We start from the raw sequence: 70030 nt of genomic DNA, 5'->3' as shown, positions 1-70030 counted from the left end.
CTGTAGTACAAACCAGGTCATCCCCTTCCTCCACAATTCAGGGGCAGAGCCACCATTGGGTGAATGAGTTCAAAAAACCTGGGCCGCCACCAATCAGGGGCCCCAAGTGCAGTCCCAGACACACACCCTGCATCTGACATCAGACGTGGGGGCGTTATTTTGGTCCCAAACGGGGCTACGCGGCCCCATTTGGAGCTGAAACTGTCCCGAACTCCATTGGCAGCGCAGCTGGAGTGACTCTCCCTGACTTAAAGGCAGGGAGAGCTGCACCTGGTCTCGCTGCCAATGCAGCAAGGCCGATAGATCTCCCTCCCAAACAGGGCCGCACGGCCCCCTTTAGGAGAGAGATTGACCTGCGCTGCATTGGCTGCACGGCCGGAATGGCTCTCCTTGCCTTTAAGGTAGGGAGAGTCACTCCGGCCCACACTACCCAAAGCAGCGTGGGCCGATTTCCCTTCTAAACGAGTCCGTGCAGCCCCGTTTGGGAGGGAGACCACGTCCCCCACGTCTGACATCAGATGCGGGGGCATGGCTAGCCAGGCCCCTGCGGCTAACGTCAGATGTGGGGGGAGGGGCCAGGGGGCCACGGTGGTGGCTGCACATGGGCCACAGACAGCCTTGCTATGCTCCTGCCACAATTAAATCATGGATGATAGAGATTTTATTCTGGACTGACCTGGTATTAAACAGCAGCAATATTACTTTATCAATTACCTTGCCAAAGTTTTAACCAGGAAAGAAAATAAAAGCCAACAAAGCTATTTAGACAAGTATATATCTGCATCCAATCTGATTTCAAAGCACAATGGAAGCTACCCAGGTTTTATTATGGTTATTGTTATTATTTAAGGATAAACAAGCAATTCCAGGATTTTTATTGGGGGGGAGGGAAACAGGTTTTTAAAAATTCCCTATAATCAATTTTGCAGAACATATGCCTTGCCTGATTTCTCCCCCCCCGGAGTCATTTTTCTCCTGTCTAAGTAATAAGTTGCTCTAATGTTCTTAAATCTAATATGATATTGGCAAGAGAAAGTTATTGTGGGGAAAGGACATCTTTCAAGAAAGCTGTGAAGATTGTAACTGATCCCAGCCACGGCTTACTCTTGCTGAGAACCAGTCAGATATTCAGAAGAATCCATGGTCTTTTGTTTTTCTATTTATATTTGACAATTAAATGTTTGATTGATGACTGTTGGTGTCGACTCTTAGAGACCACATAAATAGATTGTCTCCAGGATGATCTGTCTTCAACTTGGCCTTTAAGGTCTCTCAGTGGTGCATTCATTGCTGTCGTAAATGAGCCCATCCACCTCACTGCTGGTCATCCTCTTCTTCTCCTTTCTTCAACTTTTCCCAGCATTATGGACTTCTCAAGGGAGTTGGGTTTTCGCCTAATGCGTATGGTCATTTGTGCCTCCAGTGAAAATTGTGGATTGATTTGTTCTAGGATCCTTTTGTTTGTTTTCCTGGCTGTCCATGGTATCCTCAATAGTCTTCTGCAGCACCAAAGTTCAAAAGCACCAACATTTTTTCTATCTTGCTTCTTCAAAGTCCAGCTTTCGCATCCATAGACTGTCATGGGAAAAACCATTGTCCAAACGATTCTAATCTTTGTAGATGTAGACATGTCACAGCATCTAAATATACTTTCCAAGGCCTTCATTGCAACCCCACCAAGTGCTAGTCTGCGGCATATTTCTTGACTGCTGGATCAGTTCTGAGGCTGGTTGCTGTACCCGTTATCGTTAGTTTAGTCTTTACATTTAATTGTAGTCCCCTTTTTTCACTGTGCACCTTGACTTTCATTACTAGAGCTTGCAGATCATCCGCATTCTAAGCTATCAGAGTGGTGTCATTAGTGTAGTGCAGGTTATTGATGTCTCTTCCTCAAACTTTATAATCACTCTCATCTTCTTCCAATTCAGCTTCTCTCAGTATATGTTCAGCATATACATTGAATAAGGAAGGAGTCTTGTCTTACTCCTTTGCCGATCTGGAACCAGTCTGTTTCACCATGTTCTGTCTGGACTGTGGCTTCGTGTCCTTTGTATAAGTTTCTCACGAGAACAATGAGATATTCAGGGATGCCCATTTCCATAAGGATTTTCCACAACTTGACATGGTGGATGCATGCTCTGCCAACAATTTGTGTGTGTGTGGAGGGGGGGGATGGAGACAGCATCCTGTGAGGGACAAGCAATTTTTGCTTCCAAAACAGGACTTGCCATATAATACAGGACTGTTGGCTCGCTATCACAGACTGTCCATATCAGACACCTATTTTCAGAATCAGGAAGTCACTTGCTAGAAATTATTAGGACTTTCCCCTCCCAACTTTGGCTTCAGAATTCTCAGTGGCAGACTCAGTTATGCTCTTAGCTAATTTTCCCTTAGTTATTTCCCTTGTTATTATGGGGATTTTGAACAAATCAATCATCTTTATTACGGTCCAAGACCAGCATAAGACAGAACAGTAAGGCATGATGCATAGTAAGAAGTTATGGAAACATAAAACTATATTATTTTAAAATTGCTATTCTAATACTATAAGACTATATTATAATACTATAATTATCCTCTAAGGCGTATCTGTGACTAATCCTGTGCATGACGTACTTTGTGAGAGTTTGAGAGCAGCTGCCAGGAGCGGAAGAGGAATGTCAGAGAGCGATGGCGGAAGCAGGCAAGGGAAATAAGGCGGGGTGGGTGGGTATGGGGAGAGAAACCAGTGGCACAAGCTGCCACTGCATAGTGCCCAGGCAGTGCCCAGCTGCTGCTCCTGCCAAGTGCCGCTGCTGAGTACTGCCTGACCACGGTCATCCTCCTTGCAAGGAGGCTGGCTGAGCTACGTCTCCCTCTCCGAGCACGCCTGCTGGCCAAATGGCAGGTCAGGGCGCATTAGGGCCCAATCAGTGATTGGCAGGCCCAATCAGGCCTCTCTGCCCCTGAGCAGAGAGGTGAGTAGACTGGTTGAACAGGCAGCAGAGCGGGCGGCACAGCCTCCTTCTCTGGGCCCGCCTGCTGGCCAAATGGCAGGTTGGGCCGCACTGGGGCCCAATCAGACCTCTTGCTGTGCCGCCCTCTCCACCACCTGCACAGTCATGAAAAGGGGGAGAATATAGACAAAAGGGAGCATGCAGGGGGAGCTGAGATAAAGATGCATGGAGGTGGAGGGAAGAATGGTTAGAAAACTGGAGTGCAAGGGGAGTATGTGGCAAATGTGGAGGACAGCAATAACAGCAATAAGGTACTAGTGCGCAGATGCTGAGCTCCAGTTCAGCCAGTAATACTATAAAACTGCTACACCTTAGAAAAGATGGCAGCTGTGAAATCATTAACACTGATTATAAACAGCTATATTTTAAAAGTTATAAGCATAATATTTATAAAATATATAAAATGCAAAAAGCAGTGGTTAAAACAGAGTATCCTCTATAATAAAGAGGTAAAGTGTGCGCCCGTGCTGCCCGTGTCTTTCTCGGCAGTTCTGGGCATGCGCGAAGTGCATGCCCAGAACTGCCGAGAAAGATACGGCCGCCCAGACACGGGCGGCCATGTTGACCCAATCGGACCAAAGAATTGCCGCCGCGGCCACCTCCCGCCCACCCACCCTCCCAGCTGCCTGAGTCCTCCTCAACCCCCCCTACATGAATAAGGGCCAAATCGCCCCATACAATTGCCGCCGCCGTCTCCACCGCCCGCCCGCCCACCCTCCCAGCTGCCTGAGTCTCGTAATGGCCCGCGTCAGTCGGGCATTCAAAGTCCATATTCAGAGAAGGAGAGAGGAGCTTGCAAACAGAACTCCTCTCTCAGCAAAGCCTCTGCCCGAAATGGTGCTATGGACACAAAGGACACAACAGGCATCCTTTGCGCCCGAAGCGCCAGTTCGGCCAGAGCCTTTGCAGATAGAGGAGCTCTGTTTACGAGCTCCTACTCAGAATATGGACTTTAAAGGCCCGACTGATGCGGGTCTTACGGGGTGAGGAGGACTCGGGCAGCTGGGCGGGCGGTGGAGGCGGCCGCGGCGGCAACTGTTTGGCCCGATTTGGCCCTTATTCATGTAGGGGGTGGGTTAAGGAGGACTCGGGCAGCTGGGAGGGTGGCCGGGCGGCCGCGGCGACAATTGTTTGGGCCGATTTGGCCCTTATTCATGTAGGGGGTGGGTTAAGGAGGACTCGGGCAGCTGGGAGGGCGGCCGGGCGGCCGCGGTGACAATTGTTTGGGCCGATTTGGCCCTTAATCAAAGGGGGGGGGGGGCGGAGGAAGAAGGCAAAAAGGAAAAAAACAAACACCTAGCGCCCATTATTATAACGGGCTGAAAAAAACTAGTGTAAAATAAATTAGCTAAATGGGGACACTTGGAGGAAAAGTTAGTAGTTTAAAGCTATGCAGAGCTGATGTAAGGTTATGGACTGGCAGTCAAGGCCCAGCGGATCCTACACGATGCCATGCAGAACTTGGCAGTGTTATACATGAAGGCTGGGCCTTCATCCGAAAGCAACATCTGGGCATAGACATGGCTTTTGTGTCCAGGGTACTTGAGAAGTAGCAGAAATATAAGCTTGGCCCGACTGTCTCTATAAAAGGGGCGGAAGAGGAGTACATGCTCTGTGGTTTCGACCTCCCCAGTGTCACAGGGACAAAGCCTCTCTGCAGCTGGGATATTCCTCTATTTGCCTTCAAGTACGTTAGGAGTCCACACCAACTTGACAGCACAACCAACAGCAGACGGGAGGGCTGGCAATGGGCGAGGGTGAAAGCCCTTCTGTGGTTTGGGGTTTCCAACTGTGACAGGTACAAGGCAGGGGAAGCAGAGTATCTGTCTTTCCAAGGACAGGAATGTTGGACCCCTGCCTAGATTGGCCAGGCGCTCAATGTCCATGATCCTCTGCTTGATGACTGCTATTGCCTGGTCACAGTTCATAGCAAGTAGGAGAGTGGGGGAGAAGCCCAGGAATGACAGTTTAGTCCAAACGGCCCGTTTCCAGGAAGATTGAAAATTGTCCTGCAGGGTCAAAGTGCCAAATTTTGAACAATAATTACTCAAAAATTGCTAGAATTACATGTTTGAAAACAGCAAAAGGGACCAGTTCCCCAATTATTGGGGAATGGTAACAAAAATTAAAAATATACATTATCTGTGGTGAGAAAATGTCGCCAACACTTTGAAACCCCCCCCCTTTAGCAGTTAGAAACTTTAACTGCCTTATCTCAGCCATTTTGCAACACATATGCACCAAAAATGGTCTCCTCCCCTAGTTGATGTGTGCACAATTTCATGAGGATTGTATGGATACATTTGATCGTATAAGCAATAGAATGTTCAGGGCTTACAATGTCAGAATGTTGAAAACACTCTTCATCTTAACTATACTGGCACAACTGTGCCAGCATAATTGTAGCCATTACCATACATTTGCTATGTAGTCTAGGACTGAATATATAATTCCAAAATCTGTTATATTGTGGTTTCTTAGAATACAGGTAATCTTTGTTGCCTTTTAAAAATTATATTTTGGTGAATGCTTGTTTTGGGTTTGTAAGCGAGTTTACTTTTTCTTTTCTATCAGTTTTTTTTAAAAAAGTCTCTTGGGGAATATGCACTCAGTCTGAACTCAGTCAGAACCCTTCATGGTGCTGCTTTATGTTCCATAGGGATGGTAGGGGAGGAGGTCAGAGCCTCAATTATTCTATAAGAATCATAGCTTATAGGAATTGGTAGGGACCTTGTACTAGCCCAACTCCTTGCTCAGTGCAAGAAATACAACTACTACTGCTACTACTAAGAAAAATTATGCACTTCCAGAAATCTGGGAAGCATTGTGCTACCGAAGGTATTATGATGAAGACAGGTTGCACCAATAATGTTCTTCTCAGTAGAAATGAGCCTATTGCAGTTTATGAATCAATTCCATTTTGCAGTGGATGAGGACAGGAGCAACAGAGAGTGCCAACCTCATGTAGTGTTTGTAAATTAATTGTTAGAATCATGGGGTTTGTTTGCATGACCAGTGTGTGTCAATTTTACTGAGTGGCAAGTAGTTCTTATGAGTTGCATATTGCTGAGAAACATCCCTTTCTATTGTGCTGTGAGTATTCACATGAGCACTGAAAAAAGGTGGATGAGCCAGTACTACAAATTGCTTTTCAAAAAGTGTTCAGAAGTCCATATGATCTGAGCATGTATTATCATTTAAAATTGTGCTCCTTGAATTTACGTCAATCACAGAGCGGCAATCCTCACTATAATTTTTACTTTTAAGAGTCACTCTAACATGCTTTTATTCCTCCCCCCACAATATGTTTTATTCTTTCTGGAAGGATCATCCTGTTCTTTTGTCATAAAGGATATCCAGTATAACAGCCTTTCTTTCATTTTATAACGAATGGCACAATTATGGTTTAATTAGAAGCATATGAGTAAAGCTACTGGGAGCTTGTCAGAATCCTTAGAAATGACATACCACTAAATTGCTCAGACATAGAATCTTCTTCCTTTAAAATCATGTAAACTTATTTCGAGAGGAATCTTTTCAAAATAATATGATTGCTTATTAAAATTGAACCCTTTCCTTGTTATGCTTTCATCACCAAAAGAAAATGTTTTTTTAAAATGACAACAAAAAAGAAGCCAACAGGTGCGTGAAAATAACATTTTTATTGTGTTCATTTTACAAAGAACATTTTATGTAAACATTTCAAGGCAAGATGAAGCTTCCACAGATGCCTTTTCTATGAGACTTGCTATTCGAAATTGCAGTAAAGATGGACAGAATTTTCCCATTCCCCCAATTAAAAATATTGTAATTCTGTAACTTCTGAATCCTGCTCCAAAAATTATGGTGGTCAGATAAAAATCTGCCACCATCCCCCCACCCCCCGCTTTTGATAAATCTGCCATATGTTCATCCTGGAACAGACATTTTCTTTATTGCCACACTAAGAAGTATTATGTATTTTGCATTCTTCTGGTATCTGCATACTTGTGATATATTAACACTTTGAAAATACAGTTTTGTGATACTTTAAAGTTCCTTCCAAAATTTAACCAAATTTAATGAGCTGAAACCTAGAGAGAAATATACTTGATCAGTTGCTAAACAATAAGGACTCAATTTAGCTAATCCTAGTTTTCCTTATGGCCTATTCAAGTGGATGGAACAAGATAGTTGCAACTAATTCAAGTTTTATTGCTTTCAAAGGGACTTCATAACAACCAACTTTAGCTGGATTGGAACCTAAAATTCTACCTGCTTACCATCACTGTAAGACTTCAAATGCCATGATATTTTGTGACCTAGAGCTGTGGTAGGCAACATTAGGCTCTCCAGATGTTGTTGAACTACAACTACCATCATCCCCAACTATAATAGATTGTCCTTGAGGGTGACGGGAGCTGAGGTTCAGCAACATCTGGAGATCCACACATTGCCTACCCCGACTTGGAGTAATATCAACAGCTTATGCAGTATTAACTCTCATCTGGAGTTTGGGGTAGACTTCCATGCCACCTGTGTAAAGGTGCATAAACAAAGGTGTAAAACTCTTACCTGCATCTTGGTACACAATGAGGTTGTTTTCATGACCAGGCAGGTGGCAGGAGGATGATGGGAAAGGCTGCAGAAGCCTGCCTTCCCCACAGATGATCTTTGAGGACCATCTGGATGCATGCATCATGTGCCCAAATGGCCTGCTGCTGCCCCAGGAAGTGCAGAGGCAGAGGGCCCGGGACGCCTCATTCCAGTCCCCAGTAATCCCACAATGCACTGCATGAATGCAGTGCCCATCAGTCTTTCAACAAGCAGCCAGTGCTGACAGATGATCAGCTCATAGGGATTAAGGGAGCACTCACTCCCTTGACCTCATTTAGGAGGTGGACTCCCTAGGTGGGTTTGCTGCCGAGGCACCGCTGGGAGCCAGTCTGCTTTTGGCAGCTCCCACGGGCAATCAAGCTTGGGTTTAGTTGCCCTAGCCCAGTCTTGGCTGCTCATGAGAATAGCTTCACTATATCCACAAGTATGGCCCCTCACTAGTTGTTATTAAATAACTAGTATTATTTAATCACTGACCCAATGCAGACCTCATGCATGAACACACAGGGACAGCATGTGAAACAATCATAGGAACACAGGAAGCTGCCATATAATGAGTCAGACCATTGGTCTATCTAGCTCAGTATTGTTTTCTCGGACTAGCAGCATCTTCTCCAAGGTTGCAGGCAGGAATCTCTTTCAGCCCTGTCTTGCAGATACTGCCAGGGAGGGAACTTGAAAACTTCTGCTCTTCCCAGAGCCGCTTCATCTGCCTTACTCCCCAGAAAGGGGGAAGCAATGCTGGGATGCAGAAACATCCTAGATAAGTAGGCTTGCATGTTGTGCATCAATGTGTACAGACATGAAGCTACACTTGAGGCTTTCTGGTGAATCTCCCTTCTACATGCACTCCAGAAGCCTGTTGGAGCATGTGTAGAGGGGCAATTCAGGTGAGCACCCCCTCATGTGATTAAAGGATGTGCCATGAGCGCATTGGCACATCCACCAGTGACATCAGGGCAGGTGCATTGTTGGTCCTGATGTTATTGTGTGTGCAGGGCTGTGTTCATCTGAACCTGCCATCAGAGGACTGTGGTGGGGGATAACTTTCCCCCCAGTGTATAGCTGGCAGAGGCTCTCCTGAACAAGGAGTTGCCCTGTGTAGGCACTATGAAGCACAGCAAGCCAGACATACCCCCAGATATGCAACCACATTCAAAAAAGGAACCATAACCATTTGTGCTTGGCTTGGATGGACAGAAAACATTGGTACTGTGTAGACGCAAGAAGTTGTGCCGAAGAACAGCTAACAAAAAACTCAGCAAAAGATCTGGTGATTGTGGGAAACTAGCCTGTAGAAGACACTTGGCCAGCCCCCAGACCTGAGATTATTGCCTTTAGGTTAATCATGATGTATCCTTTCAGCTGAAATGCTGAGAACTGAGATGGTGAAGAATGGATCCTCATTAGTGTGGGGTTTGTTCGTTTTTCTTAGCTAGGAACTCACATTCTCAGTGCAGCATGCAGTCACACAGGGAGGTCACTGCTGCACTCCCCTGGAATGAAATGTTAAATTATTGTGGGTTTTGTGGCCTGGAAATGTTGGTGGGAGGATCCAATGTAACCAATGGGACTACTTTGGAGTAGGAAGTGCATGTGTAAAAAATCATTACTCTGGATGAGGGTTAAGACTACAACCTTAATGAAGCTCTATATCTGTAAAAAAGCATCCATAATATACCTGGAACCTTCAAATAAAGTATACAATTGGCATTATTGAAGGAACTGATCACAAACAGGATGGATTTGCCATGGAAATCTGCTTGGGGACAATGGAACTGGAATACTTCCTGCAGATTTCATGTTACTATCTATCTATCTATCTATCTATCTATCTATCTATCTATCTATCTATCTATCTATCTATCTATCTATCTATCAAATTTGTACACTGCCCCAAACTTTCGTCTCTGGGCGGTTGAATTAAACAAAGACATTGCTCAAGGGGCTTGGGTATAGGCGACTCCTCTTCATGCTACCTCAAGCGTCCAGGACAGGCAGGCAAAAACTGTGGAATAGCACCAAGCAGTGTGACAATATTATTAATTATCATTAAGATCAATTATATACTGCTTTTCAACGGATATGAAAGAAATATTTTGTCCGTCTCATGGTCGGCAGTGAGATGGGTGTTGGGAATTCTCTCTGGTAGGAGAAACCCTTTTTCATTACAGCAGAGTGCACAGAGGCACAACACAGCGGAATTTAGTTAGGCATACATGTATGCTGAGAGTAAAGTAACTTGGAGCCAGTTCATAGTTTCAAATCAATATATATGGTATTTATTAGAGAACTCCATTCTAGACAGGAAAGTGAGGAGTTAGGATCTCTAATCTATCTATCTAGCTGGATGCAGATGGATTCTGCATCTTCTCTGCACACATTGTGCAGGGGAGAGGAGCTTGCATGTTGCAAGGTAGAAGGAACAGGAAGAGAAGGAAGAGAGGAAGTGCAAAGCAGGAAAGAAGGAAGTTAGTCCCTAAGAGTAGCAATCTACATTCCAAAGGGATAGTGTCAGAGCAGTAGAGAAGGGATGAGCAATGTCTTGACCCTCTAGCCTCTGACTCACTAGTCTGTCCTCTTATGTCATTGAGACAAGAGACAGTGTATAGTCCTTCACTTCCAACAATGAGGACGTTTAGATTAGTGTGGTTCTATTAATTGTGCAAAGCTACTAATTCATGTGACTACCTAACTGATATGCTGACCTAGATAGAAATTATGGTGGAGAAGACTTTTAGTCCAATTCTAGTCATGTTTACTTAGGAGCAATTCCTGCTGAATTTGGCAGAGCTTACTCCCATCACAAGTATATGTGCACAGAATTGCAGGCTTATTTGAGGAAGTCTTGCTAGTTCCTTAATGATGCTTGAAATTGTCTACTGTAGAACAGTGTAAAGTACCAGCCAATATAGAGAAATCCACAGAAAAATCACTGTATTTGTTTATTTATATATTTAAAAGGGCTCTGTGGTTGCCAGGAGTAGAAACTGATTTGATGGCACATTTTACCTTTACTCCACTTTTCACATACATGTCCCAAAGCGGCTCACCAAAAGGAAAAACAAAAAACACACCCGCCACAATCACACAATACAACACCACAAAAACCAAGAACAACTGGAGACCTAGAATGTGTTTCAGCCAATAGCTGGAACAGTCAGATGGAACAAATGCATTTTCAAAAGACCTCTGGTTTTTTTAAAAGAACCTCTAGTTTAGTTAAGTATCTGAGTATTTTATACCTGTAGCTTATGGCAAAAACTAGACTGAAATAAACATATGGAACTATATAATACTGATCCCCCCCGCCCCATATTTGTTTCAGCAACTGAATGTTTCCAATGCAGCTGATCCAGTGCAGTGCAGAGTTTAAAGAAAGCAAGTGCACAATTTGTTCTGACTTCAGCGATGCCTGCTATAATCTTCCTTTCTCTTTCTCCCTAAATGTATTTTGTCTTTGTCTTTAGATTGTAAGCCTGTTGTGGGGGCCTGTGTTATAAATGTTGTTAGGAACGTGGGAAGCTGCCTTATACCAAGTCAGACCATTGGTCAATTTAGCTCAGTGTTGTCTACACAGATTGGTAGCGGCTTCTCCAAGGTTGCAGGCAAGAGTCTCTCTCCAGGGCTGTCCTTCGGGCATGGCAAGCAGGGCAACCACCCTGGGCTCCACTCTTTTAACCCCCATTAGAATTAACTGGAAGGGGGCCCCACACTGGCTGATTTGCCCTGGGCCCCGCACCCTGCTAGGGCTATCTAAGGACAGCCCTGTTTCTCTCAGCCCTATCTTGGAGATGCCAGGGAGGGAACCTGGAACTTTCTGTGTGTAAGCATGCAGATGCTCTTCCCAGAGTGGCCCCATCCCCTAAGGGGAATATCTGACAGTGCTCACATAAGTATCCTATTCAAATACAAACCAGGGTGGACCATACTTAGCAAAAGGGACAAATCATGCTTGCTACCACAAGACCAGATCTCCTGTTGTTGGATTACTGCTGTTCTCAATATTTTGTGCTGCCAAATAGATATTTGACGTTAGAACCAACTGGGTAAATGTTCATTACAGGCAGGGTGGTAGTATTTTTCTGGAGCACTTCTTAACTAAAAACAAACAAACAAACAAACAAACAAACAAACAAACAAACAAACCACAAAACCAGTTTCCATAATTCTTTCCTTTCCAGTCTGCCTAGGAAAATTAAATTTGCTTGCAGCACTACTTCCAAATGCAAGCATTCTACACCCAGGATCAAAACGGCAGAGAAGATAGGGAAGTGTGATGAGTTTAGTATTCTCTGATAAAAGGAATGTCCGTACATTATCTGGAGAGATGATATCTTCGAATACTGAATCTTCCATGAAGTACATCCATCTATGGATCATGTTATGCAGCCCAATGTACTCAGCATATTTATGAGACTTACTGCTGTGTGAATACACCCAGGGTTGCGCCATCTTTTACATGATTCACATTAGGGTCAAGGCCCAACCCAGACTAGGGCAGCCCAGCCTGGGTTGGGCTGCTACTCATGTGGAGTGCTCTGCTGGATGAGAACTTGCAGATGCAATATGCACAGAATAAAATTACTTCCTTGCTGCACATATTGCTACAGCATAGGCTTTCAAATGGACTCTATGATGTGCCTTATCGAATTCAAGACGAGTCCTGTTTGCTCTCCAGTTGTCTCCCGTGCTGCTTCTGCTCTTGTAGATATATAGATAGATAGATAGATAGATAAACTTTATTACAATCATAGATCAGACTGTACAACAAAAAACATTGCATAAGACTAGAGCGTATAATACAAACAATGTAGCAAAACCTAGCCACATTGAAAGTGATCTCTTTACAAAAGTTAACAAAAACTCTAAATAAAATTCATCAGAGTGATCTGGAAACTTCCCCCAAAGAGGAGAAATTAGTTTTAAATGAGCATCGCTATAAAATTTACAAAATAAAATAACATGAGGGGTAGTTTCTATGGCACCATTCCACAGGGGCAAATCCTTAAATTAAACGGAATCCTTTTATATCTACCATCCCTAACAGCCATCGGAAGGGTGTTTAGGTGGCTCTTGTAGCTCTTCCATATACCATGGAGCTAATTTTGAAGTGGGTCAGGGAGGATGCTTAGGAGCGATAGTTTCCACTGCCCTGGTAAGTTCCCTGTTCCAGGTATCCACCAGGGAATCGACAGAATCACCAGCAGAACCAACTCAAAAACCCTCCAAGGCTCTTTGGAATCCTACTGGATCCAACAGCTTTCTCGAATGGACCATTCTAATATGTCCACCACCCCTGCAGGGGTGGACATGACTGTGAAATCAACCTGTGAAATCACCACCCCTGCAGGGGTAGACATGACTGTGAAATCAACCTTATCCAGGAAGTGGTCCCCCTCTGACAATGCAGAAACTACAGGTGACCCCACCTATGGAACACCCCCTGATATGATCAAAAGACCAAATCCAGCATGTGACCACCTACATGCGTAGGTCTTAGGACTAATTGGGATAGGCCCATAGTCGCCATGGCCGCTATGAACTCCTGAGCAGCACCAGGCAAGCCAGTCCCAAAGAGGACGATGAAATCACCCAAAGCCTGGGTGACTTCAACACTAATTCAGTGACCAGCTCCTTCAGTTCAGCTAGGGAGTTTGTTAGGCAGCAGCATGGACGGTATCATTAGAATCCCCAGTCTATCTCGAGTCCCCAACCTAAGGTACACACACTCAATATGTCAGTTCTCTCATAGGAATCCTGGAAAAGGAGATATTATTCTTATGGACTACAGCCACTCCACCCTCCCGCCCGCTTCCCCATACCTGCTCAGCAACAGAGTACCCTGGAGCAAGAAGTTGGGCCCACACAAGACCACTAACCTCCCCCAACCAGGTCTCTGTTGTACCAGCCTTTGTTTTGTGTCAGCTAATTTCCCATCTACCGGCTGAACCATCCTACATCAAAAAATGTAAGTGCTTTGCTTAAGGCTTGAGATTGTGTTTGGAGTTAGAAATGACTTTTGCTTCATTTTTGCCAATGCTTACCTACTCCCCTACCCACTTTGGTTCCTTAGATCATTCCTTAGAAAGAATGATCTTGTAGTTTATTGTGTGTGTTGCTCAGAGACTCCAGAGTTGCAGCTTCCCATGAGCTGACTGCTTGGTTGAGCTACTTAAAGGCAAACCTAGCTAAAGGGGTGAACTGAGCCAGGCTCCCGCTCTGCGGAGAAAGAGGGGATCATCCAAAGGTTGATTCAGACTCAAACTTGAGTTTTCTCTGGAGACAGAAAGTGGTGGCAGCAACTACCGGGTACTGCACTGCAACAGGGGTTTGTGAGTCCGACCACCCAAGCTGGTTACAATAAGTAAACAAGCAGAGCACATTAGAAGCAAATCAACACTCCTACAGAAGGCAGCAAATCTTCTAACCCTACATCAGATTCCCAGAAAGCTGCTCATGTAGCCCCCACAAAGTTACACCCCAATTTCAGTTAACTCCACCTAGAAACTTCCAGGTCTCTTTCATTCTTTCTCTCTGAATTCAAACTGCAAGTTTGGCTACTACTTCTTTGCACTTTTCTTTAGCTCAGAGGATTACTGAAGAATTCAGTCTTCAGAAAGACTGAATCTTTCTGGAAAATGGAAATGGAAATTCTGGAAAATCTGCGCCTGGAAAATATTTGTAAGCCTATTGACTTTTCTGTCTATTGTCTATGACTGGAGCAGTCATTGCTTTGGATCAGCAAGCACTTATTTTGAAGACTGGATTCTTTACCTTAGGAAAAACATCCTCATTTCATTATATTAATACTTAAATCATACTAATAGACTAATCCTAGTCTATTATATGGAGGTATTGAGCCATTTTTGGAAGGGCAGTATATAAATCAAATCAAATAAATACATTATAGTTCCTTTAGTCTTCTTTGTTAAAGTCCCTGGCCATTCATGCACAAATGATCAAGATGGCCAAACTCATAATAATGTAGGGAGGGGACTTCAATGCCACATGTACATATAGGCATGTGCAGGATGGGAGGGAGGTCATGGAGTGCATTTTCACTCCCATTGTCTTCCAGCTGATGCAACAAAAAGTAGACTGCACATAATTAATCTATGAAATTCTCTGCCACTAGATGTGGTGATAGCCACCAGCTTGGATTGCTTTAATTGGGGCTTAGACAAATTCATGGAGGACAAGTCTATCAGTGGCTACTAGATTGTGGAATGCGCTCCCTGCTCAGTTATGATCCTCCTCATCTCTGGCAATTTTTTTAAAAATTTGAAAACCCATTTTTTTACCCAAGCTTTCTCGGGTTTTTAAAAAATACTGTTTGTTTAATGTTATGGTTTTTAAATTCTTGTATTGTTTTTAACTTTTATATGTCTTGTTATATGTTGAACTGTTTTAAATTTTATGTGCGTTTTAATTATTGTTAGCCGCCCAGAGATGCAAGTTTGGGTGGGGTATAAATTTGATAAATAAATAAAATAAATAATAGTTCTGATGGCTATAGGCTACTTCCATGTTCAGAGGTAGGATGCCTCGGAATCCTGACTGTGGGCTTCCCAGAGGTATCTTGTGGGTCACTGTGGGAAACAGGATGCTGGACTAGATAGCGGTTTGGGTCTGATCCAGTAGAGCTATTCTTATATCTGGTCCTTTAATACTGTAAGATTGTGTATTTTCCCCCATGAAGCTAGTTCCCCACCATATATTCTAGTGGTATAGCCCTAGTTTGCAATACAGCACTGGCTGGCATGCAAGGTAGGTGCTAGCTAGGCTGCTTGATCAAATGGTTGCTCTACCGCTCTATATTTGGGACAATGATAGTTTTCAAAGTAAAAAACAAAACAAAATATATAATGTAAAGAAATCTCTACGTAACCAAGTAGTAGGTCAGAAACCTTTAAGTAACCAAATAAGCTCAGCAGTGGAAGGGTTAACATTTTACTCAGTGCTGCAACCCCATTACTGACACCCTGATCCGGCACACGCCTCCCTTTCTACTCCAGCTCATGAATCTTCCTAGTCTATTACATGGAGATATGATGAAACATTGAATTTAGGGGGATTTCTAAATGGGCTGTGTGGCTGCAATTCTGTGCTCATTTACCTGGGAGTAAGCCCCTCTGAACACAGTGGGATTTACTACCGAGAAGGTATGCATAGGAGGGACTGGGTTGCAGCACAACGGTGATAGAAAAAAGTTAAGGGAAAAATTCTGTTCGTTGGCCCACGTTAAATATAGCAGTATACATAAAAGGGGGAATATTCACTCTATATGTATTTACTAGCTGTTGTGTATGGGCAGGCAACGTTTCTCTTCTAAGCCCCGAGCCCATATGAAAAAGGCGGGTTATAAAAGATCTAAATATAACGCCATAACTAGCAACACCTCCAACATTTCCACTCGCGACTTCTTCTAAACGAGACACGCAGTTTGACTCCGCCTCCATCTTTCGAGTGACCCCTCCCGCCCAGCTCACGATCCCAGCAGCCAATGAGACGCTACGCTGAACCTAGTTCCCGAATGTTGACAACATTGCTCCCCGTTGCACGTGACGGTATCTCGTTTGCGGCCGCCGCTGCAGTAGGAGGAAGACGCTGCTGCCGATTGCGCTTCCGCCTCGTCCGGCGGGCACAGTCAGATGGCCGCTATGGGCCCGGGCACGCTCCTTCTCCTGCCCGGCGTCTTGCTGGGCCTCTGTGCCGGGGACAGCCTCTTTCTTAGCCGACACTTATTGCCGAGTGGCCAGGAAGAGATGGTTTTGGGAGGCCGGCGCCGCCCCCTGTCCCTGGAAATGTTGGAGGAGGCGGAGGACCTGTCTTTGCTGGGATCGGGGCTCCTGGGGGACTTGCCTCTGCTGGAACTGGACCCGGAGTGCCAGGAACTCCTGACTGGCTTCACCAACAGTAGCGTGAGGCTGATAGGTTGCTTACTGCGGAACGCCCGGCCTGTGAGGATCTGCCAGAACTGCTACCACCAGTTCCAGGAGGTCACGAATAATTGGGGGAACATCTCCACCGGCGTGGGGGTGCGTGTGCGTCTTTCTCTTGCGCAGGCCAGTTTAGCGTTTATCAGCCGCCAAGCTCTCCTCTAGTGCCTGCTGGAGACAAAGAGGGTGTGGCTGGGGCAGGCGTGGTTGCCGGATCCCAGTTACACAGTGTGTTTTAATGTCTTGTATTTCTGGTGTATTGGGACAAGGGACTCCTGTCGCGATTTGCAGATCTGTCAGTATCTAATCTAGTTCATCTGACTAAAAGTTAGCTCCCAGAATGAAAATAAATTACAGACATGGAGATGTAAATGAGGAAGTCAGTTCTTCCTGACTGCCAAGTGGTGGTAACACCAGGGTTCTGCTTGCTGATGGTGGGGAAAGGAACTAGTGGCAGAACAGGGTGAGAAGTGCAACTTCTACATATACAGTACTCTTCTTGTGCCTTGGAAGGCTTAAAGGAGTAGGCAGGATTTCTGGCTTGACATCTGATAAATGTACTTCCATTCTTACCCTCATTTTTGCCCATGCTGACAGATGACACTATGCTGGTGTCAAAAAGAACACCAGTTGCAATTTAATTGACCAGCTGGGTTTGTTTTCTTTGACAACCATAGTTGAGCAACAGACAGACAATGAAGATTGTACACAAATGTGTGGATTTTCAGCATTCAATTTTTGCATAAATACTGAAGCAGACCTCTGTAACTTGTGGCCCAGCAAGTTGGACATAATTCACCAGTCAGGCCTGTATTGTGTTTGCTCAGCATCCCCCATTTTTGAAACCTATTAGGCAACAAAAGCAGGAGGGTTATTGAGTCCCAGTTGGGTTTCCATTGCTGGCTTGGTCAGCTGTGTCACAAGTTATGCTGGATCTGCATTCAAGAAGAGTTAAGAACTCTCTTACTGTTGTGAATGCTCGGTTGCACCTGGAAAATACTTGTAAGCCTATTGACTTTTCTGTCTATTGTCTATGACTGGAGCAGTCATTGCTTTGGATCAGCAAGAACCCAGAAGGAAATAAAAGATATCATGATTGGAAAATAAGTATGGGTCTGACTAACTGCCAAAATGTCAATGTGAGGTTCAAGCAGTCACATGTGGTTAAAATCAGTGGAACTAAACAGTAGGTTATGTCAGTTTCCTTTTGTACAACTCTGGTAGAATCTGCTGTCTTTTATGGAGTTAGCAGAGGTATATGTATAACAAATTAAAAATTCTGCAGTTGCCTAAATGCTTTCGTGCAGCACTTAAGTTCTATTTTTTTTGGAGGGGGGGGGACCCTAGTTCAGGCTGAAACAAGCCTAGCTTGATTAAGGAATTTGGTCATGAATTGTTACTGGAAGTGTCTTTTGAGAAGGAAGCTGAATCTGCTAAAGGGACTTAAAGCTGATTCAGATGTTCAGGAAAACACATGTGATGCAGTTGTGGGAGGACTGTACCACTGTGGAATAGGGGGTTGCATCTCTAAGCACTGCCTTGCATCAAGAGCTCTCTGCATGTGAAAATCTACCATTCCAGGCAGAGCTTCCCTCTGAAAAAGAATGTTTGCATCTTCTCCACTCTTTCCCATCTGAGTCTAGGAGGTTTATTTGTTTATCTTTTATTTTATTTACAGGGCCTGTTTCCCACAATTTAACAAATGCCCTCAAGGCAGCATACAACAATCGAAATAAACACATAATAACACTGAGCCCCTGGTGGCGCAGGGGTAAAACTGCTGCCCTGTAACCAGAAGGTTACAAGTTCGATCCTGACCAGGGGCTCAAGGTTGACTCAGCCTTCCATCCTTCCGAGGTCGGTAAAATGAGTACCCAGAATGTTGGGGGCAATATGCTAAATCATTGTAAACCGCTTAGAGAGCTCCGGCTATAGAGCGGTATATAAATGTAAGTGCTATTGCTAAGTGCTATAATAAATCACATGTAAAGTATAATGCTAGCCAAGACTAGCATTAGATCCAAGACTTCCGGGTAACGACGGGGGCAGGGGCGGCAGGGAGGAACGCTGCCACCCCCGAAACTTCGTTCTTAAATGCAGCGCCGGAGGGGGAAGAGCGGTGGGAGGGGTAAGTACTACCCCTCCGCCCTTTAAGGTAGACCGCCCTCAGTGCCGGACCGCACCACGGCGGTTCCGTGCACACCACTACTCATAGAAGGCCACTTCAGAATAGTCCAGTGTCTTGTTCTTAGCCATTCTTGGGTGCTTTTAGCTGTGTGTTTTGGGTTGTTATCCTGTTGGAGGATCCATGACCTGCGACTGAGACAGATCTTTCTGACACTGGGCAGTACGTTTCGCTCCAGAATGTCTTGATAGTTTTGAGATTTCATTGTTCTCTGCACAGACTCAAGGCACCCCGTGCCAGACACAGCAAAGCAGACCCAAAACATAACCGAGTCTCCTCCATGTTTCACAGTAGGTATGGTGTTCTCTTCTTTGTAAGCTTCATTTTTTCATCTGTGGACATAGAGCTGAGGTGACTTGCCAAAAAGCTCCAGTTTTGTCTCATCTGTCCAAAGGACATTCTTTCAGAAGCATTGTGGCTTGTCAATATACATTTGAGCAAATTCCAGTCTGGCTTTTTATGTTTTTCTTTCAACAGTGGAATCCTCCTGGGTCGTCTTCCATTGAGCCCACTGTCACTCAAAGAGCGACGGATGGTGCGATCAGACACTGATGGACCTTGACCTTGGAGTTCAGCTTGTACCTCTTTGGAAGTTGTCTTTGGCTTTTTGTCTACCATTCTCACTATCCTTCTGCCCATTCTGGGGTTGATTTTCCTCTTGTGGCTGCATCTAGGGAGATTGACTACAGTCCCATGGACCTTGAATTTCTTAATAATATTTGCAGCTATTGTCACAGGAACATCAGACTGCTTGGAGATGGTCTTATAGCCTTAGCCTTTAACATGCTTGTCTATGATTTTCTTTCTGAACTCCTCAGACAACTCTCCTTTGCTTTCTCTAGTCAATGTTCATTGTGGGACACAAGATGATACCAAACAGCAGAGTGACTACTTTTCTCCATTTAAATAAGCTGAATGACTGATTGCACAATTGGAGGCATGTGTGATACTAATTAAAGAAAACAGCTAATTTGAAAAATTACTCTAATCCAATTATTTATGATCTTTTCTAGGGGTACCAACCAATGTGCCCAGGCCACTTTAGAATATCTTTGTAGAATAAGCACTACTTTATCGCTTTTCACACTTGTTTTGCTTTACTCGATGACATATCAAAGGCATGCAGGTATACATGGGACAACTGCTTTTCATGTAATCGCTTTTCAGGAGGCATAAAACACTTTTTCAATGAGCTGTAAGGGTACCAACAAATTTGTCCACTTGTGTATGGAAAACAGCACTCCTTTAGCCCAATACTGGGCCTTGCTGATTCAGAAAGCCAAGTTGGGACAGCTTGCTCATCTCCAGTTTTGAAAGAAAGATCCTGTTTTGCTCATAGTAGAACACTTCTTGCATCTAGCAAATGAGTGACTTGAGGTGTATCTGCACTAGTAATTCTTGTCACATTACTATTTTGTTTCCGATTGTCTCAATGCTAATCTTTATGTTTTTCCAATATATCTCTGATTTTCCACTCTGTGCTTGTGATCCTAATTTTCTTCTACTGAAATGCTGTTTGCATATTTTTGTCCTTAACACCCACCAGCAATTGTGACATGCTCTGCTAAAAAAGGAAGTGGGATTGAAACTGGATGGTGAAAATATCCAGGATTGTGCAAAGTCAAAAAGGCCTGCCACGCCCTATTTACATAGGCAAATTTTTAAGCAGAAATGAGTGTGTCTATGGTGAACAAGTGTGTAGTGATCAGCCACCCCTCCCACAAAGCGTTAACTGGAAGTGAACCCTGACCTGACTGGCTGAGCCCTGGAGTACATCAGCCTGTCAATCAGCACAACAGGTAGGTGAGACCGAGAGAGCCATTGGGAGGAAGAAGGAGTTCTTTATTAGAAGAAACTGGCTGGGAGTATAGAGGACGACATGTGGCTGTGCAGATTGGCTGCAGGAAAATTTCTCTGCAGGTCCTGGGAAGCCACGAGGTCAGGAAGCTTGAATCCTCAACCAGAGTTTGATGAGTTCAAGAAAAGGAAGCCAGGACTTTGGCTTTGGGAAGTTAGTCTAGGGAAAAGTTTTAGTCAGACTCTGTGTTAGACTTTTGGTTTCTTTGTGTGTGTACTTTGTATATCCTTGATTCTGTTCTGTGATTGCTTACCTGTACTGTAAGCTTTTAAGTGTGTGTTTGCATTTTTCAAATACCTGTTTTTCAAATATCTTTGCAACTGGATAACCACAAATTTTTAAGTGTGCTGCCCCAATATCATTTGGGCTGCTTTTTGAAGCATTCTTGTAACCTACTGAGTTTTTTAAAAACCTGTAATCAAAAGCTGAGAGAGCCTCAGATGGGAGCAGTCTGTAGCATTTGAATAAAACTGTTTTTCTTTTTGTTCTTTACTTTTACAAGCCTCTCCAAGTGGGGTTTTAACTCCAGAGAAAGGGGTGGGGGCTGAAAGGAGTTTTTACTCTGGTGCAAACACGCCTCAGGCGGTCCATAGCTATCAGTTTTTCTCACCACATGCAAGCATACACATGGAAGATTTTTGTACTTTTCCAATCGGAAAAGAGTTTTCTCTGGGAATTCCACCCCAAGCCCAGGAACGTTCACGCTCTGTAATAAAGAGGGGTGGCAGTGGCAGCCATTTTTGAACCTACCAAAAGTACAGAAGAGTTTTAGGATAAGCCTAGTCATGCAGCTCAGCAGGGATGATTCAGCATTCCTTTCTCTCACATGAGCTTGCTCTGAGACAAAGGCTTTAATCCGCTACAAGGTGTATTTGTAGAAAATCGGATATATGGTGGGGGGGGCGGAAAGAAACAGTAGCCAGGAAAAGGCTATCTGTGGGACAAATGAATGTTAAGCAGTGACAAACAGAGATGGGAAATGGAGTTTCTCTGAGTGGCAAATTGGAAAAGTAGGCTGGTGTAGAGAGACCTTTAGGCTTAGCTCCAAAAACCATTTGTTGTTTTCAAGTGGATGTAATGTGCTAAGCACACTCGCTAAGGTGTAAACTACATTATATCCAATGTGGCTTACTTCTGAGAAAACATGTTGGGATTGTGGGATTGTGCTGCACACCAGTCTAAATCAAGCACTCCAACTTTGCTGGTTTATGGATTGTCCTGTAATCCCAGTTCAGCTCTGAAGTTTGCACATATCACTTTTCTGCTCTCTTCAGAAGGCTCATGGTTCAGTGGCAGAGCACTTGTATTGAATGCAGAAAGCTTAGGATCTCAAGTAGCAGGCTTGGGCAGTACATCTACTGAGACCTTGGTTAGCCGCTACTAGTGGGCCAGTAGTCTGTTGGTATAAGACAGCTTCAAACTTTGCTGTTAGTGTAGTAAGTTCACTGAATTGGACAGCTTAAAAACTCAAAACTACATTCTAGCCCCCCCCCCACTTTTTTTTGCTTTAGTGTTTTTGTGTGGTTTTTTTTGTTAAGATATCCCTCGGAGAGATAATTACATATTGCAAAGAATGTGGGGGGAAGAAGAGATAGTCAAATTCCCTTTTCCGCACGAGCGCCCATCTTTCAGAAGTGGGAGTGGTGTGCATTCTTCAGTTGCATGCCTGCAGTGTGTGTTAGGATGTCAGTTATATTTTCTTCTATGGGAACTGATGTACTCCAGCAATAACTTGATTGTTTGTGTGCCCCCAGCTAGTACAGATATTACCTATGCACTGGTTTTGATCTTTAAAGTCAGAGTGGCAGCTGATGTACTGCCAACTTCTGCATGAAAGTATGCCTGGCAGCTGAGAGTATCATTGGAGGCCCCTTTCCAGGAGGTATTCTCCTCATTTCCTCTGCAGATACTTTGGCATAGTGGTTGACTCTTGCTCTCTGCTTGTGGCATACTGTGATCTGCAATGGGTTGATCTCTGGGGAACTATTTTATGAAGAATCCAACCTTTGGGAGTTGTTCAGACTCAAGGGAGTTCCATCCAGCCCAATGACTGCATTTCTTTAGCAATTCCGCCTCACCCACCAACCTTTGGCATTTGTGGAACTATGACAGTCTTTGGCCACTTTTGTTCTGCTTGGTGAAATAAATTAAGACTTGTCTGTACTAAACTAGTAAAACCTATATTTATATGAATGTATAATTGTGTCTTTCCCCTCCCCCTTTCAGAACTCTGCGAGTAACAGCTGTGCCAACGTTCTTTTGATGTCTGATAGACTGCAGATAGTTGTGATCCTGTATACATTCTTTAGTGAAACGTGGGACAAAGCAAACTGTGCAAGTAGGTATTATTCCATTTGGCTACTTTCTTGCTTAATACCACCACTGTGCATATCTATTTTAAAGTTATTTGCATCGGTAGTAAACAAAAAGATTCATACCGGTAATAATGTTTCTTTTTTTCTTCTTAATTTATATTTTTGTATCTAAAATACAAAAGCATACTTCCCTTTTAAAATCATGTTAGCATATTCATAAGTTCATTTGATATATCAATTGCTGATATGGTCTTTTGAGTTTTGAAATTAAAAGGAAAATCATTACAGATAACAGTTCTTGAAAAATTGTGTTGATAGCATTGATTCCAGTATGTAATGGTTTTATTCCAGCATACAATAAATCCCATTGGCTGACATTCTGATTAATAAAGTATTGGTACTTCTGAAAAGTACCAATACTTTTGGTACAATACCAAAACTCAACTCCACAGCTGGCACAGTAGTGGGGGCAACTTTTTATGACCTCCCCTTTTCCAGGAAGTGCTCTTTGTCACCCAGATACATGATCCTCGTGTATCCGAGGATCATGCAGCCCGTGGGGATACGTTTTGGGGTATCACAATGGAGCTCCAGAAAGGGGAGTTAATAGAAATTCACTCCTGCCACATGGTGAGTCTCCAACTCACCACTGGAGAGTTAGTCTGGAATTCTTCAGAAGCACTGGAGTTTCATTAGTTAGGATATCTACCATTAGTTTTCATTATCTTTTCTTGGTCCTCTCTGAGTCTGACCAAATGTGTTAATTTGACCATTTATGACACACACTCCAAGCTTTCTCCAGCCAATCTTTCCAGATGTTAGCCTTGATTTTTTTCAGGACTTCAATTAAGTTAATCACCAACTATAATGTGTTTTGACATTGGCTGACATCCTAACCAGTGCTGTGGGTGTGCAGACAAAAGATACATGACCACAGCAGCTCTGCGTCCTTTTGTGAAACACAAGTGCTCACTGATGGTGGGGGCAATTTTCACTCATCTCCTTTTCCTCTGGAAGCATTCTGTGCAATATTCAGTTATATCTTTGAGGGCTATGCGGCCCTCAGAGACATAATTACATATTGCAGAGAACGTGGGGGGAAGAAGAGATAGTCAAATTCCCCTTTCAGCATGAGCGCCCATCCTTCAGAAGTGGGAGTGGTGTGCATTCTTCAGTTGCATGCCTGCAGTGTTTGTTAGGATGTCAGTTATATTCTCTTCCATGGGAACTGATGTACTCCAGCAATAACTTGATTGTTTGTGTGCCCCCAGCTAGTACAGATATTACCTATGCACTGGTTTTGATCTTTAAAGCCAGAGTGGCAGCTGATGTACTGCCAACTTCTGCATGAAAGTATGCCTGGCAGCTGAGAGTATCATTGGAGGCCATTCTCCAGGTGCCCTCTCCTGTGGCAGTCAAGTGGGAGATGAGGAGAAAAGAGAGCCTTTCTCATCCTGACTCTGGAACTTTCTCTCAAGGATGATGCCGACTCAATGTGCGGCAGCTATTAAAAAAAGGACAATTCCATGCTAGGGATCATTAGGAAGGGGATAATATTATAATGCCCTTAATCAAAACTATGGTGTGGCCACACCTGGAGTACTGTGTACAATTCTGGTCACCACTTCTAAAAAAAGGACATTGTAGAACTAGAAAAGGTGCAGAAGAGGGCAACCAAGATTTTTAGGGGCCTAGAGCACCTTTCTTATGAGACAAGGCTACAACACTTGGGGCTTTTTAGTTTAGAAAAAAGACTGCGGGGAGACATGATAGAGGTCTATAAAATCAAGTATGGTGTGGTGAAAATGGATAGAAAGAAATTCTTCTCCCTTTCCCATAACACTAGAACCACGGGTCATCCCATGAACTTGATTGCCAGGAAATCTAGGACCAACAAACGGAAGTACTTTTTCACACAACACATAATCAACTTGTGGAATTCTCTGCCACAAGATGTGATGACAGCCAACAACGTGGATGTCTTTAAGAGGGGTTTAGATAACTTCGTGGAGGAGAGGTCTATCATTGGTTACTAGTCAGAGGGCTATAGGCCACCTCCAGCCTCAAAGGCAGGATGCCTCTGAGTACCAGTTGCGGTGGAGTAACAGCAGGAGAGAGGGCATTCCCTCAACTCCCTCCTGTGGCTTCCAGTGGCATCTGGTGGACCAGTGCGCGAAACAGGATGCTGGACTAGATGGGCCTTGGGCCTTATCCAGCAGGGCTGTTCTTAACATCTGCTGGTGCCTTCACTTGCTATCGTTAGGTATCAGGCAAAGTCTTCCCTATTCACTTACACCAGTTGTTCCCAAACAGGGTTCCTCCAGATGTTGCTGAACTACAACTCCCATCATTCTCAGCTACGATGGGGGTGATATCTGGGGGTGATGAGAGTTGTACTTTAGTAACATCTGGAGCAGGCATCCCCAAACTGCGGCCCTCCAGATGTTGCTGAACTACAACTCCCAGCATCCCTAGACACAATTTTTTGTGGCTGGGTATGCTGGAAGTGGTAGTTCAGCAACATCTGAAGGGCCGCAGTTTGGGGATGCCTGATCTGGAGGAACCCTAGTTGGGAACCACTGACTTTGACCTTTGATGGGCAATTTAACCTTGTGTGTGTGTGTCTCTGTGTTAGGGATGTTCATGAACCTGTTCAGAGGCCCTTTTACGGTGTTCGAACACTGGGTGGTTCTGGAAGTTTGAGGGCGGGGGGATAACATTAAGGCTGGGCGAGGGTGCACTCCCCCCCCCGCTTCATTACCCCTGCTAGTGCTTGCTGGAAAACCTGTCCAGCAGGGCGGCAGCATACCACCCTGCTGCCCCGTCTACTCTTTGGACCGGAAGTGACAGAAAATAGCGTGTGCTGTCACGTGTGCGCCTGACATGCATGCAAGCGAGCATGATGTTCACACACTACTTCCTGTCACTTCCGGTCTGAGGGGTGACAGGGAAGTATGCTGCTGCCCCGTTGGGCTGGTTTTCCAGTGAGCGCCAGTGGGGGAAACGGGGCGGGGAGTGCACCCTCCCCTGCCCTTAAAGTTACCCTTCCTTGAACCGGCCACCGCCGGTTTGGTGCACATCCCTCCCGTGTGTGTGTGTGTGTGTGTGTGCGCGCGCGCGCGCGCATGTGTGCATGCTCTGGGAGTGTTTTGCGGTCCTTGTCAATAGTAAACAATGGTGATGCCATTATTGTCATTGTTATTACTGTTATTATTATTATTATTTATATTGTATCTTTCTTTAATAGAATCTCACTCAGGGTGGCTTACACTATGTATAATTTGAGAAATGAAAACTTTAAAAAAATGATATACTGTGACAGCATGATGTTAACCACCTTGGACCTCACTTTGGGGGCGAGAAGTGGCATATGTGTGTTAAATAAAACTAGTTAAAGACTCAGGTTTTTGTTCCTGCTGTATCTCTGGTTAAGTGATTAAGCTTAATGTTCTTCATTTTCGTTGTAGCTGGCAGTACTCAGTCCCTTATAAAGCAAGAGAACTGTGTGTGATCAATATGTCTGTTTGGGGCGTTAAAAAAAATTGGCTATTAAACGTTGATTATTCCCACTGTTAACCAAATGGTTTAGCAGAAGTCCCTCAGGCAAAATAATTTTACGTGCGCAAGGAATAGGAGTTAGGGATGTGCATGGAACTGGCGGGGCCGGTTTGAAGGCGGGGGTGCTGCTGCTCTTATGCCTCCTGCCATGTTTCCCCCACCGGCGTTGCACTTCCAAATGGTCTGGTGGGGCAGCAGCATTCCTCCCTGCTGCCTTGTCCCCTCATCGGACCGGAAGTACCGCACGGTCTCTGTGTGCACACATTGGCACTCGTGTGTGCACGTCGCATGTGTGCCCGACATGTGCGGGGCACTTCCGGCCCGACAAGGGGATGGGGTGACAGGGAGGTACACTACCGCCCCGCCGGATGGTTTGAAAGTGCAGTGCTGGTGGGGGAAGCACAGTGGGAGGGGTACGAGCACCCTCCCCCGCCCTTAAAGGTATCCCCCCCCCCCGCCTTTGAGCTGCCGGTTGTTCATACCTGTTTGGAGACTCTTAAAAGAGCCTCCAAACAGGTTCGTGCACATCCCTAATAGGAGGTGTCTTGCCATCTTTAAAGCCTTCTCATCCAGTCTTTGTACATAGGCAGTCTTGAATGTGCATTCTGTAACCTATGCAGATATTCAGACTATTTACCTCTAGTAGAAAGTGATGAAACATCCATCTTGTGGGTATCTTCACCCTCTAGAAACCTAATTATCTATTAATCTCAACCTTGGTTTTGTTTGTGTGTCTTTTGTGTTGCTAGTCTGTGTGGCTGGAAAGATACATTTGAAATGGGATGGTAGAAAATGTTCAAAGATTTCCGAGTGCATTTATCAATTATTTTCAAAGGCTAAATTTGAATGTTTCATATTTTGGATGAAACAATGTCAGAATACTGTAAGTGCCATTTTGTATCTTTTCTAAAATGTGAAGAATAGTAACACTATAAAGTCGGTTGATACCAAATCCTGTTGGGAGATAACTTAGGGGAAGTATGTATCCTCTGGGAGTACTTTAAAAGTATGTACAAAGCAGGCAAATTTAGCTTCTCCTTCCTTGAAGGTGAAACTGTTTGGACTCCGTTCTGAAAAACGTAGCTCATCTCTCTTTCTAATCTTCTCATCCATCTTATTTATTTGTTGTTTCTCTGTATAAACCACCCTGAGCCATTTTTGGAAGGGCAGTATAGAAATTGAACTAATAATAATAATAATAATCTGATGTTCTTTGGGTGTTTTTTTGCATTCTTGCACAAAGTTTCTTTATGGCATCATGTGAGGCATTCCTTGGTTTCCTAAAAGCCCGAGGGCAGCTCAAAGCCTCTTCCTTATGAGTTCTTTCTTCTTTCAATTCTGCAGTCAATTAATTCAAAATGCTAATTGTATCATCCCAGATTACATGAGGTAGAGCACCAGTGAATGAGGGCTGCAGTGTGACATTGCTCAGAGGGAAGCAGAAGGAGCAAGATCTTAAGAAATGAACCTTGGTCTAAAAGGGCCATTTTAGAAAGTGACACCGGATTATATTGCCTTTTTCGTCTGTTTTCCTCCCTTTCACAGATTGTTTAAAGAATAACAGTGAAGGCTTATCGAATAGTACAATGGCGTTTCTGGCCTTATTCAATGAATCCTTGGCATGCTTTCAACACAACCGCCAGGTATTTATGCTGTTTATGTAAAGGTACAGTTGAGCCCTCTAATTGTGTAGGGAAAATGTCTTATTTTTTCAGAGCAAAATGCGGCGAATACAATTCGCAAACTCTTATGCAGTTTAAGCAGGTAGAACAATTATCTATAAAATGCAGGTGTTCGCAACGGAGAGAACAAAATGCATTCTAATTAAAGTTCACCTCCATTTCATATGCAATTATGGTGCTGTTTTGGTCTCACAATAGTTGGTAATTATATAGGAAGAGTCGTGTAATCTCTGCATATAGTAAATCACTTTCCTTCCTTATTCTAGGCCTTGTCACCTCCTGATTTAACTATGTGGGTCTTCTGATATATATATTTTAATAGTATGAGTATAGTCATAGAGGCCTAGCTGCCTGAATGCATTCTTAGAAGCTTATTTTTAATATATTTGATATGAGCCATTAAAATCCTGTGTTATGAAGATGCAACAGCTTTCGTCGAAGAATTTAGCCCTTGGATGCACAATTGGGCTGAAGTCAAGATTGCGACTGTATACTGGGTTTTCAACCTTAAATTTAATTCAGATAATTTGCACATGCACAAAAAGTTAATTAGTAGCAATGGAGGTGTTTGCTGTTCAGAAGGATGATAGTAGAATTAAGGTCACAAGTTTTAGATCTCTTGCTCTGTAGTTGTTTTATTGGAGTTGTTGATTGGACGATAGGGTTGCCATATTCAGGCTTCCCAAATCCAGGCAGCCTAATTTGTATATTATGCAAAGTATGCAAGCTTTCTGATGCACTGTGAAATGTCTCCCCTCTGGACTTCAACCACCAACAGCTGGGGAATTATCTTTTACCTGACCATTTCAGGCAGCATTTAATATCTAGTCTAGATCCTTTAAATTTTCCAACTCTTTCTAATATCGTTTAGTTTTTAACCTTGTCTAATTAGCTGTGTGTAGTGCTGTCATAGATTCCCTTACCAACTGCAGACTGCCAGCTCTGCCACCCCATTTTCCAGTACCTGCAGATGCTATTTATTGGTGAAGATAGCCCAGCTTATGTTGAGAAGCAGTGTTGAGTGCATTCATCATCACTAAATTCTACAATTGACTCTACAAAACATGCTGGGGATTAAGGCTTTCAGTATCCTTGAGCCATATCACCCTTTGCATCCTGAGATCAGCACATAAAATATAACACCAAAACAGGCCATTTTAATTTAAACTATTTTAATGTAGCCAACAGTATTACTATAAAGGTAAAGTGTGCTGTCGAGTTGGTGTCGACTCCTGGAGCCCACAGAGCCCTGTGGTTGGCTTTGGTAGAATACAGGAGGGGTTTACCATTGTCTCCTCCCACACAGTATGAGATGATGCTTTTCAGCACCTTCCTATATCGCTGCTGCCCGATATAGGTGTTTCCCATAGTTTGGGAAAAGTACCACCGGGGATTCGAACCAGCAACCTCTGGCTTGGTAGTCGAGCCATTTCCCTGCTGCGCTATTAGGTGACTTGCCCAATACTGTTTTCAGTATTACTGTTAGAAGTTTCAGTATAACTGTATTAGAAGTTTTCACAGTAAACGTCTTATCTTTCCTTACTTATAAGTAGTGTAGATGCACGTATCCGAGAACATTTTACAAACCAAACCACCCCGCCCCCCACTCTCCCTCCCTCCTGCCTTGCTGTCAAACAACTGTTTCCAAATTTGCTGCTGGATGGAGATGCATTCAGCAGCTTCATACCACCCCATATTCTTCCCAAACCGCATTGAGACATTTCGTTAGATGAATAAAAGTAGAAGTGATCAGTTTCAGTTATGTACTTGTGTTTTTTGAATGCTGCTTTCATTTAACAGGCTCATTGGGCTCCTTTAGTGGGCCAGTTACACTACATTAATAAGCATGCAGACGTTGGGGACTCGGAGGCAGCCGTCCTGCCACTGCCAAGACAGCCTCCAAAAATGGAATGGAAATACTGCGGTTTGTTTCCAAAATCCAACAATACAAATTTGGTTGCTCCAAGGGAGACGGGGACTGTTTCTCTGATCTTTTCCCTTGCAGGGTTGTTCTGCATTAAAATGCACCCCCCCCCGCCAATGTAAAGTTGCTTTAGGCTGGCAAGGTGTCATTCTTCCCGGCTCTGCACTCCTCGGGAGGAGAAGGGAGCGAGCATGAAAGACACAGTTTTGCTCCTCCCTTCCTCAAAACAAGACCGTTCCTCCTTATCTCTCTGGGCGTCATGCCTGACTGGATCCTCACTCCTGTGTTTAACATGAAGCTTTGTCCTTGAGATTAAAACTTAAGTTTTGGAGAAACACCCCCCTCACCTCCGAGCTCCCAACAGCTATCCTTCTGCTAAACTGTGTGCACCATATCCCCTCCTCCTCACTCTCTGTTCGGCTCAGTTCTGTTTGGGCCTTGGGTGGTGCGGGCTGCTGAGAAGGCTAACTGTGCTTCTCACCTCAAACTCACTCTGCGGTTTGGGCGGGCGAGTGACAGACAAGACATTGCCACATGCCATGTGCCACGGACTACACAGGTGCAGGCACACAGAAGCAGCTGCTCGGCTGATGACAGCAAGCCTCTTCGTTCGCTGAGCCAGCCTTCCATAGCCCAAGTTGTGCCGCTGCCACAGCTGCAGAAGAGATGGGTGGCTGCAGCTAAAATTTGGGCAGATAAAGAGCTGACCCGGGCGCCGGGGTGGGTGGGGAGAGAGCTCAAATCTGGGCACCGGCCGGAAATCCAGGGGAGATGGCAACTTTATTGGAGGAGGGAGGTGGCAATACACCAAGTAGAGTAAGAAATGGTTGCTACTTCATGTAGCCTCAAGGAAAGCGAACACTGATCTTAAATCAATCAATATGCTGGTAATCTCCAATCTTGACTACTGTAATGTGCTCTACGTGGGGCTGCCTTTGTACGTAGTCGGGAAACTACAATTGATACAGAATGTGGCAGCCAGATTGGTCTCTGGGACAACATGAAGTGACTATATAACACTGGTTTTGAAAGAACTGCACTGGCTGCCGATATGTTTCTGGGTGAAATACAAAGTGCTGGTTTTACCTATAAAGCCCTTAACGGCTTGGGTCCAGGCTATTTAAGAGAGCGCCTCCTGTGTCATGAACTCTGCCGCCTTTTTGCAGTCTTCTGGGGAGGTCCAGTTATGGTTGCTACCAGCTCATCTGGTGGTGATTCGGGACCAGGCTTTCTCTGTGGCTGCCCCATGGCTTTGGAATATGCTCCCTGCTGAAATTAGAGCACCTCCTTCTCTGTTTGTTTTCAGGAAGATCCTCAAGACTCCTGTTCTCACAAGCTTTTAATTACATTTAATTTTAATAATTGTAAAATTATTTTTGGTGGCCATTTTTTAACTCTCTTTTTTGAAACATCTTACCAACTCCACATCTTACCAACTCCAGGCAGTCTTGGAGGAAAGTGATTATCTAGATCAGGGTTAATGATGGGAGTTGTAGTCCAACAACGTCTGGGGGTCCAAGGGTTTCTTAACCTTGGGCCCCCAGATGTTGTTGGACTACAACTCCCATCATCCTCAGCCACAAAGGCCATGTCTGGGAATGATGGGAGTTGTAGTCCAACATCTGGGCGCCCAAAGTTAAGAAACTCTTATCTAGACCCATTTCAAACTGGTTTTCAAATGGACTGTGAGGTGGAGACTGCCTTGGTTGGCCTGATGGATGATCTCCAATTGGGAATTGACAGAGGGAGTGTGACGCTGTTGGTCCTTTTGGATCTTGTGGTGGCTTTCAGTACTATCAACTAGTTTCCTTCTGGAGCGTCTGAGGGGGTTGGGGGGTGGGAGGCAGTATTTTGTAGTGGCTCACCTCTCGGGCAGATTCCAGATGGTGACTTTTGGAGACTGTCATTCTTAAAAAATATGAGCTTTTATATGGGGTCCTCCAGGGTCCATATTGTCTCCAGTGCTTTTTAACATCTGCTGATCTCTCCCAGCGGTTTCATGTAGGAGATTTGATGCTATCAGTATGCTGATGACACCCAAATCTGTTTCTCCATGTCATCATCACAACCCCACCAAAAACCCTACCTGGAAGCGGTGATGGGCTGAATGAGGGATAACAAACTGAGATTGAATCCAGATAAGATGGAGGTACTTATTGTGCAGGAACTTGGTAGACGATTTTGATCTGCTGGTTCTGGATGGGGTCACAGTTCCTCAGAAGGAACAGGTATGCAGTCTTGGAGTGCTTCTGGATCCTAACCGCTCTCTGGTGTTCCAGGTTGAGGAGTGGCCAGAGGTGCCTTCTATCAGCTTTTGCTGATACACCAGCTGCGTCTGTTTCTTGAGATAAACAACCTCAGAACAGTGGTACCTATACTAGTAATCTTCAGATTTGACTACCGCGGTGCACTCTATGTTGGGCTGCCTTTGTACATAGTCTAGAAACTGCAGTCAGTACAGAAAGTGGCAGCCAGGTTGGTCTCCGGGTCATCTTGGAGAGACGATATTACTCCTATACTTAAAGAGCTACACAGGCTCCATTATGTTTCTGTTCAAAATACAAGATGCTGGTTATAAAGCCCTAAACAGCTTAGGCCCTGAGTATTTGAGAGAATGTCATCTTCACCATGAGCCCCATCACCTGAGATCATCTGGAGAAGTTTGTCTGTAGTTGCCACCAGCTTGTCTGGTGGCCACATGGGGATGGGCCTTCTCTGTTGCTGCCCCAAGACTTTGGAATGTGCTCCCTGCTGAAATAAGAGCCTCCCTATCTCTGACAACTTTTTAAAAAGTCTCCAAATACTTCTTTTTTCACCCAAGCCTTTTAACTGCTAACCCCTGCTAACTTGGCAAAGAGGCACCTTTTAACGTGGTGATTCTCTTTATTCTGCAGGGAGAGAGTAACTGGCCCTATCCACCCCCAGCACAGTACCTCCAGTGACTGTTGCTGGTGTCTATCGTATGTTTCTTTTTGGATTGTGAGCCCTTTGGGGACAGGGATCCATCTTATTTATTTGTTATTTCTTTGTGTAAACTGCTCTGAGCTGCTTTTGGAAGGGTGGTATAGAAATCGAATGAATGGATAAATAAATAAATAATTGTACTGTGGTTTTAAATTGTAAGTAGTTCTTCATTTTAGCGTTTTATGTTGTTGTAAACTACCCAGGGACGGAAGTTTGGGGCTGTCTACAAATTTGAAAAACAAACAAACAAATGATAAAACTGGAGCCAGCAGATTAGAGAGTGCTGTGAGTCTCGCGCAACTGTGCCAGTGGGGCCCTACCTGCCAGAGTGGAAAAGGTGGCTGCATCTTTCTGGGGATGGGGCTGCTGTCCAGTAGTAGAGCATCTGCTTTGCATGAAGAAGGTCCCAGGCATGGCACAATCTCTGGCATCTCCAGGTATGGCAAGGTGAGACCCTGCCTGAAACCCTGGAGAGCCACTGATAGTCTGCGGCTGACATCCTGACTAATGAAGCACATGCATTAGGAGGGTCTGTGGGGATGCCCTGGGAGCCTTCACACCATTCCCCCAGTTCTTGTGCATGTGTGCTGTTGCTTAAGGGGGCTAATACTTCTGAGTGATGCTCATGCTCCGGAAGTGCTCTTTAAAAGCAGAAACACATTGCAGACCCTGTGCTCCTAAAAGTTACTGAGTTCTTGGCCCTGCTTCCTGATGATTTTGCTTAGAACTAGAACATAAGAACAGCCCTGCTGGATCAGGCCCAAGAATGCCCATCTAGTCCAGTATCCTGTTTCACACAGTGGCCCACCAGATGCCTCTGGAAGCCTACAGGCAGGAGTTGAGGGCAACCCCACTCTCCTGCTGTTATTCCCCTGCAACTGGTACTTGGAAGCATCCTGCCTCAGAGGCTGAAGGTGGCCTATAGCCTGCTGACTAGTAGCCATTGATAGACCTCTCCTCCACGAAGTTATCCATAAGAACTAGACTCTCCCCAGGATCCAAATAACTACCTAGGGCATTAGCATGCCTAGCTGCAGACATTCTACGTCTTTTGTTGAAAAGTGAGCCTCCATGCCATATATCAAGTGGTTTTGGGAAGTCTTTTGTTTTGCCATGCATTGTGGGGCTGGGGTGCTGTTGCTGGAGAATCCCAAGCCCATCAGAAGCTTTGTTGGATGTGCAGAAATAGTTAACTGACAACAGAAAACTACTTTTCAACTTTTAGCTACTCTTCTTTGCTTTTTGTATAAATTACTGCTTAGTAAGTGTGCTCAGCAGAGTTATATCACTGTTTTTATGCTTGTTGTCTGTTGCCTGCTCAAGACTGCGTATTTCAATAATACTAATAGTTTCTCTATTTTCTCTAATATTTTCTCTCAACAAATGTGTTCTCAGTCATGGAAAATGTAAATAATTCTCAGTACTTGTATGTACTTCTACTTTTCTCTTTTGTTAATCTAAGTATCGAATGTTAAAATGGGCTGTTGTGATGGGATCCGTGATATCAAAACAAACCACCTATTGTTGATGCACAGTCATTAGCGTAACTGTTTTGCATTTATGTTGGAATAGTCAGGAGCTATTGAATAATAAGTGCTGTCAGCAGGAGATAAATGAAAAGATAGCACAAGTTGGGGGGAAATGGATATATTGACAGTTTGAAAACGTACAAACGAAGTTCACCCAAAGACCTACAAATAAGCCACTCCAGGAAGCTCTGCAGCACATTTTTGAGGTATTAACATGTTTTCTTCACATACCAAACTTGCTGTTTCTGCTTGAGCTTCCCCTTAACGCACCCGTTTCCCTGATTTTATTTTATTTTTTATTTTATTTTTTACATTTTATATCCGTTTTATATTTATGGTGACAAAATCTTCCTCTTTAAGCACCACCATTAGAAACGTTTCCTGTTTTTTCATATAGGAAGTATTCCTCTTCCCAACAGTTACCTGTGTACTTTTGTCTGTTTCTAAAGTGTGATACACCTTTGAAGGGTGGGAAGCAATAATTAGTTTGCAATTTCAGTGCCAGGCCTCTGGTTCGTTCGTTCGTTCTTTCTTTCTTTCTTTCTTAAAAACAGTAATCCAGCTCTTGCTTTTCAAGTGGCTACATTTTGGTTTCTGCTCCTAAAGTGTTAGTATTTTCGCAGACAAATCTCTTGGATTTGGGGCGACTTAGATGGAGACTCCACAATTAATTTGATGTCTGAACTGGAGGTGTCCAGCTACTCCTCTTATGTGATTCGACTGGATCAGTTTCAGTTTGTGACTCCTGAGGATGTGGACAAGCTGCTTGAGGTGATGAGGCCTACCACTTGTTCTCTTGACCCTTGTCCAACATGGCTTGTTCAATCTAGCAGGGAGACTGTTGTAGGTGGTCTGCTGGAAATCATAAATGCTACTCTGAGGGAGGGCAGGATGCCTCCTTGTCTTAAGGAGGCAATTATTAGACTTCTTCTAAAGAATCCTGCATTAGATCCCTCAGAGTTGAGCAATTATAGGCCTGTTTCCAACCTCCCGTGATTGGGCAAGGTAATTGAGAGGGTGGTGGCCTCTCAGCTCTAGGACAAAACTGACTATCTAGACCCATTTCAAGCTGGTTTTTGGGCGGGCTATGGGGTGGAGACTGCCTTGGTCGGCCTGATGGATGATCTTCAATTGGAAATTGACAGAGGAAGTGTGACTCTGTTGGTCCTTTTGGATCTCTCGGCGGCTTTCAATACTATCAACCATAGTATCCCAAGTTCTGGAACATCTGAGGGTGTTGAGGGTGGGAGGCACTGTTTTACAGTGGTTCCGCTCCTACCTCTTGGACAGATTCCAGATGGTGTTGATTGGAGATTGTTGCTCTTCAAAATCTGAGCTTAAGTATGGTGTCCCTCAAGGCTCCATACTTTCTCCAATGTGTTTTAACATCTACATGAAACTGCTGGGAGAGATCATCAGGGGATTTGGAGCTGGATGTTACCAGTACGCTGATTCCAGATCTACTTCTTCTGGTCAACTTATTCAGGAGTTGGCATATCCTCCCTGAATGCCTGCCTGGAAGCAGTAATGGGCTGGATGAGGGAGAATAAACTGAAGCTGAATCCAGATAAGATGGAGGTACTTACTTTGTAATGCGCTCTGTGGGGCTGCCTTTGTACGTAGTCCAGAAACTTCAGTTGGTTTGGAATGCAGCAGCCAGGTTGGTCTCTGGGTCATCTTGAAGAGACCACGTTACTCCTCTGTTGATGGAGCTACACTGGCTGCCAATAGGTTTCCAGGCAAAATGCAAAGTGCTAGTTATAACTTACAAAGCCCTAAATGGCTTAGGCCCTGGGTATTTAAGAGAATGTCTTCTTTGCTATGTGCCCCTCTGCCCATTGAGGTCATTTGAGGAGATCCCTCTCCAGTTGCCGCCTACTTGTTTGTTGGCTACAGAGAGATGGGCCTTCTCAGCTACTCTCCCAAGATTGTGGAATGCGCTCCCTACTAAGATATGAGCCTCCCCATCTCTGGCAATTTTAAAGAAACTTCTGAAAACACATCTCTTCAACCAACCTTTCTCAGCTTTTTAAAACTTGTTTTAAAATTGTTTTGGCTATTTAATTGGTGTTTTATGATGTTTTAATTGTTAATTATTATTTTATGCAGTTTTATAATTTCTGTTTTAATTGTTAATTGATTTTAATGGTGTTTTAATGTAAATTTCCCTGAGCCTTTTGTGGAAAGGTGGTATAAAATTTTTAATAATAAATAAATAAATAATAATAGTATACCTCGATATCCGCAGATTTGTTATCTGCAGGTCCGCATATCTGCAGTCGGGTAAAAAACACCCAACATTGGCATATACAAAGGGGAAAAAGGGGGGTTTACACACCGACCTTGTATATCTGTGGGTCGGGGTGGACGGAAATGACTGCGGAGGTCATTTCTGGCTGCCATTTTGTGTTTTGGAGCCTCAAAATGGCTCAGTTCTTTAAAAAAAAATGGGGGAAAGGTTATTTTTGACTGATTTGGAGGCATTTGGGGGCACAGCACGACAGGGGGCAGCTACGATGGCAAGTAGCTCCCCCCCCATCGGGTTTTTAAAACCATTTTCTTTGAACCAGGAACCTAACCCCCAATTCCTCATTGGCCTAATGCCTCTATATTCACGGTTTCTGTATGAGCAGTTGTACCATGGAACAGAACCCCCACAAATATTGAGGTCCTCCTGTATTGCAAAGGGAGGGCTATAGTATCAATTGCATGGTTTTAGTAGTTTTATCTTCCAAAACCCCAACCTCCCAGTCTTTTGCCTTTGGCAAATTCTTATGTGGAGTCTGTAACCAGCTAACGTTTATTTATGTGGGAAAGATTTTTGCTCTTTGAAATTCTTAGATGGTCACCACATCTAAAGAAGGACATTGTTGAACTAGAAAAGGTGCAGAAGAGGGCAACCAAGATGATCGGGGCTTGGAGCACCTTCCTTATGAGGCAAAGCTACAACACCTTTTAGTGTTGCTTTTTAGTTTAGAAAAAAAGACAACTGCAGGGAGACATGATGGAGGTCTATAAAATCATGCATGGTGTGGAGAAAGTGGATAGGGAGAAATTTTTCTCCCTCTCACATAATACTAGAACCAGAGGTCATCCCATGAAATTGATTGCCAGGAAATTTAGGACCAACAAAGTGAAGTACTTTTTCACACAATGCATAAATCAACTTGTGGAATTCTTTGCCACAAGATATGGTGACAGCCAACAATGTGGATGGCTTTAAGAGGGGTTTGGGTAACTTTATGGAGGAGAGGTCTATCAACAGCTACTAGTCAGAGGGCTATAGGCCACCTCCAGCTTCAGAGGCAGGATGCCTCTGAATACCTATTGCGGGGGAGTAAAAGCAAGAGACCGGGGTTGCCCTCAATGCCTGCCTGTTGGCTCCCCAGAGGCATCTGGTGGGCCTCTGTGTGAAACAGGATGCTGGACTAGATGGGCTTTGGTCCTGATCCAGCAGGGCTGTTCTTATATTCTTACCTTTGACAGCCAATGCCATCAATGGTTCTGGTTCACCGTTCAGATTTGCTGTATTGGGGCTTCACCTCACCTGCTAACTAAAATGTTATACTGTTCCTTTTGGTTTTGTAAATAGATAAGGAAGAGGAAAATTTGTTATGGTGTACTTTGACTTTAGATGCGGATGTTTTGCCTGAATACTTTGACAAGGAGCAATTTATATTCAATTTATTTTCTTGATCTAGGTTATCCTTCAGAATTCACTGTAGCTGAAATTGTATTAATTTCTTCATAACTTTAGGGGCAAGTAGACAGCTTGCCACCTGGAAACTACACAGAAGTATGCAAGAAGTGCAATGTGACTTATAAAGAGCTGAATGTCATGTACAACACGATGCAGAAGAGCAGTCCCAAACATGAATCTGGAGAACAATCCCATTTGTGTATTGACGTGGAAGATGCAGTAAGTATTTCTTTCACTCATTTCATGCTGTGTAACCCAGTCCCAAATATCACCTGCTATCTCACCTGCAAGCATTTGAGTCATTAATTGATTTTTAAACTTTTCAAACTCAAGATAGTTTTTACGCAAAATCTAAAGCAAAATAGCTACCCCAGCTCACAAAAAGTAAACAGCAGCTAAAATCCAAGTACAATCATATAAAAATATAACTTTAAAGTTGCTGTACAACATTATTGTGGTTGTTTATTCTGGGCTTGGATTATATTCTGTGACAATGGCATTTCGTCCAGTCCAGTCCAGTTCAAGCTAATCCTAGAACATGCTATGCCATCAGATAAGCACTTTGGATGATAGGAGACAACTAGTATCTTTTTAAAAAAAGATAAAGATATGCCAGAATCATTTGTACCATTGTTTAGAGCTGGGGGTTAGGATGATTTGGCTAGATTTTATTTTATTTATTTATATCTATGTGAACTGCTTTGGGAACTTTTGTTGAAAAGCGGTATACAGTATAAATATTCATTGTATTTGTATTAGTAGATTTCATGTCAGTACCTTCCTTTTTTGTACAGAAAGGATAGGAAGCATCTTAAAGCCATGTACACTGTTGTTCTACCAGTACCATCTCAGTGATGGCAGTAACCAAAATGAAACTCACATGTAGATTGCTAAATACTAAGAGCTCACCACTACAATGAACTATATTTGTATTTTCTCATCCAGTCTTCTTCAGTTTTTGTATTCTCTGTGTCTCTTGATACCAATGTGATCTGCTGTCTTAGAGTACCTGATGGCAGGTGTGCCATGGTCCCTCTGGTTGCCGTAGCTGTTTCCGACAATGGTGACTATGCAGTGATGGGCCAAGTTGCTAAGTGGAGACTTGGGAGAATTCCAAATCCACGAGCAGCTTTTATTACCCATCTCTTCCATAGCTAGGCTTCCTTGTGATTCCTTGTTAATGTGAATCAGTTCAGTGTCTTCAAAACAATTGCCTGTCTGCTTATGTATACAATGCCTATTTAATTCTGCTTATTCCAGCCAATAGATGCTTTTCTGTATAAAAGGCCTCTGCCTTTGAAAGATGGTTAGAGCAAGGTTTTCCTCAAAAAGAAGAAAATTCCCATGTTCTGTGTTCTCAGAAGAAAAGCTGCTGAGAACACAGTCATTTAAACTTGGTACAACATGGATATTATACTTATGAAGTGTGCTCTGGGAGATCACAAGAGCACGTTGGACTTAGTAGAGGAAGGACTAATGTAGGGTTTTCTGCAGTAATCGGAGCCAATCCTTCACCATCATGCCTTAGGAGCAGACAGATAGCTATCATAGTAAATTTCTGGTTAGCAGTAGGCAGAGCCCCAAAGCCCCAGTTCCTTTTCTGTCTCGCCTCAGAGCAGCAAATAAGGAGAGCTCTTCACACCCAATCATTTTACAGGCTTGCCTAAATCCTTTTTCCTTCTCTCTCCCCTTCTTCCTTTTGTGCAAAGGCAGAAAGGGAGTCTCTTTTAATTAATTTGAACAAATTCCAAACATTTTTTCTGTTTTTAATTTGGCAGTTGGGCATTTTCCTCTTTACTTTCCCTTAACTTCTTTTGGGAATTCCCTTCTATGGACCCAGCCCAGATGGCAGAAGCCCTTATGGACTCTCTATCAGAAGATCTCCCTTCGGAACTTCAATATCGGCTCAGACCTGAGCTCCCGTTAAGAAAAAACTCAGCCACTCAGCCTCTTTGGCTAATGAGGGCGTGTTACACACCATTCCTGCCGCTCCTGCGGCTGATGCTGAACCAGTCAGACAACTGAACAAGAAGTCAAAAAGAAAAACCAAACACTTAAGGCCCAACTTGGCTCTTCCCTCAGCTAAGCCAAAGAAAAACAAACTCCCAGTAGTTAGGCTGAGTGAACACCTGCTTCTGCAGGCAGTCTGCCAACACTATCAGCCCCGCCACATTCCCTCTCCTCGTTTACTCACTCATGACGGAACGAAATCGAAAGCAGCTCGGACGGGTGCCATTTTATCGCCCACAATCTCTAAGTCTGGTACTACTTTGGGGGAGGGGGAACCAGTTATCCCGCAGGCCAGCCAGCAGCGCCAAACTCGTTGATGCAGAGGGAGCAGCCAGAAACCCTCCAGCTCTGCCTCCACCTCTGCCTACCACCTCCTCTCCCGCAGCAACAACTACTGTGAGTAATGCGGATCGGGGGGCAATATGGAGCAAAACAACTCTCCTCTCTCAAATGATACATCCAAGTGGCTGAAGGAGTTTATTGCCAAGGAGTTTTGCATGCTCCTACCTCCCCTCTCACTACCCAGGAGGAAAATCATCCTAGGAGACCCAGGGCCCCTTCCAAGCCCTTTTTGCCCTCTTCTCCCGACTCCAGCCCAGTACACAAAGCCATTCCTTTGGGAGAGTGGGGTTGCTTTATGCCCATACCATTTCATGCTCGCAAAAGGTGCCCGGATCCCCCCCCTTCCTCCGAGGAGCGCCTGCCTAAAAGACCTCTACCACAAAGCAATCCTGCCAGCCACACCAGAACCTGAATCAGAGGAGGGAGAGATCTCAGAAGAGACCTCCTCTCAGGCTACCTATTCCAGCTGCCTCTTTCAAGTAGCAGACTTTGCAATTCTAATGGCTGAGGCCAGGAGAACAATTAAGGCTATTTCCAGCACAGAGACCATATCCAACAACCAGGAGCTGGATGAAAAGGTTTTCCCCTTTACTTCCTCTTCTTCTCTCTCATTCCCCTCCCTTTTTCACTCTGCAATGCTGGCTGAATGGGCTGTTCTGTTTGCACACAAACCTGCTATACCCTTCCCAGGCAAGCTGTGCTCATTGCCACAAGAGGTCTCTTCCATCCTAGCCACCCCAGTGGTAGACACCCCCATCACACAATTGTTCTTGGGGGCAATTATGCAGAATGAACGGGAGGAACAATTAAAAATCCCAGAAGACAAAAAATAGCAGTTCCTTTTGAGAAAATCTCATGATGCCTCAGCTACGGTCATCAAGGCAACAGCCGCAAATTCCATCTTTGCTAGAGCCTCGGTTCTCTGGGCCAAAGAGCTGGCTCAATACATACCACCTGAAAACACTAAACTTCATCAAGGGATCAATAAGATAGCTAAAGTGGCAGTCTTCATGGCAGATTCTAGTCTAGACTGCATACAGCACGCATCTAGATCTATGGTCTCTGCTGTAGCTGTAAGATGTATATGGCTTAGACACTAGAAAGTGGATTATAAGTCCAATTGAACCTGGCTTCCTCTCTCTTCAGGTGAACTAAATTGTTTGGTGATACCTTAGACCCCATTCTGATTGAGACAAGGGATAAGAAAAAAGCCATCCCTGCAACCAGAGCTGATTCCTGTAGGCCATTCAGAGGCAATTCATATTCCTTTCGTCCATCCTTCAGACAATCCAGCCATTCTACTAATTCCTCCTTCCGTGACAACAGGAATCTCAACTTCAGACACACTGGGCACCCCCAGTGCAGCACTGCAACAGAGAAGCATTCAGACAACAACAACGTTGCCAATTCCAGCCTTCCACTCCCCAAGCCCCAAAACAGTTACTCCCCACCGGTTGGAGGGCGACTCCTACACTTTGCAGAAGCATGGACAGGGGTCACCTTTGACCGCTGGGTACTCCAAACAGTCTCTGAGGGTCTGTCCCTGGAATTTTCTTCACGTCCGAAAACTGTTTCATTTCCACATCGCTCTCCAAAGCTCCAACCAAGCACCAGTACATGCCTCAAGCGATCTTGCATCATCTTCTGATTCAAGTGGTGGAGCTTGTCCCATTGACAGAATTATGTTGGGGCATGTATTCCATACTATTTTTGGTTCCAAAAAAGGATGGCACATGGAGGGCAGTATTAGATCTCAAGGCACTGAATCATCACAAAACGGTTATTCAGAATGAAATCACTTCAGCCCATCAAGGAGGTGGTGAGAAATAAGGATTTTTTGGCCTCAATAGACCTTTCAGAAGCATACCTCCATGTCCCAATCCACCCAGACCAACACCACTTTCTCCATTTTTGCATCAACAATTTTCACTGTTAATACCAAGCAACGCCTTTTGAGCTCTCATCAGCCCCAAGGGTATTCATGAAGATCATGGCTGCCCTGGTTGCATTTATGTGCACATAGGCCATTCACATACACCATATCTAGACAATCTTCTGATCTGGTCATCATCTCTACATCTCGCCCAGAAGGATGTTCAGAATGCTCCAGTCGCATGGGTTCATTGTAAACCTCCAAAACAGCCGTCTCCTTCCGACTCAGTGACTACACCACCTTGGGGCCATTTTCGACACATCTGTCGGCCTAATCGTGTTCCCACAGGGAAAAGATCTTCAGTCTCACCTTTGCAGTCCTACGCAACCATTCAGCGGACCTGATGCTTATAGCCCAACTATTGGGCTCCATTATCTCCTGCCTGGAATGTTTCCACTGGGCCAGATGGCATTTCCTCTCCCTTCAGTGTTTCCTCCTCTCCTTCCAGAAGCAGATCATGGCCCACACCCACAGGGAACTCCCTTTCCCTCTCTACCTCCACTTCTCCCTCCGCTGGTGGAGATCCACAGCCCTACTAGCAGGCTTTCCTCAAATCCTCCTCGGTCCATTCCTATCACCACAAATGCCAGACTGTCTCAACCACTTTGCACAAGGCAAGTGGAGCCTATGGGAACAAAGGAGCTCGATCAGTCTCCTAGAATTAAAAGCCATCCAGCCTGCGCTGATTCACTTCTCACCACTGATCAAAAACACCCATGTCCTCTTCAGGACGGACAATGTGACAGCAAACAGTTGGGGGTACAAGGCCGAGGTCTCTCATGTCAGAGTCCGCACCGCTCTTCATGTGGGCAGAGAACAATATCCTCTCCATAATGGTCAAGCACCTGAGCAGGACCTCCAGGTCTCCAAGCAGGACCTCCAGTCTGTGAGCAGACTGGCTCAGCCATCAAAGGGCTGAACCAGCAGAATGGTCTCTCAATCCACAGGTATTTCAACTAATGATCAAGGTCCTAGGAACACCAGTACTAGACCTGTTCATGTCCAGCCAGAACAACCAACTACCCAGGTTCTTTTCCTGATCCAGTCATTGCACAGAAACCATAGATGCCTTATTAGCATGGTGGCCCAAGGGCCTCCTCTATGCCTTTCTCCCCATGGCAATAATTGCAAAAGTGCTTCGGAAACTACGTCAAGAACGGGCCTTCATCGTTCTAATGGCCCCTCACTAGCTATGAAGAGGATGGTTTGCTGACCTAGTCTTGATGTCCACCCACCCTCAATGGCAACTTCTTAGAGCCAGAATCTCCTGCTTCAAGTGCCAATTCTTCACCCCAATCCAGATTGGCTCCAATGTCTACGCGTGGGCATTGAGCGGGCATCACTAACTCATCACGGCTACGACGCTAAAGTCCAGGACACTATCCTTGCATCCAGACGACCCTCTACTACAAGAACTACCAAGCCAAATGGATGACTTTCTTCTGCTGGGCAAGGAGGAAAGGTTTTCTTCCTACTTCAGCAGGAGTCTTGGCTTTTCTTCAATATGGTCTAGACTTGGGCCTCTGCCCGAACACACTTGGAAGACAAACATCAGCTCTGTCTTCCTTTCTAGATATCAACACACCGGGTTCTGCTTCCCTCCTCCATCCCCACAACAGATGCTTCCACATCAGGGGCAAACAACCTGGCTCCTTCACCAGTACACAGATTTCCATTCTGGAATCTAACCAAGGTCCTCAGTACTCTCACACAGCCTCCCTTCTAATCTCTCCGTGATGTTTTCCTCAAAGGCCTCTCCTACGAAGTCCTGTTCTTAGTGGCAATCACTTCAGCCTGGTGAGTGTCTGAACTGGGTGCTCTGACAGTCCGCAAAGAGCTGTGTGTTTTTCAACAAGATGCAGTCATCCTAAAACTTGACCCACATTCATTCCAAAGATCAATTCTCCTTTTCATAGATCCCAGCCTGTTGTGCTTCCCTCCTTTTGCCCGGCACCAACCCACGCCAAAGAAATGAATTGGCACACACTTGATATAAAGAGGGCTCTCCAAATCAATATACGTTGGACCAAGTCGTTGAGGAAGTCTGATGCCGCCTTTATTTCCTTCCTCTTGGCATTACTAGGTAACACAGTCTCCAAAACAACTCTGTCCAAATGGATTCGAGCGACCATTGCTTTCGCATACGAGTCATTATGCATTCCAGTCCCTCCCGGCATCACAGCTCATTCCACCAGAAGTGCTTCAGTCTCGGCAGCGTTCTCTGTGAATGTCCCTCTTCAGACCACATGTCAAGCAGCAATGTAGTCTTCAGTCTCTCCATTTGTACATCATTATAAGATATCCTCATTCAATTTTGACCAAGCAGCCCTGGGCTGCACCGTTCTGCAACAGGTCATGTAATATCCACTTCCCTCCCTGATACCTTAGTGATGGACTTTGGTTCGGTCCCTATGGTGAAGGATGGGCTCCAATTATGGCAGATAAAGAAACATTGGTCTTACCTGCGAAGGGTTCTTCTTCATCGTAACCGGAGCCCGTCTGGCCCACCCATGATATTACACTCCTCCTTTATTCTTTCCCTCCATGAGTGTCCCCAGTCCATGAGTCTACATAACTGTATTCTTTCGGGGGCAGGGGTTTGCCAGTAAGGGTGGCGGTTGACTCCCAGGGCGATCAGTCCCCCCCCCTTTTACTATTACTGTATGTACTCTTTCCATTCGAGTTTCTCCACTATAGCTCTCTCTATTTTCCACAACTTCTACAAGACAGTCCGGAACTGGGGCTTTGGGGCTCCGCCTACTACTAACCAGAAATTTGCTGTGATATCTGTCTGTTCTTGAGGCATGATGGGTACAAAACCCTATAGAGAAGGATGGGCTCTGATTACGGTGAAAAAGAACCCTTCACAGGTAAGACCAATGTTTCTATCTAGTGCTTAAACGGTACTCAGAAAATGACAGCAGCCCTGGAGTACGGTTCTGTGCAAACACTGATGATTTTCTGTGATGGACACACTTTTCACCATGTATGTCTCCTCTTTAGATGAACATCACACGAAAGCTTTGGAGCACAACTTTCAACTGTTCTGTCCCCTGCAGCGATACGGTGCCAGTGATTGCAGTTTCTTCGTTCATTCTCTTTTTACCAGTTGTTTTCTACCTGAGTAGCTTCCTTCACTCCAAACAGAAAAAACGTATCTTGATTCTGCGTAAGTAATGTAGCCAAACCTTTACTGTTTGGCTTGTATTAAAAAACACACACAACAATTTTGCAAATGGCATTTTTGGAGACTAGCCTAGCAGACACACAACTTCTGGGAGCTTTGCCACTTGGGTTACTTTGGCTCTGCACTGTAACCATCCTAGGCAGGTACACACAAAGCTAGGTTGGAAGTGGCATGGTGCCATTGACTCTGTCTCACTTGGCATCCTGGTGCAGTCCAAGAAAGACTCAAAAGACCTTCTGCTGAGACTCAGGGAAAGTGTAGCTGGCAGTGAAGGTGTGCCAAACCAAGTGAGCAGTCTGGGATCTGGTTGCCCTTCTTGCTTGTAGGGATGCTGGTATGAGCAGCATGAGGCTGCATCAAGCCAAAGAATTGGAGGTCTAGTAGCTGCCCAGGTAGAAATAATTGGCCAAGGATGAGGTAGGACTCTTCTGAGGCAATGACTAGTGAGGTTAAAGAGCTTAGGGTTTCTGTGCAAGTGGATGCCAGGGCACAGCAGTGCTCACGAGACATTATGGGACAACACTTTGACTGCATAGAAGTAAAACTGAATTCAGGTTTCCAGTAAACCATTTTCTTTGCTGAGCACAGGATTGGACTAGAACACCTCCAAAGTTCCTTCCTACTCAAGAATTCTGTAATTATCCCCAAAATATTTTGGGGTATAATGGGCTAATCTCAGAAAACAGACAACATGGAACTGGGATCTGAGACAATATGTTTATCAAGATCAGGTCCCGCCAACCTTTCAGCCAGGGCGTCCCCAGTGGGGTGCGGGGCTGGGGGCAAATCAGCATGTGCAGGGTCTCCTTAACATTTCATATCATTACAGAATCATACTGATTGATGACATACAGTGTAAATAGTGTAAGTGAGGTGTTTGGACATGTCCAACCAGCTTGGACATATAGTGCATTTCTAAAGAAATAAAAATAAAAAGCACAACACATGCTTCACAGTTCCCACTGACCTTCTGGGTTGCAAATCAACTTGAGCATAGTGAATTTATAAAGAAATATTATATATTTCTTTATAATATAAACAATATTATATATTGTTTGTTCCAGAAGTTTTTGTAATTTTCTGCCATGAAACAAGCCACTCACAGGACTTTTTGGATGGGTTTTTAAAATTAAATATATATATTTTAAAGCCAACAATTTGTCCAATCAACTTCAATTTAAATATACCTATTACTCCCACCCTGCCCTACATCTCTGCTCAATACCAAAGCCCTATGCAAGCCAATCCCTAAATATTCAAGGGGGGTGGGAGTAACCACAAAGAGGAAATCATATCCTACTTCCATTACTAAACAGGCAAAGGCTGGGCTGTGGTGGGCAAGGGCAGTCAGTGCTGGACACTCTGCCTGCCTGCTTCCTCCCTCCCTTCCTGAGCTTCAGGCTTCAGCAAGGCCTCTTTGGAAGCCCTGCCCACCTGCCAAATAGCTGAGAGGTGGAGAGAGGAGGAGCTCTTGCATTTTGCCTGGGAGCCTCTCAAGCCTGTGCTGCACATCCACACAAAAGATTGATGCTGGCTAGGTTGTGCACAAGGAAAGAGAAGTGGTTGGGACTGGGAGAGAGAGAGGAGGGCAGGCTGCACTGCCGTGTGCCCAGAGTGAGCCTGTGGCAGTGTGGGGCTCGGAGCAGTTGCCCCGGTCGCCACACCTTAAGGACGGCCCTGCTTCCAGCATGTGCAGCGTGTCCTTTGGAAGTCCACACAGATATTCTGGTACTGTTTTGTTTAGCCCTTAAGAATTCAGAATAAACGTTTGCCTATATGCCCCTAACCCGCCTGTCTCAAAGACTGCAAGGCCCTCTGTGATGTCAAAACAGCTGGGGCTGTGACATCAGAGCAGTTTGAGTCAATGGTGGCCAGAGAAACATGACCAGGGGCTTAGATCGTATCATGTCACATAGGACTTTCCTTCCAATTAAAATCTAGGCCAGAAGGAAAGCCCTTAGGAGCCAAATTAGGGCCCTGGGCCTCTAGTTGCCTGTCCCTATAGTTTGTTCTGAATTGGTACAGTCTGGGAAAAGCTGCATCATGTGATTCTGCTGCATGTGCAGATTTGGCTCTGAGTTCATAAACTCTTCACTCATAAGTCTTTGGCACGAGGAATAGCTTTGTTGCTATGTCTGCTGGATTGGATCTCTAGTGTGATGTCCTATGTCCAATTGAATGAAGTAGGATAATTTAGATGAATGGGATTTTAAAATACATGTTTCTTTTTCTAGCTAAGCGGATCCAGTCAAATGCCAGTTTTGTGAGCGTCCAAGAAAAATGCAACTGAGCCTACAGAATGCAAACCACAACACAATGCATAAATATATTTGATCACTCTGAAGGAGATAATTGTGGTTTAGCCTTGTGCAGTATTGTAGCACAAGTTAAACAAAATGGTATGAAACCCTCAAAAGGGCTCATGCACTGAAAAAGTTTTCATTAAGACACTGTATATGGCCTCCTTGTGAAAGGAAATAGACACTATTTCCCCCCCTTCTATACCTCTGTCTAACTTGGTTTCTGATTGGTAACTTTTAAATATGTACTTGTTTTCATTGCACATTCCAATCCTCACTCTTCTTTATTTTGGACTGTTAATCTAATTTTAATTTGTGTGTGGTGAATTTATAAGTTCACAACCTTTATTATATTTTGTTTGTCTTTCACTTGAATATTGATTGTTCAAGTGTGGCCAGAAAATGAAAGTCAAACTACTGCCTTAACTGTTAACAGTATTCTGCAACATTTGGTTATAGAATCAAATTATTTCTTGAAATGCCACATACATTATGTGAAATAGCTTTGATAGTTTGAAATGTCTTTTTACTGGGTACAGAGAAAGCAGAATGCTACTCATCTGAATTATGTAATGTTAATGGAATCCTGCCTGGGCAGAAACTGTGTGTCTTTTGATACTGCTGTGGATTGGGTCCAGTCATCCAAGTGCCAGGCTATAATTGTGGGATCGTGCTTACTGAGGAACTATTACTTTTTAAGTACAAATATATTTATTATAATTGAAACAATATTTTGCTATTTTTCTATATAGCCTGGAGGGAAGGTACAATTAAAAAAAAAATCACTGTAGCTTCAGATTGCTTGTATAGGCTAGAACTTTTTTGGGTCTAAGAAACACATAGGTTTATGTTTATTTTGAAGAGATGATTGATTTTTTTTTAACAGGGTTTTGAAAACTTCTAAATATATGATAGTATTTTAGTAGCAAACAAGACACATAGAATTTTCTATCATAACAAGATATAAAGATATACTTAAGAAACCTGGAATCTCAGCCAAATAGTTTCTAAAATTTAGGTTCATTTAATAGATTAAATGAACAGACTGTAGAAAGTTCAGCAGATTTCTGTTGTGGCTTCCTGTAGTTTCAAAGGAATTTAGGACACAATTATGTCTTGTATGCTGTTGCATGATTCTTCTTAATGCTTTTTTTCTCTTACACAATTCAGTAATGGAGACAGCAAGACTGGTGTGGGAGGAAATGGGCTTTTTAATCCTTTCCCATAATTCTGCTATCCCAGTGAAAACACACCTCTGTATCTTTCCCCCAATGGGTAAAAGTAGGGGTAAAAGCAACTTGTGAGGATATGTTTCAGCAGGAAACACACGAGTGAAAAGGATCAAGAACACACACATAGTCTTTCCCTTCAGAATGCGTTCTCAGTGGCTAAATGGTGAGAAAGTGGGGGGGGGGGGGCGGGGAGTTAAACTACCTGAAGTTAAACTCTACCTTTAGGTTCAAATTGGGTTCTGTTGACTTCCTAGTATGTGTGTTAAGTGTTAAGGTTACAGGTTCTGGCAGAGCAGCTCTGAAAGCCTCGTCATTCTAAATGTCTATGTGAGATGAGCTATAGATGCTAGAATAACTACTGCTTTTTGTGAGGATTATTGGCACTTGCAGCCAAATCCATTCTGCAAGCAATGCAGAGAGTTGGTTTAAGTGATACTCTCTGTTGAGCCTGCCTACCATCAATGAGGGATGTGAGTGCTCACATCCCAGACTTCCTCCCCAGCATGATGTTCCACTTCTCTTTAACTAGGCTTCTTCTGACAAGAAGTTTCTATGAGGAGGAGAATTCAGACATATACTCCTCTTTAGACTGAATTGGTACAGTCCAGAAACCTACCTCCTCAGTTCATATTGGGTCAGTTCTGATGATACTGTCTGCTGGCCCTGCCTGCTGTGTGATGAGAGGTTTAAACATGTATGTTGTACTCCATCCTTCCAAAGTGCTGCTCTGCTTTGCCTAGTTATCCAGGTGGTCTGTACCCCCCCCCATACCCCTTAGCTGCATGTGAGGGGCAGTTGAGACAGTCCATCTCAACCCACATACCCCATTGTGTGGTGGGTGAAGAAAACTAGTGCACCAAAAAGAGATGCTAGTTTACTACTTGGAGAGAGCTTTTCATGTGGAGAAGCATTAAAAAATGCAACACACACCTCTTCCTGTGGAAATATGCTGTGGAACAGTCCGGCGTTCTGTATAACTTGTAGAGCTATGTAGAGCTCTGATTTGTGGGTTACTTTGTGCATGGCATTGTCTCCATACAGCAGTGATCTGAGTAAGGGGTGAGAGGAGTCTCGTATGCTAATATATGAGTTTTCATGAAAGCTTAATGTATCAGTTTCCCAATAAGGCTATTCACACAAGAAGTCTAGGTCAGGCGAGGGCAGCCCAGCCTAGGCTAGGCTGTTAGTGCGCAGTGCCGGGATTGCTCTTTATCCGGTGGTCCTGCCCAGTCTTACCCTACTTTTAACCCTGGCCTTTAGCCAGGGTTAAAGGCATGAGCTTCTGCCAGAGCAATCTTTGAGTATAGCCTGAATATGTAGCAAAACAAATGCTTGGGCTGCTTTCTTCAGAAATGAAGTAAATGTTTCTTCCTTCTCTGTTTAAAAAAATAAAATAAAATCCCAAGTGGCGTGATCCTGAAAGACCAGATGTAACTTCCCCTTGAAATAAGTGAGTCCATTTTAGCTGTTACTCGGTTGGAGACTTTACTGTCAATTTGAATTTTTCTAATTGTGAGATTTAAGAGAGGAACGGGGTTATTTTGCACACAGGATTGGTGTGTTTGTGTGTTGGCTATATGCGTTGTAGTCTGGAGGCTGCAGGAGTGAGTCATGGGTTTGCCCACTGCAAGTAGATGTATTGTGTGGTCAGGTTTGTGGTATGTGTGTCCTTGTTTACACAGCCCATCCATCAAATGAAAAGACATTTGTAGAGATGTAAGCACTCAATCAAATCGCATGTCCTAAATTTGGGGTGTGTGCACAAGCCAGATTCTCTTTCTCAAGCCCTCCTGCCTATAGAATCTAGATACCTGTGTAAACTGGCACCCAGTCAAGTAGCAGAAAAACATCTCACCTGCCTGATCCTGGTTTCAAGCTGCACCCCATAAATTACAGTAATCGGGAATGCAGTGACACTCCAGTACTGTGCATTTGGCAGGACTTTATGTGGTTGTACTATTCCCCCCCTCCCCACCGAGAGTTGATGAGTTTTTTACTTGATTTAAAAAAAAAATCAGACATTAGTAGGGGCTTGGAATTCTTAGGCTTAATCTTGCTCATGGTTGCGCACATATAGCTATTTGATTTTAGGTAGGAATTAACATGTATATGTTGCAGACTTGATCAGAGCTTATCCACATATTTTGCTTTGGGTATCACTGTCAAAAGCGGATGGGGAAGCAACACATCGGACTTTGCAGTAGTGCTATATTTTGAGAAGTGGCCCAAGGTCTCCCAAGTATGTGCAAGGAATCTCCCAGGTTGGTGGGAGAGTGGGGGCCCAAACCTCCTTTCCTAATTCCAGACTTCTCTCTGGGTGGTAGTGACACCATCTGCATCCAGAAACAACTGATAGAGCAAGGAGGCCTGCTAGGTGTGAGGGTTTCCTGCCCGACCCCTGTCCCTCCAACCCAGGGAATTGAGAACCCTATTGCAGATTACCCTACTCCTCTGCTTAGGAGCAGAATAGAAAGAAACATGTACATTCTTGGATAGAATGAAATTACCCCTTGTGTAGATAAAGAGGGAAAGAAAACTCAGAGGAAAGAGAACTGCTTTAGAGTATTCCTTGGGCAGATTTGGCCTTATCACTTTTGGGCTGGGTAGCTCTTTAAAATCATGAACTTCAGAAGCACTTGGACTAGGAAATTGAGTGTGAAACATGGACATCATTCAATCTTTTTCCAAGAATAAGAGAAAACCTATCTGATAAATCAGTGCCGTAAGCCCTTTAGGGATAATGCATACATGGACTGTGTAATATATCCACTCATGATGCTTGCAGGTTTCAGGGTATTTATGCATAGGATGGGGTTGTTATCAGGGCTTTTCTAGCCTTGGAAGACCTAACTTGAGGATATAATGGATGCATCTTGCACTTCCCCTTGCAAACTGCAGTCTTTTTATTCCCACATGGACTCTTCCTACTACCATTCATACTGCCATATTGGGAAAGAGAAAGCTATTGCTCCTTTGTAGCCACAGGCTGAAAAGGAGAGTAGTGGCTATCCCTTATTTCCTTGTACTGAATAAGGGAGAATGGGCAATGCTGCGTTGGAAAAAGATGCTCTACTCTGTTATATCTTTCCTTAACACCAAACTACTGGTAGTAAAATTCAATTTTTATAACAGTGAGAGAGGCACATCCAGCAGTAAAGTATCAGTGTAGATGCACCTCAAGCATCTGATGTGCTGCATCAACCATAACTAAAAACTAAATTGAGTATCTCTTGATACTAGTTCAGTGCAGCCTTAGATTAATCTAGGGTGTTAGGTATGGACTTGATAAATGGATCAAATTCACTTGATAAATAAACTTATTTATTATTTGACAATAACATATTTATTAAAGACAATTTCCACCGATAAACTGCTTATTTACATAGTAAATAATCTTTAGAATTAAGTCTAGCATTTGCAGCAGGTTAGTTACTTTGACTAAGCAAGGCATAAGCAAGGTTTGAAATACCACTGTGCTGGCTTAAGCAATATTTTGGATTTCATATTACAGAACATTCCGTTTATGTAAGTAAGATGGTAGAAGAAGAGTAATAATAGTATGCAGCTTAATATATAAAATCTGTATGTTACTGATGTGGCAAACTTCCTATTACATTATTATTTTTCAGTGCCTATTTTTGTATCTACTGCATTCAGATTTCAGGATGTTTGGATTAGCCAACTGCTGCCCTTAATAGCATTACATTGATTTGAGGCATCATATGATGGAGAGCAGCTCAAAGCAATCTTTCATTCATGCTGCGAGAGCCTGTGTGCGCACAGAGCTACAGAATGACAGCTTTGCTCTCATAAGCAGTGGCTTTTTGAGCGCATTCTCATTAAATAGGTCTGAAAGTCATTACTCTTGGGTATGGTGGTTAAGCACTTTTTTAAAGCTGCTTTTATAATTTTCCTGACTGCTAAGCCTAATGAAAGTGATCATGTGATTTGTGTGTGTGTTCTTGTTTAAACATAAGACAATGAAAAATGCAATTTGTTTCTAAACTGTTGACAAGGTTATTCTCTTCCAATATAATTCTATCCTTGCTACATGGTTTAAAATCTTACATTATGCATTCATATCTTTTAAATGATTTTTTTCTACCTCTGTTTAGTTTTCAACCTGTCCTCCATGAAAATATCAGCAAATAAGCAGTAAAGGGGGTTAATTTTAAAGAACAATATGCTGTCTATAACTGCTGTCATGTGTAATAAAGATCCTTTGGAAAAACTGTATTTTTGTCTTAATAGGTTACTGTATATATATTCTGGGGGAGAAAACCTCAATGTTGAAAACTAGTGTAGTGCTGTACTAGTTTTGTCAAAAAATGCCATGAACTTGGGTCACCAGATTGGTAGGGTACCACATATATTAATCACAAGTTTGAACCAATGAAAAAGGTGTTTCGTGCCTGTGCATGTCTGTATTTTTCCACTGTGATTGCACATATTGCCCAATTGTGGTGTATCCTTTTTAGTAACTACATACACATACTAAGGTCTGCTTTACACATTTTGCAGTAGCAAAACAACCAATTTTTGCTGCTGTGCCTACATGAGGCAGGGAGCCACAGCCCAGGGACGAGGCTAGCAGTATTCCAGGGAGTTCTGGGCCCGAGGTGGCATGTTCCTGCCACCTATCCTCCGCACTCTCTCTGATACCCACTGCCATGCTCCAGGCACTCAGGTTCTGACCCCAAGTTGGCTGGGAATGGAGGATACACACAAACTCTTCATTCCCAAGTAGCTTGAGATGAGAAGCTACTTCTGAGTGGCTGGTACGTGGCAGCGGGTGATATGGGTAGTGCTGCCAGCAATGGGGAGTCCTGCAGGCTTCTGGGAGGGGCTGTCACAGGGTGGGCAGAGGGGCTCCTTGCTATGCCACTGCAACAGCTAGGCCCTGATGTCAAACGCATGGGTATTTCTGTATAACATTTGGTGTGTGCACATGATACAATTTTATGGGCATATATAAAATGCTGGTTGTTATACAGTAAAAATGTAGTGTGTGAATGGTGCTTACACAAAAGTATATCTTGTTTGTTCAGGTCTACATTCATTTCAGGCCAATTCAAATACCATATCAAACCATTGTTGCATCCTTGTGAATGCCAGCTGAGAAAAGCAAGAAGTTGCTGTACAAAATTCATTTAGATCAAATGTGTATCCTGGTGCTTATCTGTGTTCCAACTTCTACACTGAGAGCCAGGGTGGTGTGAGGGAAGGGTGGGCCGTGGAGACACTGGTTCAAATCCCCATTCAGCTGTGTAACTTAATAGGTGAGCTTTTCTCTTTGCTGCCCCCACACGAAGGCTGAAGGAAAATAATCTTCCCTTCAACTTGACTCATTGCTCTTAACTGGCATATGCATGTTGCTTTCTGTAAGGAGCAGAGAGCAGCAACATGATGGCAACACACAGACACAGCCCGCAGACCCCACGGGTGCAGGCAGAGAAAATGGACTCCTTAACAGTTGACCCCCCCCCCCAACCCTGCAAGGGGTGTATATGAACATAGGAAGTTTCCATATACTGAGTCAGACCATTGTCTATCTAGCTCAGTATTGTCTTCACAGACTGGCAGCGGCTTCTCCAAGGTTGCAGGCAGGAATCTCTCTTAGCCCTATCTTGGAGAAGACAGAGAGGGAACTTGAAACCTTCTGCTCTTCCCAGGGCGGCTTCATCCCCTGAGGGGAATCTCTTACAGTGCTCACACATCAAGTCTCCCATTCATATGCAACCAGGGCAGACCCTGCTTAGCTACGGGGACAAGTCATGCTGGCTACCACAAGACCAGCTCTCTCATAGACCTCTCATAGTATGAGTCTCTAGCTTTTTGATAAGCCAGCTCTCTCCCCACCCCACTTCAGGCTTCCAAGTAAGCTGCTTGCTACATAGTTATTTGATGGAACTCTGAGGTCCTCCATAGAAGAACTCCCAAGGGGTTGTGTAGGTCACGCTGTCACTGTGCTACCTTCTAGCACAACTAGGTATGAGGGGTGTTACTGTGAAACAGTATCTCCATTCACCTCCTCCTGATGGCCTGGAAGGATTTGGTGGTCTGCAATATTAAAGGCCAATGTGAGGTCTGAGGGGAGCAGCAGGTCATCCTTGTTTGTTAGTAGACACCCAAAAGTGCCTCATGGCAGTTCTGAGTGTATGGCAGATTAAAAGGCTTTGCACTAGGGGTGTGCAATTTGGGTTTTCGGTGATTCAGTTCGGGATCCGAACCGAATCACCCCCGTTCTGTTCTGTGCCTGAATATGGGCTACCCGAATCACCCCTGATTCGGTTCGGATTCGGATTAAATCTGAATCGATTCAGGTTAGAAAAATGGGTCCCAGGGGCAAAATAGTGTGGTGGGGTGGTAGTGCCTAATGGGTGGAGGCTACCACCTGAATTTCTGGGGGATTGGGCAAAGGGCTGATTTTTGGGGAATTTTTTAAGTTTTAGTGTCTTTGGGGCAGATTGGGGGCATAGCGTGGGATCTGGGCAAAAAGAGTGGGGTGGGGTGGTAGTGCCTAATGGGTGGAGGCTACCACCCCAATTTCAGAGTGATTGGGCAGAGGGCTGATTTTTGGGGTATTGTTGAAGTTTATGCATCTTTAAGGTTTTTCTCCATAAAGAAGCATGGAGGTATCAGCAAATGTATAGCTTCACGTCGGGGGCAAAGGGGTGGCCTAGAGCAGTGTGGGGTTGGTGGTAGTGCCAGGTAGGGTCAAGGAAGCTACCTGAATTTTTTCAAAGGATTTGGGCAGAGGGCTGATTTTTGGGGAATTGTTAAAGTTTACGCGTCTTTAAGGTTTTTCCTCATAAGGTATAATAATGGAGCTTTCAGCAGCCCCATAAGTGCACTTGGGGGGCGCTGGGGTGGCCCAGAGTGAGTGGTGGTGTAGTGCACATAGGGTGCCAACCACCCCCATGGGTTTCTAACCCATGGCGTACAGGGTTCTGTTGTTTCTGAGGTATTCTGAGTGTGGATTCTATGATAGCAAATGAGATTTTTCAATGAAACACCATTAATCCCCAAGTGCACTTATGGGGCTGCTGAAAGCTCCATTGTTATCCATTGGTATCCATGTTCCTCCACAATTAGCTGCCCCTATGATAAGAATCAGATAGTGAGGCTAAGGAGGAATCCAGGCTTTTCACTTTTGGGCAGGGTTCCTGCATTGAGTGTGTGTGTGGGGAAAGTGTCATAAGTTTCTCAGGTATGCAATGAGAGAATTGCTTGGTTAGCTGCTTTATTTATCTTTTCTTCTCAGGCAGGAGAATGTTGTGGTAGCAATAGCTGGCTTTTTAACCCCAAGTAACAAAAAGGCTTGGGCTACTCCTGCTAAAATATAGTGTATATGAGTATTTTAAAATCATCAGCGTTTTATATGATTATATTTAAAAAAATCAGGATCCTCCACAAATTTATGTATGTATTACACTTTATATCCTGCTCTTCCTCCAAGGAGCCCAGAGCAGTGTACGACATAAGTTTCTCCTCACATCAGCCCTGTGAAGTAGGTTAGGCTGAGAGAGAAGTGACTGGCTCAGAGTCACCCAGCAAGTATTATAGCGGAATGGGGATTTGAACTCGGGTCTCCCCAGTCCTAGTCCGGCACGCTAACCACTATACCACGCTGGCTCTATATGTTGTTATATGTTGTTCCAGACTATTACCACCCATATATTCCTTGGCGGTGTGAGTGTGTGTGTGAGGGAGGGAGGGAGAGAGGGAGGGAGGGTGTGTATATGTTATATTTTGTACACTACCTTGACTGCAACTATTTTGCTAAGTCATGTATCAAGTACAGAAGTCTTTCAATCCCTTCCCAGAGTGAAGGACTGTTCACAAAAACATCTGGATGAGTGGCAGTCATTTGAAAAGCCTGTGCGTGTTGATTATGTGGATCTATTGACATGGACAAAACACAGGTTTTGGCATGGCACCACAAGGTGTGCTTTTCTGAATGACTGCAGTGGCAAATCAAAAGCTGAATTTAGCATGTGGTAGTAGATGCATGTAAGAAGCTCACTATGGGATAAAGCCTATATGCAGTCTTTTTATGTTTGTAGTAGACTTTTAAATTGGCCCTAGATCTCAGAGAAATGCAGAGTTACACATAGACACATAAAGAAGTAGCTGAGAATGGTTTAAATCAAAATCACACTGTGTCGTGTGATTCACACTGTGTAGAAAATGTTATTACACAACCATGTCTCCTTTGCATTATTTTATATTGGATTTTGTGAATGAAATTCTCTGCACCATTGAAGTCATTGGTTTTTTTGGAGAAGATTGGAGAAAGACAGAGAAAATGAATTCAATTTGCTCCTAGTTTTGCCTTTTGATTCCCCTCCCCCTAGTAATTGCTGCTTTTCATCAAGCTGTTTTATCTGAGAGATATGGACCAGTAATGGAGCAAGTCTTGTTTAATAAGGTTTATAATTGGCATTCCTTCTTAGTATTAAGAGCTCTGAAACCTTGTGAACAATGGAGGATTTAAAAGAAACTGCTTACAGTAAAGGACATTCTTTTAAAAAAGTAACATACTTTTTGTTAATGAATTGACACTTCTTGTATAGGGGGAAGTTATTTTGTCCTTCACATCTGATGACTAATTTATAACAAAATGGCTTTAGAACAGAGTGATAATGGTATTATGTCTGGCTCTCATGGTCTGCTTAATCAAGTGCTCTGGTCTGTCTCTCCGCCCGCCCCCCGCCCCCTGTCTTTTCCTTCCTCCTAATGGAAAAATGTGCCATTTCCATTTTGTAGCAATTATGTTCTTCACACTGAGTATTGTGTTTTTATGGAAATTATAAGGAGATTATTGCAGATAAATGTAGTGATTTTAGTGGGGTTTTTTTTAAAAAAAATCTCTGAAATGGCTGACTTACATTTGTAATAAATGTTTAGCTATAAATTAGTGTCTTTATCCTCTACTTGTTGTTGGGGCTGTCTCTAGTCTAGTCTTACAGAGGCCATGTTTTAACTTCTGGTAATGCAGTGGTCACTCATCTCAGGCTAGAGAGGATATTTCCCCCCACAACACTGCTAATGGTGTGACAGAGGCATCTTTGCCCACAGTAGGTACATCCGCTATCCTAGCCAGTGTTTTGCAGGTTTTTGTTTTACAGGTTTTTGTAGTGTTCCAAAACATCTATTTTATTTATTTATTTGTTTGTTTTTATTTATTCAATTTCTATACTGACCTTCCAAAAATGGCTCAGAGCAGTTTACACTGCTCTGAGAAATAACAAATAAATAAGATGGATCCCTGTCCCCAAAGGGCTCACAATCTAAAAGAAACATAAGATAGACACCAGCAACAGTCACTGGAGGTACTGTGCTAGGGGTGGATAGGGCCAGTTACTCTCCCCCTGCTAAATAAATGAGAATCACCACATTAAAAGGTGCCTCTTTGCCAAGTTTCCCCCCAACTGCCAGCCTCATAGTGGTCTGTTAAGGTTACAGTATTTTGTGTTCATCATTTAGATGTCCACATAGAGTAGGTGCCCCTGATGGGTCTGCTTAAAATGGTGCTTTTAATGGTGGCAGCAGGTCCACCATTATAATGTTACACCTACACCTATGTGCCACAATAGAACATCATCCTAAATTATTTTTTAAAAGGTTTTGTAAATTGTGGACGATCCGTCATTTAATGGTACTAGAGAAAGACATGCTGTTCTGGTAGCTCCAAGTCTTAACACCCACATTAGTTTGGGAGGATGAATACAACTGAAGGAAGCCCGGGTGGGTGCGCAGCTGGGGGAGTCAGTCATGTGACTTGCCTCTGGGGGGCCCTCCAAGGCAGTGGGCCCCCAAACAACTGTCTCCCCTTGCCCTATTATAGTTATGCCCCTGTTATTGGCATAACATCTCATTCATCTTTAAGCCAAATAGCTTGACTGACATTCCTTTGTCAGTTGAGGAGCTCAGGAACTGAGTCGCGAATTCATGATATTTAAGTCTTCTCTGGTTTTCTTCTGTTGAGCTGGGCATTCTTTTAGTGAGTGTCAAATCTGTTTACACTTTTAACTAATCTGTATATTGGCTTCATGCCCAGAAGTTTCTCTAGAGGGGTGGGGGAGCAATATGATCAGCAAAGTCATGCTGTGTCTCATCTGAATCTCTGATTTAGTTGACTGTTTCTGCTGCTACCAGCATAGGGCTACTTATCATATTTTGGATATCTTGAAGACTAAGGTATATCCTTATATTCACATTTCCTCTCCGCTATAGTATTCAAATACCACATGAAGAATAAATAGCAAATCTACAAGTCTGTTTTTCTTTCCTTTCTTTAAAATTAGAATAAAATAAAATAAAAATGCTTGTTTGGGCTTGCAGGTTTTTCAAGGAGTCTGTGTGAGGGTTGATTGGCAGAAGGATTCAGTTTGCTATATAACCTACTGTTTAGATGGTATAGATTATATAACAAATGGAATCCTTTAGATGTTATATCACCTTAAGTGGCACAGCGGGGAAATGCTTGACTAACAAGCAGAAGGTTGCTGGTTTGAATCCCTGCTGGTACTATATTGGGCAGCAGCAATATAGGAAGATGCTGAAAGGCATCATCTCATATTGTGCGGGTGCAGGCAATGGTAACCCCCTCCTGTATTCTACCAAAGAAAACCACAGGACTCTGTGGGCACCAAGAGTCAAAATCGACTTGATGCACACTTTACCTTTACTTTAGATGTTATGCTTTGATGCAATGCTAAGCTTTATTCAGACATGAAAACACACTGACTTAAAAATAAATAAATCAGGATGCAACTTGAGCATAGTTGCCCTTCTTTAAGCAAAAGTCGAGAATTGTACATTTCCATAGTGCAATCTCAGCTGGAGTGATCACAAGTCCAAGAGGTTAAGGATTCTCTAGCAGTTGTGTAGGAGAGGGAATACTGGCTAGATGTAGTAGCTTTCCTCTCCCCTACATGACAGATTACACTTACAAATATTTCCACTACTTATCAAAGTAAGATCTGTAGCATAGTTCACTGCATTTATATATACAAGCCCACTTTGCTCGCTTTCAGATCACAATATATAAATGAACTGGCTAATAGTCTAACAAAGTAAGCACAGAAAGTATGCATATAAGGAGGGACTGCAGGGATATGCCAGGAGCCCTTGCAACTCCTCTAGTCTCCTTGCACGTCTGCTGTTGCTCAAAAACCATTAGAGTGTGGAGTGTTCTCCATGCTCCAGAAGAGCTCTGTGAGAGCAGAAATACATTGTTGTGGGTCAGTCCCTCTTTATGGACATGCTTTCTTAGTCAGGACAACTAGCATGGGGCATTCCCTTTATAGAACTTATACATGGAGGCCAGGACTCCCCAAAGCCTCACAAAGCTGCTTTCCATTATGAATCTGAATAAATGAAGTCACTCTCACCCTTTCAGCAATAGTTTACATATTAAACCACCATGGTTTTTACAGATGGAAGATTACAACCACACCATCCAGAAGCTGCTAGAAGTTCTGCAGCTGTTAGTAATTTCCATATCAGCTCTTACTTCCTATTATAATTTTATTTATTTATTTGAAGTATAGAGAGACTATCAAGACTTCCCTAGAAAGGTTTGTGGGAATCACACAACTATGCAAAATGTAAGCAATGGTGGGAGTGGGAATCACAAACCTCATGCTTTGAACCAGGGTGTGTAAACAAAGCTATGAAAGAATCTGTGCTTAATAAGAGGGGTCCAGTATTCTATTTGAATTTTAAGTATGGCAAGTTAAAACTGTGCCAATATAAGAAGGGTTGACTTTCAAGTCTAGTTGTTGGAAAAACAGGTCACATTGGGACTGTTGTATGTTTCAAATCTGTGCAATTCAGAGGAAGGTGCATGCAGTGTGCTAGAGAACCTTTTCATTTGTGGTTGTGCTCGAGCTGCAGAACAGAGCACCTGTGTGCTGAAGTTCGTTCACCTTCTCAAGTCTCATGCCAAATCCCCAAATGCTCTTACATGTGAGAGAGATGAAAAGCAATTTGGGGGTTTATTTGCAGACCACAAAGGAAATTGCCCAAATAACTCTGGCACACTATGGTATCCCATTTGTGTGGGTGAACTTATGTATCTGTTTAGGAAGATAACCATTATTGCTGCCTCAAATTGGATTGCTGCTAGTATGGTGGTTGCTGAAATTAGAAGAGATATTATTTTTATACAGGCCATTGTGTTTTTTTTGTAAAACCACCTTGGAATTTTTTTCATTTGAAGGGCAATATAGAAAGTTCCCAAACAATGTGGGAGTGTGTGTGTAAGAATCGTGAGGACGTGAAGTAAATTCCAGATGGAGGCCGTGGGATACGGTTTCTATCACCCAGGCATCTGATGTAGAATGGTTTCATGATGCTGCGAAAAGACGGAGCCAGCCCCCGACGGGTAAGGAGTCATTGTTTTCTTCCTTGCTGGAATCCAGATCTGAAGGGCTGTCTTGGGACATGGGTCCTGTTGTTTCCTCTGTTTCCGCTGTTGCTGGCCCTGTTGTCACCAGGTGGGTCTGGAATTGTTACTGAATGGCCGGTAGTCTCTGGAGAAGTTGAAGGAGGATCTCTGGAAGGACCTATAGGGATGAAAATTATTTGAAGAGAACCTACCCGGTTGGTTATATTCCCTTCTGGATACAGGCATTGCCTTTTTCTTATCCCTAGTCTCTACTAGAATGGGTTCCAGAGAATCCCCGAAAAGCTTAGCCCTGGAGAAGGGGAATGAGGCCAGGTTAAGTTTGGATTTGTGGTCCACTTTCCAGTTTTTTAAACCAAAGGCATCTCCTCATTGCCACCCCTGCAGCCATGGATCTAAATGTGTGTTGGATACAGTCCAAAATAGAATCAGCCATGAAGGCTGCTGCTTTTGCTAGTTTGTTGATCTCTTGTCTAAGCTGTTTGTTCTCAGGTGGGATGAGTTGTATCAATTTTTTAACCCACAGCACTGATGCCTGCATGAAAATGGAATTTGCAGTGGCTGACTACTGTTGCTGTGCTATCATGTACTTTGCGGAAAAGGAAATTGCATTTCTTATCTTTGGTAATTTTGAGTTGCTTGTTCCGGAAACCAATTGTGCCACAGGAGCATCTACAATGGGAGAAACCAATAAGGCCATAACATCATCAGGTAGAGTATACAGTTTTTTAGGGAATGGAGATGTTCGTTTGGCATCAAAAGCTACTTTCTACTCAGCAATCATAGCATCCCTGAAGAGAGGGGGAAAGGGTACAGAGATCGAGGAGGCTGAGGTGGAAGGAAAAACCGTCTGATCAAAACCTGGTTGCGGTTGAGCAATGGACTCTGGAGAGACATCCTTAATAACCCTCTGTGCCTTTGCCAATAAGAACTCGAAGTCAGATGGTTGGAACAGTCTGAATGAACGGACCTGTTGGGAGGTGGTGGGGGTGGGGGTGGGAGGAGACAGGGGATGAAGGGAGAAAGGGAGGAGGAAGACAGGCCTGGTAAAGATGATAGGAGAGCTCTCTCTAAAATGATGTTGCCTGAGGCGAGACAGGAACGGGACTGGGATTTTGGTGTCTCTTTCTTAACTACTGGGTATGGGCAACAGCTTTTGAATTTTACTTTGAGTCTCCTGAGGCATGATTTGGCACACAACCCAGTATTTGGGATGAACTCAGACAACTGTGTTAAAAACTGAGCTGGATGTGAACTTGCAGAATCAATGCAGGCAAAAAAGAACCGCTTCTTTGTCACCTGTATTGCCAGAGCATAGATCTTTAAATGTGTTCTATGTTGTAAGCAATCTGATTCATGTTGAGTCTTCTTCCACTTGTGCTCTAGTAGTCTACCTTGCCACGTCAGCTTCTGTAATCCTTCATCCATTGCACCCCAAGTGTGCTGAACTCCACGATTTGCCCAAATGCGGGAAACTTGACTGCATAATTTGTGGTAGCACCATGGTGCTAATTCTGAAGCACGTTGGAGAGGATGCTTAGGAGCAATTGTGTTAACTGCTCTAGTGAGTTTGTTATTCCATGTTTTCACCAGAGCATTGACAGATATCTCAAGCTTTTACTTTAAATGTCTATGTGGAATAGAGAGACAAGGATGGTGACATCATTCGGGGGCAGGGACTGGGAGGGATGGCAGAATGAGGGCTACCTGTTAAAGGTAGAGGAATTCTGAGAGAGAGAGACTTCTTCAGGTGAGTAACTTGTTATGCAGATGGCATTGATGGCAGGGTTTCATTTTCTGGGACCACAATGAATCTAAGCTACCTTCATGAAAGTGTAGTGACGGGACAGGTCTGCATCTCAGAAGACTGGGGAAATTGTGTTTGGCAGAAGTCTGAGGAAACTGATAAAGCCCTTCCTAGGGCTTTTAATAAGGAAAACTCAGAACTCCACAATGGTTTGTGAGTGTAATCTGTGTGCGTAGCATGCACCACACGTGCATTTTCCTTGTCTGTACATACATACTCTGTTGCCCAGAGCAATGTTTCATGACATTTTGAAGCCTACAGGGTGAGAGGAAGTCCTCAAAACTGGGAATCTGACAACACAATTGCAGAAGAATGTTGCATTCATTGATGAAGACACTCTGGAGATTAGTAGTGGAGTCTGCAAGAGGCTTTGGCTGGAGGTGAAGAATTGGAAATAGGTGTGCTTGATCAGGGTCTTGATTCTAGAGGAGCCTGGACTACTTGCTTTACTTTTCTGATTGCTATTAGTCACAGTTTCCATCATCTAATACAATGTAACATTTGCATGGTTTGAATTTTTGAATTGCACAAATGTGTGTGTGTGTTAGAACGTTTTTAGCACTCCCTCCCACCCCCAGGGACTGCACATTTTGTGTCTGGCTGCACATTAAATTAAAAAACACACACAACAAAACCCTGACCCTCCCTTTTATCTTTTAAGACTGGCAGGGTGGGAAATAGTGACTGGCTCTAGGTCATCCAGTGAGCTTCACAGCTGAGTGGGAATTTGAATTTAGTCCCACACTTTAACCACTATGTTGCACGGGTTCAGATATAGCTTGCTTTTGATTAGGAGACTGAAACCTTTCTAGCTAAGCAACTTAAATCTTTGCTTACCCTGTGTGAGAGGGAGAAGGCAACTATTAGAAAGTTATTTAAAGTATTTAATAAAAATGGGGCACTTGCTAATCACTCATTCAAGCTTTAAGTTAAATACTGAAAATTCCCCAAAGGGGCCAGCATCATAAGTATCATAGATTGCTGCAATTAAATCCAGTATTTTAAGTTATTCTTAATACTCTTTCTGGGCAGCTATTCCACCTGCTTAAGCTTCACTCCACAAACACTTATTAGCTTTGACTGTTGAAACTCCAGGCTAAATTGAATGGCCAAAGAAATGAAACAAAAAACAAAAATGATGCCCTAAACAGTTTAAATGTGTCTTTCCTGTTCCATAAATCTGATATATAATAGATTTATTGGCCATAGTGAACACACCTTTCAGCTGGAATAAGAGTAGCTACTTAAAACCCAGCATTAAGCAGAGAGCAACTTTAATATGGCTATATAGCTTATTGTGGTACTCAGTAATCAAACTATATAGTGGTGCCCATTTCTGTCTTCTATTATGAGATTGAGAGTTTGAGGCTTATCAGTTACTAACAGGTAGTCTGAGTTAGAGTCTGGTTGCAATAAACATAGACTGGAATAAATATTCCTACAGTCACAGTAGTAATTTTACTATAGTGACAGCCAATAGGCTGCCAATTATGTTTGGAGCGCCACTTATAACTCTCAAACATTCCTGCAGAGATTACAATAACCATCTTATGGGTACACCTTTAAAAACTGAAGCATCCCTGAGTAATCACTGCCATTCCACATATATCTGCAGTTAGGGAAGAAGCAGTTAGTAGATGGAGGGAAATTTCTCTTGGTATAGGTACATTTTATTAGGAAGGACAAACAACTGGCTGTTTAGTTTTGCCAGTTTTTAATACAGCTGAATTGTCTCTTGAGTGACTTCATGATACTTCTCAGTTCCAATACATTATGCCTCTTTCCATCTATCCCACACAAACATGCATGCTTTCATACACAATTCCTGAGCTCTGCTTGCATCCATTTTAGACACTGACAGTCAAGCAAACATGCTTAACTGTTGCTCTATGGTGTGGGTCACACAGGCTATTATTGTGGTAATCTTAGTGTAAATCCAGGGATTTCTTCCCCATAAAGGGAAATTTTTATGCACGTGGAAGGAAATTTGATGAAGGAAATTTGGGATAATGGAAGATACTTTCCAGAGAGGGTGTGACTTGCAGCTGGGTTTGAGCTCCCAACTCCTCACCTTATAGACTTTACATTCTGGACATTTGGTAACTTTGAGCAAAGCTAATATTAAAGGAACATGGGGATAATGACTCCAGACTGAGCTAAGTATGAACGAATATGGAGAGAAGTCATGTCCTGTGATGGCTTTTTGCGGCCAACACTTACACAATGGGTAACCCAATCTGACCCTGACCTTACCAGGATTCACAGAATTGTGTTGCTGCAAAGATTAAACATGTTTCATCATTGAACACTTTAGCCATGCTGCTTAATACCAGCCGAATGCACATTCCCTGCCTGTGTTTCTATTACAGGATTGCTTTAAAAACAGTGCACACATTGACCTATGCAAATAAGATTTCCTTGCCCGGCTTAATATTTCTGTGTAATTGCTTTCATCTTTAAGCATGCAGAAAACATTGATACCTCCTCCCCTTTCCATTGCCAGTTTATTAATGCACAGTTTTTATGAATATGCATAGTCTTCTACAGAATCAAGCAGAATAACCCCTGCCAACTTGACAAAGAGGCACCTTTTAACGTGGTGATTCTCTTTATGAGCAGGGGGAGAGTAACTGGCCCTATTCACCCCCAGCACAGTACCTCCAGTGACTGTTGCTGGTGTCTATCTTATGTTTCTTTTTAGATTGTGAGCCCTTTGGGGACAGGGATCCATCTTATTTATGTATTATTTCTCTGTGTAAACTGCCCTGAGCCATATTTGGAAGGGCGGTATAGAAATAGAATGAATGAATAAATAAATAAATAAATAAATAAGGACCTGGGATGGCTGAATTTTATCATCAATACTGTTGGTTATTATAGATATCGTTGCAAAATATAGGCTGTTCCCAGTAAAGCTGCTTTTTGTAATTGGCTGATGGTTATTTCTGTGGCCCCTATGGTGTTGAGGTGCTCTTCAAGGTCTTTTGGAACTGCACCCAGGGCGCCAATTACCACTGGGATTATTTGGGTCTTTTTCTGCCACAGCCTTTCAATTTCGATTTGTAGATCTTTGTATTTGGTGATTTTTTCTATTTCTTTTTCTTCTATTCTGCTACCCCCTGGTATTGACTCGATGTCTGGATAAAACAAACCAGTCAATAACACCTGTCTGACCGAATAAACAAGAAATAATAGTAAGGCTGTGATATATACCTAGCAGTAGCCACATAAGTTATTCTAATTGAAGGACTAATCTGTTCGCCTTCTGTTTGCAATATGATCACTTGTGGGAGGATATTTAGAATGGAGTTCTGAATTTCATGAGCCCACTCATGAGCCCACTTTTGAGCCCACGCAAAAGACACTGTGCTTGGCTTGACCACATGATTCCTCTGTCTAGTTTGTGGGTGTGCATGGACCAGTTGGGGCATTTAGATTAGGGATGTGCAGAACCAGTTTGATAGCAAACTGGACTGCCATGAACTGGGCCAGTTTGAGCAGTTTAAACTGGATCCACTTTGAACCAGTTTGAGCTGGTTCATTGAAAAACTGCTCAGCCCAACTGCTCGGTTCAACCAAACGAATTCAAATATCCATGGTTCAGTCTGAGTTTGGACCGAACCACAGGTATTTGAACCAGTTTGGTCAAACTGATCGGCTGGGCCAGCTGGTTCGATGAACCAGCTCAAACTGGTTCAAAGCGTTACATGATCAAACTGCTTGAACCAGCCTGGTTCATGGTGGTCTGGTTTGCTATTGAACCAGTTCTGCACATCCCTAATTTAGATGTTAATGGAGTGATGTGGGACCGGGCTGCAGGGAAGCAGTTTCTAGGGAGGCCAGAGAGAGGTCCTGCCCCCTAACCTTTTGTTCTGTCCCTCTTAGCTAATATTTATGAGGCTAAGGTGGGGGGGCAGGGTGTAGAGGAGCTGATTAGGCTAAAATTGAAGGAAGTCAGGGCATGGAACTTGAAGATTTCATTAAAGGCCCCTACCTTTCCTTCAGTAATTTGAACACTGCATGTTATTACAGAAACATGTGAATTGAGCCTGTGAGAATGAATCCCTATCTTCTGGGAGAGCAAAGAGCTTTGATTACTGTAAAAACAATGAAGTGTTTTATGAATAAGTATGGTATCTTAAAAGACTAACATACTTATTACAGCAAAAGCTTTCGTGGACTGTATTTTTGTGTGTGTTGCATTTTTATACCACCCTTCTGCCTTGACAAAGGCACCCAAAGCGGTTTACAATATTAAAGAACAAAGAAATGACATAAAATTAAAAGCACTGTTGTCTGCTTGGGGGTCGCATAACTGTAGTCCATGAAAGCATATGCTACAATACTGTACATGTGTTAGTCTGTAAGCTGCCATAAAGCTCTGTTGGTTTTGCTGCTACAAACACAGTTAACCCTCTGGAAGTGATTACCATTGTAGATGTTCCAAGAACAGCATTATATATGCATTGTTCAATTATACTCTTTCCTCAACAAGTATTTATGGTTCGAGGCTAGCCATCTTCAAGCAAGTGTCACAAGGGTAATGTAATGATTTCTGTGTTGGGATATTTAATCATCATCATCATCATCATATTGCTTCAGCATTACAGGCAAACAGGTGCAAATGACTGGGTGACTCTGGGCCAGTCACTTCTCTCTCAGCCTAACCTACCTCACAGAGGATAAAGATAACTATGTACACCACTCTGGGCACCTTAGAGAAAGAGTGCAGTACAAATGCATAAATAAATAAATAGTGCCTGGGGTTGGCTTCCAAACCAGAACAAGTCATAAGTAACAACGGTGCAGGGGGGAAATGGCTTGCCTAGCAAGCATGAAGTTGCTGGTTCAAATCCCTGCTGGTATGTTTCCCAGACTATGAGAAGCATCTTTATTGGGCAGCAGTGATATAGGAAGATGCTGAAAGTCATCATCTCATGCTGCGCGGGAGATGGCAATGGTAAACCCCTCCTGTATTCTACCAAAGAAAAACCACAGGGCTCTGTGGTCAGCAGGAGTCGACACCAACTCGATGGCACACTTTACTTAGGCATATAGGAACCTGGTAGTTCACATGTACTATTCAAATATATTTCCATGGACAGCAGGAAGAAAATTTCAAATATGTTTAGGCATTGGTAGCAGTCCTTCATATTATAAAAGAACATGGTCCACAGAATGGGCCTTCAGACCAATTCTACGGTTGCAGCTGAAGAGCTGACTCCTCTGTATGCTGTCAGGGAGAGAGATTGCCAGAGAAGTATACCTAAGATACTCTGAGTTCTTTGGAGGCAGAACAAGGTATAAGGGTAATAAAGAATAACTTTATAATACTAATATAAGAAAAATAATAATAAGGATATATACATGAACACACACACACATGTATGTACTTTCAGAATGGGAGATGAAGGAAGCCAAGAGGTGTGTGCTTCTGCTTTCCCTTCCAGAAAAGAATTATCTGCTCCCACAGTCAGTCACCCAGGGAAGCAGAAGCAAAGGGAAACACCCTCAGGCCTTTGTCCTTGGAGTGGGTGGGTGGGGGGGTCTATGTGTAGATTTTTTTTTCTTGTTAATTTGTTTTTTTTTTAAAAAAACATAATACTGCAATCCATTGTAAGCCACCTTGAGGACAATTCGATGGAAAGGCAGGGTATAAATCCAATACGTGAATAATGAATGAAATAAATATTTGTTCCAAGTATAGCATATTTTTTTCTAAATAGCTGCTAACTGCGTGATGAGTTTATAGACAATAACTCTGTGGCCAGAAATGATAGGTATTTCTCAGATAAAGTGTTCATTTAATTGATGCAGTCTAAAAACAGATCATTTGTCCAACAGCAGTTTCTCAAGGTCAGAAGAACATTGGAGAGCTAATATGTGCCAGAGCTTAGTGAAGTAGGGTTGGGTCACACAAGTACTTGCAACACTTGATTTATCTTCTGTTGATTACTCAATACTTGACTCACCAATGGATGTATGAACTGTCTGCACTGAAGAGATTCTAATGAAAAGCATTGTTTGTGGTGATGTAAGATGATCTGAGAAAATAAAATGAGAAAAATGAGAAAATAAAAAAATAAAATAAATTAAAAAAAATAAATCTGGAAGTTAGGAACATAGGAAACTGCCATATACTGAGTCAGACCCATTGGTCTATCTAGCTCAGTCTTGTCTTCACAGACTGGCCGTGGCTTCTCCAAGGTTGCAGGCAGGAATCTCTGTCAGCCCTATCTTGGAGATGCCAGGGAGGGAACTTGGAACCTTCTGCTCTTCCCAGATTGGCTTCATCCCCTGAGGGGAATATCTTGCAGTGCTCACACATCAAGTCTCCCATTCATATGCAGCCAGAGCAGACCTTGCTTAGCTATGGGGACAAGTCATGCTTGCTACCACAAGACCTGGCTTTTGATTTGTGACAAGTCAGCATCATGCTACAGCCATCATGATGAAAGAGCATGTGTGAATCATGCTGAATTATTAATCTGTGGAAGATTTTGTTATCAGAAATAGCTCACTCTTGTAAAAATGGAATAAGGGCTCGTAGAT

At 43.5% G+C, this 70030-nt stretch overlaps 1 protein-coding gene across 1 annotated transcript; it reads left to right on the top strand.

The window, feature by feature from the left end:
* The first annotated feature begins 16117 nt into the window (after window positions 1-16117).
* OSTM1 (osteoclastogenesis associated transmembrane protein 1) lies at window positions 16118-48753 on the top strand. Its single transcript, XM_053292602.1, has 6 exons — window positions 16118-16636; window positions 22807-22918; window positions 27999-28096; window positions 38310-38471; window positions 45541-45706; window positions 47959-48753. The coding sequence occupies exons 1-6, from the start codon at window positions 16250-16252 to the stop codon at window positions 48012-48014; spliced, it is 981 nt and encodes a 326-aa protein (XP_053148577.1). The 5' UTR covers window positions 16118-16249; the 3' UTR covers window positions 48015-48753.
* The last annotated feature ends 21277 nt before the right edge of the window (window positions 48754-70030 follow it).

Source organism: Hemicordylus capensis, chromosome 1 (assembly GCF_027244095.1).
Source record: "Hemicordylus capensis ecotype Gifberg chromosome 1, rHemCap1.1.pri, whole genome shotgun sequence".
Lineage (NCBI taxonomy): Eukaryota > Metazoa > Chordata > Lepidosauria > Squamata > Cordylidae > Hemicordylus > Hemicordylus capensis.
The sequence above is the reverse complement of the archived record's forward strand: the minus strand, read 5'-3'. Positions and strand labels throughout refer to the sequence as shown.

Excerpts from the sequence above, each read along its gene's own strand:
- OSTM1 (XM_053292602.1), top strand. The coding sequence starts at position 16,250 with ATGGCCGCTATGGGCCCGGGCACGCTCCTTCTCCTGCCCGGCGTCTTG. Across the intron at positions 16,637-22,806 it reads ACATCTCCACCGGCGTGGGG|AACTCTGCGAGTAACAGCTG; the intron begins GTGCGTGTGCGT and ends TCCCCCTTTCAG. Across the intron at positions 22,919-27,998 it reads GGACAAAGCAAACTGTGCAA|ATTGTTTAAAGAATAACAGT; the intron begins GTAGGTATTATT and ends TCCCTTTCACAG.